Raw genomic sequence first — 71,327 nt, 5'->3', positions numbered from 1 at the left:
AAGCAATACTGCTGCAAGTACCTTAAATTCATGGAGCGACACTTGTCCCTTCTGGAAGTTCTTCATGAACGGCGTGTTCTCTGCCTGCTCGTGCACCTCCTTGGTGGCTTCCTTCATGAGTTCTGACAGGTCCCGCGACATGCTAGGGAAAGGGAGCAAAAGAGATGTTGGTCCTGTCATTGTCCTCCTGCAAAATGGATTTTAGCAATCTAGGAAGAACAGGGAAGCCTGAGAAGGCAGGGAAAGGAACACAACATTCTTCCTGAGAGCACGGATGGGAACAGGGGAGCGCTAGTATCCCAAAYACTGACTGAGGAGGACTAAAATTGTCAGACTCCAGCCAGAGGGGAAAGAAAGAGCACGCTGTTCACAGCAGAGCAGAAACGGGACAGCACACTTGAAAACAAAGGGAAAAATACAATACTTTTGGCTGGAAATTTCCCTCTCATTCCCATCCCACTCTCACCTCTCCGAGCTGTGTGTCTGGGAAGTTTCCATGTTTCCCCACTTCTTTTCCTCCTGCGTGTGCGCCTGTTGCTGCTTCTTGCCTTTGCTTTCCTGCTTCCCTCCAGTTCCCAGGGCACCGTGAAGCACTGGAGCTGCTTTGCCTGCCTGGCTTCTGCCTCCAGCTTTATACGTGAGCGGGTCACGTGAGCAGCCAAACTGCTGACCTCAGTGGTGAGACAAACTTCTTGCAACACAGCTGCACTTCCCCTAGCAGCATGTTTGTCACCCTCTTTGCCTGCTGCCCTAGGAATCCAGCTTGGAAAGGCAGAAGGAAGTCACCTGATTTGTCCTGACAACTATGCACAAATAAAAGGATGTTGAAAAACTTGGGTTTTCGAGACTGCCTGGCTTGTTAACCCTTTCAGCCCAGTGCTGCTGGAAGGCAGAGCCTGGGTGCTGCAAAGCTGTGGTCGCTGCACTGACAGCAGGGATGTTGGATGGAGGATGTGTTAGTGCCGTGGTCAGATGTGATGGGGCATGGTGGGCAACCTCCTCTCCTCCCCAGCTTCTAGCCCAGTCTRTGTCCCCACCCAGATACAGTATCTGTCCTAATCTCTGTCAAGACTCAGGTGCAAATATTAGATTTTCTGTGGTCATTAATATTGTCAGAGTCCCTGGGAGTGACAAGATGCTTACTAGCCATGGGATAGGGTGCTCTGTAATGCAGGATTTAGGGAAAACTGTGAGGAATTCTGCAGAGACTTTCAAATGTAATTAATTCCTCTGATTTAGGAAAAGAGACAGTCTGGTTCTCCCACTAGCAGGTTCCTCTGCTGCTTTGCCTGTTGAAGTGATTGAAGTGAGTTGAAGTTAATGAGGCAGCCAGTGGATGGTGATGCCCTTGTTTTCCAGTTGAGCTGGAACCAGAGCAAGCCAGGACTGCAGATGCACCAACCATCCCTTCTTTGAGAAAGCGCAAGTTTTATGTTTGATACAAATACCGTGGCACTTAAAAACAGCTAGTGCAGAGGTGAGAAAGCACCGCTGCAATAGCACGGAGCAACACATGCACAAAGTGCTAGTGAGCTGTGCAGGGGAAGAGGGAGGAGAACTGCAGTTATCTGGGTCTGTGTCTTTTGCCCTGGCAAGTCAATTTTTCTTAGCTTTTCTTAGGGGTGCTGCAGTCCAAGCCACCCGTCTCCCTTTCTCCCTGCACTGCACCAACGCAGTAGGGGCTTGCTATGGTGCCATAGGTTAGAAAGCTGTTGGGGGGGAAATGTGCATCTATGCCTGTTTTTTCCACTGGGGCAGACATCTGGTTTGCAAGTGTGGGGAGCTCAGGAAAGATTAGTCAGCGATTCCACCCTGACTCAGCCAGACTTTTCCGGTCTTGTTTTTTTCTTTAAAGGAACAGTACATTCTAGCAAAAACTATCATGTTCCTTTCGTTCTTCCTCTCAGCCATGCCAATGCACGGAACTTGTTGCTCTCTTGTTTGTTTTATGGTATGCAAAAATAAATTTGATTCCCTTAAGAAGGTGAGACAAAGCCCCAAACACCCTCGGGGAGAGGGATCTGCCTGCACAGGAGCCCACGAGAGCACAGGGCTGTATGGTCATATCCTAGAGACATCCATGCCACTTCGCCACAGGGACAGCCCTGAAATGAGCACTTCTCTCTCACATTGCTTTCTTGAAGCTCACACTTTTCACTTCTTTTCCTGGAGTCCTGATCCTGCAGGGGAAGCCTATGCACAAACCCAACTTGTAGTTGCAGCAGAGGAAGGTATACTCGGTTGGCATGAGGAAACCACAAGCCCTGTCCCTCCCTTTACCCTGTTGGGAAGCTCTGAATGTGCCTGGTGCCTCTGCAAAGGTTTTCTTGCTGCTCTCAGATCAGGCAGCGCTTTTGTGCCCTGCCTGCTTCCCTTTYCCTCAGAGGCTGCATGCCTAGAGGTGCTCTAAACTATCTGCCCAAAACATCTTCCTCCRTCTTCCTTTTCACCCACAGTTAAGGCGGCCAAGATGGGGATGAAGGAAGTGGCCTGGGGAGGACAGATAGCTGCTGTTCAGCCATATCACTGCGAATCCAGGTGAGAAACTTCCTGGGCAATGTGTTGGTTGCAGACACACTGTCCTGGAACATGGAACTGCCATTTTTTTGCTCTGGGGGCTCCCCAGCCTATCTCCCTGCTGGCTTTTGAAACTACCTTCTCCCAGGCTGGTCATTGGAGATAAGCTCCCTCCCGCAGATGATTTTTTCCCATATGTGCAGGGAAACGAACTATGTCCCATAACCTAATTACACCATCTGCCCTCTAGCCAATTGGGGCTACTTGATGGAAGAGCAGATACCAGCTGGGCCTAACTTCCCAAAAAGGCCAAAGTGCTCTGTGGATGAGATGGAAGGGAACTGAAAATGTGCTGTCATCGTCTTTGTGGTCACCAGCCTGGGGCATTTCTGGCCATGTCCACTGTTGTGCAGCGAGGTTTTGTGTTGCGTCCGCTGTGCTCTTGCAGTGTGGTGGAGGGAAGGCTGCAGACATGGAAAGTGCCAAAGTTCTGGCAGAAATCTGTGAGTGACCTTCTCTTCCTAGAAGACGACTTGGGAAGCTAACAGTTAAGGATGCACTGGAAATAAGGAGCATATTTTTAACAGAAAAAAATAACCTCTTGCTAGAACAACTCACTTGGGGGCATAGTGTGCTACTCAAAACACAGGTGCCAGTCCAGATCCAGGTCAGTGCTAAATTTGGCTCATTAGTTGTCACCAAGGTCTCAGACCTGTGGTTTCTCCACCAAGCCTGCCAGAAATCCTGTGATACTTACTGATCTCTTCTTTGCTTTCACAAAGCAGCAGTGCCAGAGTTTTGTTGTGAAGGTGATACGCATGGAAACAAGTGAAATTGCCCAGGATATTTCTAGTAAACATGAATCAAGGAGCCCTAGACTAGTTCCTGCTGGGCTTTTGCTGCTCTTGCTGAGCAAGAGTTTAAGTCGAGAGATTTGCTAGATGAGCAGTGAACAACATCATAGAGTTAATGAGGAGTTGGTGGTTCCATTAGGCATAGTGAAGTGGGGATTTTTTCTCTATAGGATTAAAAACATATTCTGCCAGTAGATTTTGTAGTCAGAGAATTTTCTAGATACATGGTCAGTCACAGCTGACTGAAATCAGCTCCTCTGAGCTTGCGTGGGAAGCAATGTTGTTCAGGGTCTGGCATGCAGCCCCCCAGAGGCTTAGCTAGGAAGTAGTAGTCTGGTAAAAACGAGTTGTTCCAGGCAAGAAAGGGTTATGCCTTGTGGCAGATTAGTCATACCATGACACAGCAAAATGCAGCCTCATGGTTTTGAAAGAAAAAGCTGACTCAATAGTCAGAACTTGCTGAGTTACTGAAAAAAAAAAAAAAAAAAAAAAAAAAACGGAAGAAGAAGTGCTTGAAATTGCTTTCTTGAGAAGAGCGTCCCTGCTAGGGCACATAGCAGTAAGCTCGGGGTTAATACACATTTACCAAAGGAAGGTTGCCCAGCCCAGCCCTGGTAGAACAGATTGTGCTCACTCCTGTCGACACTGAACAATCTAAGTCTAGATCAAAGGTATAGGTTGAAAAATGAAGGTTGTGAGTACAATGTAGTGATAAATCTCATAGGGAGCAAATGTGCTGTATGATTCCTCTGTAGTGGCACTGCTGGTGTGTTTGGCCCTTCTGCAAGGGGAGTCCTCCCGGCAGCACTGCTGCTGTGGGCAAGACTGGGAGCCCCAGGGGCAGATGAGGTGGGAGACAAAAATACAGGTAAATTTCTCAGGCATAAATGAAGCAACATGACAGAACAGGAAGCCCAGATTATAATATAYGTGTTTTATTTGGATTTGAAGGATTTGAATATCATACATATACAATAGGGCAACTTCTGGCAAATCTCACACCTTTGTCCAAGGAGGTGGCATTGGAATCCAAGCTCGGTACGTGCTCAGGGAAACACAGAAACTCTCCCCAGGTTTGCAAGCCCCCTCTGCTTGGTGCATGAAACACTGCAGGTAGACGAAATGCGTGTCCCCTTCTCCTGTATGGACTTACACAGCCCTCAGCGTGCGGGGGAACTGAGGATGTTTCTAGAGACTTCCCTCAATCTTTCCATCCCATTTCTTGGGCCCGGGGCCAAGAGCAGCCGCTGCAACCTCAGCGCCGGGTAGCCGCCCTGCTGATAAACACCCTCACGTGGCCCCAGCTCTGCCGTGACTCAGCAGAACAGCCCCCCTTCTCCCTGCAATCCGAAACCGTGGCTCAGCACGGCGTCCCGTGACTCAGCAGAACGTGCAGGGCTGCACGCGCTGGGAACAGGCAGATGGGCCCCGCTGGGAGCCGCCGAGCCCGCTCCCCACGTGGGCCCCCGGCTGGGGCAGGATTTGTTCCAGCTGCTCAGAACCAGCCAGTTCCAAACTTGGAGCCTCCTGAACAAAAGGAAAAGAGAAAAAAAGAAAAAGAAAAAAGAAAAAAAAGAAAAAGAGAAAAAAGAAAAAGAAAAAAAGAAAAAGAAAAAGAGAAAAAAGAAAAAAGAAAAAAAGAAAGAAAAAGAGGCAGCAGTGGGAACTGCCTGGAGTCACGTCAGTGGCAAAATCATCCCCCCCTTCATCTGCCTCCCCAAAAGAGAGCGCAGGCTTTGCAGCCGTGCTGAGCAAACTGTGAAAGGAGGGGGCAGATGTTGCAAGCTGGGGAAGCTGCAGAACTTGCTGATCCAAGAGCAAGAGCTGCCTGTTTGTCTCTCCTYGAAACCCAGGTCCCATCGCATTTCTTGCAAGAGAAGGAGGAGTGAGCACTGGTGCTATTTGTATTAGTGCTTAAGGGCCTCAAGGAGAGCATCGGATCCCCAATAAATTAACTTTTGYGAGGTAATTAGCTGGGATAGTCAAGTGCTATTAGATCAGTTGGTGAGGGAGTGACCTGGCAGCAGAGGGGCCCTGGCTATAGGGGAGAAGAGTTTGGGTTAGGGCTCTAGGGTGTAGGAGGTTGCAGTAAGGCCAGTGGGAGCAGAGTGGGGCTCATAGCACTTGTGGCCATACATTTAAGCAGGACACAGGATGCTATGGTGTGGAATGAAGCAAATTACGGGCTCYTTTTGCTCCAAAGAGGGAGAATTGAGCCACACAAATGCTGCTTAYCAGGAATGTTTTCATATGGGCTGATGCTAAGTAAGTGACTGACATCTCTTTTKCTGTCATATAACCCTAAAGTCAGAGACCTTGAGTGTGGGAAAGGAAGGAGTTTGTTTCTGAGGTTGAGTTTTAGGGCATGATGAATTTAAGTGACGTACCCAAAGCCACACAGGATCTCTAGGGCACAGTCTCTTGTATTCTTCCCTGCCCCCAACTTGTTGTTTGTTCATTGCAAAGAAAAACCCTCAAGGGTAGGTAGGCAAGACTGTATTTGCCAGACTGAGTTGCTTTTTTTAAAGAGCTTTGTTTTTAAAGTATGACACCAAATGCTAGTGAGGAGAAATAAGGCAAAGAAATCTTAGCGAGGCAATAAATTATCTGTTGAATATATCTGTATGTAGTGAGCAGCTAGGGAGGATGTTAGAGGAATATTTCAATCCCAGTTTCTTTCAGAGACCTTCATTTAGGGTCAGGGTTCAGCACTGGAGAACTCCCTATATATAGCACCATGCTTATGGACCACACTAGTGTGAAGGATGAGGCTCAGCAAGAATATCCTCCTTTTCTGCAACAACAGGACTTTTTCATAGTGTTCTCTAGTATCCAAGGCATTGGGAAGCTGGAGGAATCTCTGGTTTTACAGGGTTTGGCCATGTGTGTGAATGGGAGGTGAGCTCTCTCAGACCTACACTTTTTTATTAYTATTATTTGAACTGATATTGTGTAAAAGAGCTCAGAGAAATAGGCATCTTTCACCCACTGTTATCTGCGTGGTGCTTTAAAATCCTTTTTTAGGAAGGAGGCTAAAAATACCCCTGGAATGCCTTGCAATCTTTCCAAACACAGATTTTCCTACTACTATCTGCTCAAGGAAGAAACTCTCATAAAGCCCCAGCAAAATAGTGTCCTTGCCCTACTCCCACATCAAGTTCACCTTATGCCTAATCATCACTTCTCTGCAGAGAAAGACCAGAAAAGCACAGTGCCTGGGGAATACCACTTCTGGCCTTTATTTTTTTCTTTTTTTTCTCTCTCTTTTTTTTTCCCCTCAGCTTGAGCCTGGGAAGTGAATTACTGATCTTAAGATCTCCCTCGTGGAGAAATCTCTGCTGAGGGATCTTGTCTCCATGAGAGTCTTCTCACCAAACCCAAGCCTCGTGCTGCAACATCTCTAGTCTTGCCCCTTGGGCCAGGGTTGCTTTGCACAAGCTTCCTTAGTTCCCTTTTGTCCTTAAAAAAAACGGAGTGTTGGAAATGTTAGGCCCTTTGTCCTGCAGGGTACAACCGTCTCTGGGAAGGGCCCTTGTACAGAAATTCTCCCCATTGGCTCTGTGTCCATGATAGATGTAGCTCATGTCCGGGATTTATGGAAGTCTTTACCTGCGAGCAGGGTGAACGTGGACTCTCACCCTGCAGCCCAGCCAGGAGCAGTGCTATGGACCAGGGCGGTGGGAGAGGTGGCTCCTCCGTGCGGAGCGGAGTGATTTTAGACTCTAAAGAGTGGAAGAGGAACATTTCCAGGGGCCTGCAGAAACACTTCCAGAGGCAACACTGCTTTTGCAGGCAGTTGCTTTTTCCAGGCAGTTGCTCTGGACAAGAGGGAGACAGTCTGTTTTCCTGCCCTGTTCTTTCCAGCTCTGTGTCTCGTAGTGACCTGGCTGGGAAAGGGAAGTGAATCTGCCTGCTCTTGCAGTCTGAATGAGCTGTAATTCCCAGCCACCCTCCATTTACAAGCTTTTTTCAAGGACAGCAAGGATGACAGAAAGGAGGAAGTTTTTGCTTAGAGATCCATGCCCCTAAATTCTTGCTCCCTAGCACAGATTCCCCATAGGAGCACTGAGACTTGTCGTTGAAGCCCCTTCCTTCACCAGCCACTGCTGTCATGTAGCCTCCAAGATAAATCAACCTGGAATGGGAAGATGCTGCTGGGTGTCCTGCTGCAGTAGGTGTATCACAGCAACCCAGACGGAAGGATCATGATTAACGTTTGCTCCCTAAAAATGAAGAGAGTGTTCTGAGCCAGCACAAGCATGCAATTAAATAGCAGATGAAAATCAATGTCAGTAAATATAAAGTGATGCACAGTGGGGCAGCCTCATCTTCTGAACAAGCCTAAATATACATGTGAAATGATGGGCTCTGAGCTAACGCCTACCCTGAAGGCTTGCAATTATCTGGGGTTTGTAATAGGAAGTCTCATGAAAGCAATTCTGTTGTTGTTCGTTCCTGAAAACCTCTGTAGGACTGGAAGAGGCTCAGGAAAGGACAGCAAAGATGAGCAGGAATGGAGAGCAACGCCTGTGAAAGTGCTTAGTAGGCCCTTACTAGTGCTTACTAGGCACAAGAGCATAGGGCTTTTCTGTTTGTGAAGGGTCACCCCAAMGGGGATATAAGAAACTGGATATTCATAGTCTTTTACCCCTAAGAGCTGAGGATGAAGGTGAAGCAGGTGAAAGTTGGGTTTAAAACAAAGCAAAGGAAGCACTTGCTCCCCAGAAAGGCAGTGGAGCTGTCAGGCTCTGGGTAGGATGCTTGGGTGCTAGAAGAGCCCTGGGGGAGTGAAAAAGCAAAACCCCAGAGGGTGCAAGAAGTCCCTGGAAATGGCTGGAGGCCAGGAATATGACCTTGGCACTCACCTTAGGTCTGATACAACACAGATAGTGGGACATTCTCGTGTTATACATTCATGTGACAAATGGCCAGGCGGCAGCTCCCAGGGCAAGCAGAAAGTGGTTGGTCCTTGCTGCTTCACACAGGCGATATCCAGCATGCTCCATATTCCTACAGCCTGTAATGAAGTCTCGAGCCACTGTTKGGCAATGAATAAGGACCGTCTGCAACCTACTGGCAGATGTCAAGAACAAGCAGAAGTTCTGGGCAGCCCTCAGGGATTTGGTGCTGCCCAAGGCATCCCGTTCCTGCTGCTCCAGGACACAGCCTGACTTGGGAGTAGCTCTGTGGGGCAGCAGCAAATGCTCCCCGAGCAAGGGCATCTCAGGACCATTTCTGTTGGGATCTTCCTGAGCTTTGCTGCAGGTGAACAAGGGGAGATTTGCATGCAAAAAATCCTCTGCTCTTGCAGTTTGTTTTTCCCCTTGCATTTTGACCTGGCAGCCTACAAGAATAAGGAATGGGATATAATCAAGGGATGCAACACAAGTTTGAGACAGGAGCTGTTTTGCTGAGTTACTGATTTAATAAGATGAATTTCTACTAGAGCGTTGAAACCTCCTTGATACAGGTCAAGTATGCATAGGGCAGACTGCCATGGCCTGCTAGTTTCAACTGTTTTTCATCCACTTCCCAGGCTCAGTAGGGAGAAAGGGGCTCTGCTTTATAATGTAATAAGTCATAAACCTTCTGTTCTTGGGGGGAAAAAAAGAGATTATTAAAATATGAGGTAGCATTTTACATTTACATTTTACCTTTATGGAAGTATAAGTTGCTTTATTTTCATCTCTGGAGGGAATTTCTTTTTTTCATAAATAAGCTTTAAGGAAGTTTGGGTATGGTGCAGCAACATGAAAGTCCTATGGGATGGAGAACAACCTTCCAGTTATACCAGGAAGGGATACTTCTGTGATGATTTGTGAGATGATGTTGTGGAAAATTAGGTGACCTTTTTGTTTACTCTTTTTGTCTACTCTTTAAAGCTAAATTTCATGTRCTATTTGGATGTTAGTAGCAAATAAAAGAAAAACACACATTGTTTTTGCCAACATTAATCTGATGCTAATATGCCAAGAACCACACAACATCGTTTTTTTTCAGTGTATACAGAAGTAACCATTTTGGGTCATGTACATAGTCCATGTAGGTCAGGAACATGTTTCCCTATGTGGTTAATTGTGGCCGCCTAGGGAGACAGTCCAAGTGTTCCTTCCCTGGCTGTCTGCAGGTTCAAAGGGTGTATGCATGACCTAAAGTCACAGTATGAGTCTGTATCAGGCTAATGGTTGCAGTGTAATATGCAGAATGCGGGAAGAATTTGAGGGATTTGCTTCCTATCATTGTCTTATCTGGAAGGCAGGAGGTTTTCCTTTCCAGCTTGCTGGAAAGCAGGCTGTGAGTGTACAAGGTGATTGCAGCCCCCTGGTGGTCAAAAAGAAAAAAATCAGCCTTTAAACCTAATATTAAAAAAATATATATTTTTTTCCTTTTTTATTTATCATACTCGTATTTTATTTTTTACACAGCCATAATTGAGAAATGTGGACTTTAGTCATCACTTGCCTTTCCTGGAGTCGCAACCTGTGTGTTTCTCCCTTCAGCCAGAGATTTTTGGTTGTTTGCATGACACTGGCATGGAGTGGGAGTTTCAGGGAAAGTCAGGTTGGCTTTCAGGGAAAGTGCATAGGCAATGCATTTAGAGAGTCAAAGGTGCAAAGAGCCCCAAACATCCGTGGTGGCATGTTGCAACGTTGGAAAAACAGCCAGCCTTTGTCGTGTGAATGAACTGATTTCRTTCACAATTGCTGGCTGTGCTCTGGAAACCCTCCCTTGCTTGTGGAACAGGGAAGCACAAACCCAGGGGCCAACAAGAGGATTTTGGCATCAGGCCACTTTCCCTGGATGCATTCTGGTGATGCAAGTGTAAAAGCCATTAGCCTGGGCTCTGTAATCCTCCTGCTCTGGCTTTGTCTCTTGAGGGCAGCTGTAACTCTGGAGGGAAAGTTGAGGGTGCTGACTCCTTGTCATTACTCTCCCTTCCTGTCTTCTCTCCGTTCTTTGGTCAAGACYTGCAAGATGGAAGCTGCAGGTGCAGAGTCCTGCCTCTCAGGAGGGACCTACCCTTGTTCTGCTTTTGTAGCAGTGGCAGTMGAGCTTTAAGGAATTTCTGCTGCTCAGTTGGCCTGTGGTGAAATATCCCCTAAGGGGCTTTAATGTCCTATGTTATGGGTGCCTCCTACTAGCCATGCTCACAGAACACAGCCCTTGGTTGCAAGCCCTGCTCTCACAGTAGATTTTCAATTTTTATCTGTTAAGGTAGGAGGTGGCTGTGCCACAGGGAATTTGTGGATACCAATCTATATCTGTATCACTATGAATGGAAACTGGCAGGCATCAATGCTTATTTGTACTGAGAGGTATCAATGCTGATAGGCATCAATTCCTACTGATAGCAAAATCTACCTGAGATCAAAAGCAATAGATACCTTTCAAGATTCTCTTCAGGAACCTGCTTGGAATAATCTCAKGGGGTAGGGTTTTGAAAGAAAGGGGGCTGAAGGATACCTGGTTGGCAGTCAAGGATCACCTCCTCCAAGCTCAAGAATGGTCTGTCCCAACAAACAGGAAGCCTGGCAAAGTGGGCAGGAGGCCTGCATGGATAAACAAGGAGCTTCTGACAAAACTCAAGCTGAAGAAGGAAGTGTTCACGAGGTGGAAGCAGGAACAGACAAGCTGGGAGGAATGCAGTGGTATCGGTGTTGATCTTTTCTTGAAGCCTGCCAAGAGCRACATCATCCCAGACCAAAGAAGTCTGGGGAGATTGAGAGGTATCACTACCTGTCGTGTGGGATGAATATCAATGGAGATGATATCTATCCATCCATGTTGATATTGATCCTTATCAATAGATATAGCATGTGATGGGTGTGGGTGTCCCTGCTGTCCCTGATACGTAGTGAGATGTATTAGTGTCAATATCATTCAGTGATTGCTGTAGCAAAATCAGCCTGAAACCCCAAAATGGGGATACTTATTGAGATTAGGAGATATTAATCCTATGGAAAGAAATCGATGTGGTCAGATAGAATTCCCTCACAATATGTGTTGTAATTTATAGTTACGGAGGCCTCTTGATACCACTGTTGATATTCATGGGTGCCTCCTAAGGGCAGATGGTTTGTGTGAGGAATTTTGTGTCTGGGCCACCCACTGTCCTGCCAAATCTTTCACAACAAGCATTTGAGTTAGGATTTGTGTTAGGCTTGATGGAAAGAGAAAGTCTAGAGGTGCTGCTGGCATGGGCGTGGAATGGGGCCTCCAAAGGAAGGTGTGTGCTGCCCAGAGATGGTTCTTGTGAGCAGTTTCTTCTCTGGGCCACACATGGGGATCTTTGCAGCAGCATTGCCCTGAAAAACAGTTTAGCGCTAGAGTTAGGGTGAGGGTTGTGTGAAAGAGAAAGGCTGGAGGCCTCCTGGTAGTGGGTCTGCAAGCGGGCTGTCATCAAGGGGAATCAAAGGGAGTTGATACCTGTGGTTAGTGAAGTTGTCCCGAGACTGAAAACTATAGATGTCTCTCATTTTCAAAAGTTACGATGCCTATTAATAGGGATCGGTGTCAGTAAGTAAGTGTAGTATTTATCAAATCCTGCAATGAGCAATGATCATATGATGGAAATCCTAGTCCCAGTGAAGTTAGTCAAAATWTATCAGTTAAAGCTGAACCTGCAGAATTTGGAGTAAGTAATGATGAGTTATTGTTTCACAAATCCCTGCAAGTCTCCACCAGTGGGGATTAATCTCTCTCTAAAGATTAACTGCATCTTCAGAGCAGTAATAATGAACAGCCTGAATTGTGTGCCACAGGAAAATGAGACTTGACAGATACGCAAAAAGCCATAAATGTAAGAGCTGTGCTAAGCTGCCTGTTTTTGTGGATAGCAGACATTCAAAATGTTCCCTAATGAAGAAGTATTCACAATGCCACCATGGATTTACTATACCTTCTTTAATGTTTCTGAGTGCCTAACTGCATTTCCATATGTTATCCTTCGCCTTACTGGAATATGGTGCAATGCAATAACTCTATTCAAAGCTGGATGCTTAGCATCCATTAATCAGCTGAAGGATCGTTTGTAGTCTCCTCAAGTGTGAGCAGCCTCATCGTTCTCTGTGATCACCCCATATGACTTTTATTCTATTCAGTTCTATTTATTTCTATTCAATTTGGCACATACATTCTGACACTCTTTTTTTCCCGTTTGTATTTTGAGTGGTTCCTTGGAAATATCTAATTCTCAAAAGCATGGTTGTACTCTGTTTATTTCATTGCTGTTGGCTGATGATGGTGGGTTTGGATATTAGAACATATTTCTTTCGATCTTTGCTCTTCACAACTTGTATTTTGGAGTCACTAAGATGTTAACTATTAAATAGTGTGTTAAAAATAGTGTGTTAAACTAGGTTAGGCTTTGAGTATTCTCCCATTCTGACATTTCAGAATTTTAGTAAGAGATTCATGATTTTTATCCTTTTGAACATAAACTTGGAATTCAAGAAAAGAATGAGATTTCAGGCTAATGAAATGATGGATCAAGTGGAACCATGAATGTGTGTTTTTTATTTGTGTGTTTTCCTTACTCTGCAAGTTGTTTAGGACAGCTCTGTAAACTTTCACTGCAAAATTGATCCTGCTTTTTTATACTAGATACCCCATGATGCGACTCTCCAGATGGGATAGTGAGACTTGATGTCCCTGATGTCTGGGAAGGAGTGTCTCTCTCAGACAAGGGCAGTTCCTAGTAATTCCTGAAGAAATAATGTGTATATGTGATGCTCGTGTTACCTATAATATGCCTTATTATATTTGAAAAGCTTTCTCAAAGAAGATTTTGTAATGTTTCCTGAAAACCACAGAAACCTAGAGCTTCTAGGCRTTTTCTGACACCCAGAAGACAGAAATTTGAATGTAGTTTTATGTATATGTAAGCTGAGGAAATTCAGAGGTTTTATTGTGATAAATCTAAATATTCAGAATTCTAAGTTTGAGATTTAATACCAATATTTTGGTACAGTTCTTCAAATCTAGAGTGAAAATTAAAATGAAAATTGACTCTTCAGTCATAAGTTACTTAATGAATTACTTTCTTTACAACACATAACATCCCACATTTTTCTTCTCTTYATTATAGGCGTAAAATCTTTATTTCTGTGGATTACTATCTATAGTTAATCCTCTTTTTTCTATTGATGAGTGGGTATCTCAGCTCATGCCTTGCTCTTAAATATCTGATTTACTTCCAGGAGCCTCATTTTGGCAGTTTCAAGTCTAAACCATGTGGGATCATTGTAGCCAATGTGACTTCTCTCAAGACAACTTGCAACAGTTTCTTCCTATCAATGACTGTTCATGCTAATTGAAATACCGTAACTGGTTCTTATTTCATTTGATTACCTTGGTTCATAGTTCTACAAATTTGTATCACTTCCCAGTACTCAAAAATCTGTGTTACAGATGGACTTTTCACTAAAGAAAAATAATGGCATCATCTTATTTTCATTCTGCCTGGATGTATTGAATTTCCTGGCTTAATAAATTTTATAGTTCTGTTTACTTTGCACTGGAGGAACAATCCTACTTCTCAGACAATTAATTCTATTAATTAGGCATAATGCATATAGCAAAGAACATTAGAGCCACATAAATATCTCCTATTGCTTCAASAAAAACAGAAGACAGACAGACCTGTTCATTTTACAGCTAAACGAGAGAACATTTATTTGTTGGCCATATGTAGCCTTTCTATCTTTGCTAACCATACCAAATGGCATAGTTTAAAATATGCTGTCAAAAATAAATGTGTGTAGTGGTAATTTTTAGACTAAGCAATGAAATACAAGACTTCTGTTTATTGTGTTTTAGTCCATCAGCCACAAAGATTTTTCTCCTAGTTTACAGCATGCTCCATTATTTTTATGTAGATGGTTTTAGAATATTCCCATTAAAAGGAAAGAATGAAAATACTGACTACCCTTTTTCAGGCAAATTTTCCACCGCTAATCAGAATATGGTGTGTACACTCATTACTAAACCAGTTATTCAGGCTCTAACTATGAAGTTTTAGCACAGTTTTATTAAATTCTATAATCTATTACTCATCACAGTAAAAACTCTAATTTAGAAAGAAGTTTTGCTTAAAATAACTGTGATTCTAAATGGGATATGAACATAAGTTGATCTTTTTTTCTCTTTCAGGAATCATAGCTTTGTTTTTGTACTTTTTTAAGAGGGTTCTCCCCATAATAGAAAGATGAATATACTTCTCTTATTCTGCATGGTGAAGCTAGTAAACAATGTTTCAGGCCTTACACTTCACTGGTGCTTTACATGCCTCCTCAGACAACTTCACAGTGTGTTACTTATGGGATAGTTTGAATATAGATCATTTACTCTCCAGAAAACACCTATGAAGTTGATTCTGCTTCTGTAGAGATTGGTGAGAGGTTTGCCGTCAAGTTGGATGTGAGTGGAAATGGGTCTGATGAAAAAGGGGGGAATATGGAGAAAAATAATAGGCAAACATCTGTGGTTTCTGTAAACAGTTATCAAYTGCAGTGTTTTATGTGCTTAATTTGGCTTATTTGCTATCATCAAGTGCTTTGGTACATAATATCCAATGATCTTTTACAGAGGACAGACCCCTGCCATGTAAAGGGGTTCATCTGAGGCCACAGTTGTGGGTGGAGGGAGCAGAATTGAATTGAAAACTGGATTTTTGCATTTCAGAATCACCTGCTGTTGATTGGCTCATGGATTTGAAACTGAAGAACATTAATATATTTTGGCAGTGACCAGTACTAATCTATTGAGAAAAGTGAATCAGGTACAATCAGCATATTTTTGCCAGAATTATCAAGATTTGATGCTCAGGAAAGGCTTTTTTTTCARCCAGCACTAAGTCTAAGGACATATCTGTCAAAAATTTACAGAAAAACAACTCACTTTGGGGATAAACATAGTTCACATGTAGTGTTTTCTGTTTACATTCTCAGGAAATCACAGTGGTATTTTGTATTTAGCTGACTAGCCATTACTGTAATCATTCTGCCTAGTCACATTGGTCAGTTTGTGCAGGGATATAACTGGGTGCAGTCATGGAACTAAAAGCACCAAAACTTAAAAAAAAAAAAAACCTTACAGAAGATAACTTAAAAAAATAAATAAACAAACATAATAAGAAATCCTAAAGATAGTTTCAGAACACACTGAAAAGAAAATTGAAATAATAATATAAGAGCATTTGAGCAATCCAAGGACAACATTTTCTTCTATTACAGCTGATATGGCATTTATGAGTGTATGTGCAGTAACAGCAACAGGTCAGTTTCTAATCTCCATTGCTTCTCTTGATGTGCAGGGAGACTGTTGAGTGCTCAGAATGAGATAAGTATGCCCCGCATATACGGATTTAAAAGTGTTAAGTGACCWATGCACAAAGTCTTGCAGTAAACAGAAACAGAGAAATTGTTGTAGGGAAACAGAAAAGTATGCCCAAAGGACAACACAAAAATAGTATGAAATACCCTAAACATACATTTTTAAAATAGTAAAACTTCTACTGATGCAGTGAATTTTACATTTTTAAATAAAATTTTATTTTAATCACCAAACAAAATATGAGATCTTCAAGTTCTCCATGGAAAGCTCTCAGAAATAGGTGCTTTCTACTCCAAGACTTGCAGAGTTTTAACTTTGTTAGGCAAATTTGCAGGCAGGCTGCTAAATAAATAGGTAAGTCAGATGGCAGGAGGTCAAGACAGACTTAAAGAGCTGTACAGCRGGCACACTTTTTCAGTTTCTGGTTGTGTGTGACCACATGCATTTGCTGAGTTAGGAAACCATCCATCTTGACAATCCGTTTTCCAGAACTGTGGCATTTTCACCTCAAATACTGACCAGAGAAAGCAGGAGATGTAGCTCCCTATCGCAACAAGCTAAAATGAATTCTTTATCTGGAGCCAAAACTGCAAGACTTACAAGGTATTCTTCAGTTTGCTCCCCTGTTAAGACTGCCAAAACTGCCACTGACATGACCCAGGAGAATGCTTTTTGAAGAATTTGCTAAAGACAGTCATGGTACACAATCCTAACCTAAACTCTTCATAAAACAAATGAACAAACAAAAACAGCAGCTTCAATGGAAAGTAGAACTGATATTTCAAAATAAGATACCAAAAATGTCTACATGAAACAAATACACTTGTGTCACATACAATATGTGAACAAAGAATATTTGTAAAAAGAATCTATCATTTTTTATCTTTTTCAGGCATGACTTTGTTAGTCTCAGCTTTTGCAATATGTTCAGTAAACTCTTGTTGACTTAATGTCACAGTATATGTCATATTACTTATAGCTGTAAGGAAGGCTAACTTACTAGTTATTCATTTGAAGTAAAATCTTGTGAGTTCTGTTAGGAAAGCAGAGACTGCAAGCATGCTTTAAAAATAGCCATTTGAGTCACTTTGTGGTATTTAAAAATATTTAGCTAATATGAAGCATAGAATCAGAATTGTTAAGGTTGGTAGGGACCTCTAGAGACCATCTAGTCCAACCCGCCTGCACACGCAGGGTCACCTAGAGCACATGGCACAGGATTGTGTCCAAGTAGGTAAATGCAATCTAAAAGATATGTAAATACACAATAGACAGTGAAATGCTTGTGTTTGCTCCCTTTTTTAACAGAAAATGAATTTCTAGCTTAAAGAAATAACATTCTCGTCTCATCTGATGAGAAAATGTTTTCCTGTATTGGACTGTTTTGCTAAAAATAAATTAAAAGGGAAGCTGGTTGAAATGGAGACATGTAAATAGAATGTAGATGCAGTACAATTAGGGAAGTAAAGGCTTGTTTATTCCTTTGCACTGCGGTTTGGTTGACTAGTTGCCTGCGCTTGCACAGCATTTGTGTGGAGCAGACATTGCAATACATTCAAAAGTACGTGGCTTTGACATGAAACGTAGGTTAAATAATCATTTACTTTCTAAAAAAAGAAATCATCCTTCACAAAAGCAAAGATAATTTTAAGCTCTCGTCAGCACTTTGGTGAAATGGGTAGCTGTCCTTTTACAAGGATGGTAACATGTGCATGAGAAGCAGTACCGGCTATTGCATCAAGACTGTATTTTCTCTCTGTCAAAACTTAAATGAGTGTCAAAGTAAAAAAAAGCCACATTTTACTGAGGAAAAATCTTATAGATAAGTGACATGCATTAGGCTTAATGTTGTTTATGTAAGTTGTCCCTCATTTTTATACTACTGCGGAGATGTCTAGTGAAACAGATTTTGCARTAAAGTGCATTTTAGGGACCTAGCAGTTTGAAATAGCCTATAATGTGAAATTCTATCAAAAATGGGTCAAGCATGAACTGAAGGTTCAAAAAAGACAAATGATATTTTAAGAAAGTCAAAGATTCCTTTGACATACTCATTATTTAAATGCAGTCATGGTTTTCAGCATCTTCTACAGATACTGTCTTCCGTTAAAAGCGTTCTGTATGGTTAAATGTAAGAACATTCGACAGCATTTGGATACTTGCACACCTATTTATTTCCATATGGCATAATTCAAAATCCACTTTTTTTTTTTCCTTTTTCTTAACTCCTCAAATGCCAAATCTTTGACTCAATGATTTGTTTGGTTAAGCTATATGAAGCCTTTCCTTAATGATTACTTTTTTCTCTGAGCACTTACAGTCTTGACAACTATAGGAAAAGTACTGTCAAATATATGGTATAATTTTAAAGCTGGAAAGCTATAATTAGTACAGGAGAGATTTATGAAGGGAGTCTGGTGACAGGTGCACACAGGTGCGTGTTAAAGGAAACCAGTCATGCAGTTCCTTAATTTAGCAATCTGGTAGCATCCGTTTGTGTGCTAAGGACAGACGTGAGTTCCCTGTATATTCATAAATACACAACCTGTGTTAAACATGAATACCTRTATATGTGGATGAGGATTTCATAAATTAGGCTATTTAATCATTAGGCTATGATTTGCATCTAATTTGATGGCAATATTTAGGAAAACAAACTGAGAACGCATAATTTAAAATAATATATACTTCCTGGCATTGCAAAGCGGCATAAAACATATACTATTATGTACTTTTCTAAATTTGTTTTCAGTACTTAGTGTTGCAAATGTATTATACAAATTTATTGTAGATATAAATGTTAAAACGTAGCATGGACTCTGAGTGAGTAAAATATTCTTTGAAGATCTTCAGTGAAGATCAATTTGTATCAAGGAATAAGATTCAGACCTGAGGCCTAGTCTGAGGACTTCTACCAAAAAACTAGAGATGTAACGTTTTGTTTGTATTTCCCCTCGCCAAAGCTAGGTATCTTAAGCTTTGTGTTTTCCCAAATCAGGGCAAAAAGTGCATTTTTTGAGCCCGCTGCTAATTTTAAGTGACAAATTTCCCACATCTCATGAGATATGCCTCTCCCTACCTTCAGCAAAAGAAAGAACAAGCATAGTAAGACAGATCTAGGCACGGAAGTATCCTGRTAATAATGGAGTGGAAAGGAAAAGGGTGCCTTGCCACAGGACGTGMACAAGTAGCATCTCCAGGGCCATTCCACAGTTTTTGTCTGGCTCTGTTAACCTGGCAAATAAGGCCTGGAAGTCACAGCAAAACTGCAGCACTGCAGATGAGTAGCATGTGATGAGCATGTGGGCTCATCTAACCCTTTTTACCTGTACCCTAAGTGACTGTCACCCTTGATAGTGAGATCTGTGGTGTGTCCCTACAGAGGACAACAGAGAGTTTATATTTACACACACTAAAAAACTCTACATTTGCACACACACATACATATATTTCTACGTGTGTATGCATGTTTCTTAGAGACATTCAGTTCCCGTAATGTTGCATCCTTTAACTAGTGAAGGAAAAATTACATAGGATTCCTCAGAGGCTTCCAGCTTGTAATATACCTGGTTCATATATGACGTGACAGATGTTCAGAATATGCTTATTTGCTCAATGTTTTAAGGTGGCTAAGCAGAATCTAATTAGATTCTAATAGTTGAAATTAGCCATGGAATCTACAGAGTGCCCTAATTTTCAGTGTTGTAGCATAGAGCTTCAAAGCAAAAAATCAGCATATTTTGGAAGTGTTAGTAACGTGCATGTTGATGCTACTTTTCTGTACTCTATTGAGCTAAGACCATATAAAATTGTAGGCAAATTGTCATACTATTTACTATCACTGCTATTTACATCACTCTATGAATCAGTCTATCACTCTATTTACATCAGTCTACGAATATTTACATCTAGACTTGATGTGTAGCATTGGGTCACAAAGATATACCCTGTGGATGGTTTACTTGGGAAGGATCTGTTTGCAGAACACCACTAGTGTCTGCAGAGGTGATGTGTACAGTCTGTTTCAATGGTTATTTAATCGCTCTGTTGCAATGAAATACATTCCCTTGTATTCAAGAATTCCCCTTCAAGAATGTGCAAACTGTATTCGCAGACGGTGCTTCCAGAAAATAGCCATTTTATTTGTATATTTACTCTTTTCACTAAGTGCCCAATCTAGAATTCAGAAGTGCATGTGAAATTCATTAGATCATACAGGTTGCACTTTATATTAAGAGACTACTTGTAAATATTTTATAAATAGGCAATAAATTATTAATACTTGTTATAAGTGTATAAGATGGGCTGCAGTGGCAGAGCTTTTAAGAAACCCTGCTTTAGTTTCAGAAGCTTCAGTTTGATCCATGTTCTGAACTTCTATTACAGGCCAAGCCTAATTATTTAGATTGACATTTGATTCATGGTCATTTTATTTAGCTAATCTAAAGCTAATAGAGATGTGATACCAGCCATAAAAGCGRTATCTACAAGGAAGAATTCTCTAAAATGTGCTCATAGCCATAAGTCAAAAGGACCAAAAAAGCTCAGGTGGATCTTTGATTTCTGATAACCATATTACAAACATGGCTCATTTGCATTGAATTACTCTAGGCTTATCRTAGAATCACAGCATGGTTGAGGTTGGAAGGGACGTCTAGAGATCATCTATCCCAATTCTCCTGCTCAAGCAGGATAATCTAGAGCACACTGATCAGGACACGGTCCAGTCAGTTTATGAACATCTGCAAGGATGGAGGCTGCAAAACCTTTGTGGGCAACATGCCCCAGTGCGCACTCACCCTCACATCAAAAAGAAAGTTGTTTGTTACTTTGTTTGCTTGTCCCATAATCAGATGGAAATCTTTGTATTTTCAGTTTGCACCTGTTGCTTCTTGTCCTGGGTATCACTGAAAAAAATCTGTCTCCACCTTCTTTACATTGTTCCTTCAGCTATTTATATACATTGATAAAATCCACCTGAGGCTTGCCCTTCCCACACTAAACAGCCCCAGTGSTCTCTGCCTTTCCTCGTATGAAAGATGCTGCAGTCCCTTAGTCATTTTAGGAGCCCTCCGCTGGACTCAGCTTTTTCCATCTCCTCTGTCACCAGGGTCCTTGCCCCATTCAGCTGCGGACTTCAGTTGTTTTGTTACTGATGCACTCAAAAAAGACCTTTCTTGTTGTCCTTGATGTTCCTCGCCAGATTAAAATCCATATGAGTTTTGCCTTCCTAGCCTAATCCATGCATGTTCAGAGAGCATCTCTATGTTCCTCTCAGTTTAGCTGTTCCTATTTCTACCTTCTTTGTACTTCCTTCTGATGTTTTGCCAGAGCTCCTTGTTCATCCATGCAGACCTTCTGCCACCTTTGATAGACTTCTTACTCATTGGAATGGACCGTTTTTGGCCTAGGAGAAGGGGATATCCTTGGGTATCAGCCAGTTTTTTTTTTGGATACCTCTTCCTTCTTGGGCAGTATCCCATGGGAATCTTTCAAGCATGTTCCTGAAGAGGCCAAAGTATGTTCTCCTGAAGTCCACAGCTGTTACCCTACTTCTTGCTCTGTTCCTTCCTCTCAGGATTCACTGTTTCACAGCCACTACATCCAAGGTTGCCCATGACCTTCATATCCCCAACCAGACCTTCCTTATTCATAAGTATGGAGTCGAACAGAGCACCTCTTGTTGTTGTTGGCTCCTCTGTCACCTGTATCAGGAAGTGGTCATGGATGTACTCCAGGAACCTTTGGGGTTCCATATACCCTGCTGTGTCCCTCCAGCAGGTAAAGAGGTTCTTAAATCCGCCTTTTGACGAGGACCTGTGAATGTGGGACTACTTCTAGATGTCTATTGAAGCCCTCATCCACTTCTTCCTGTTCAGGTGGCCTATAGCAAACACCCACAACAATGTAACCCATAGTGGTCTGCTCCTGAATCCTTACCCATAAACTCTAATTTATCACATCATTCATCTCTAGACAGTGCTCCATACGTTCCCATTGCTCTCTCACATGAAGGATGCCTTCCCCTTCTCACCACCCTGTCCTATCCTGCACAGGAAAAGCCTGTATCCATCCTTTGTAACATACCAGTCATGTGAGCTATTCCACTGTGCATCTGTGATCGAGGCAAGATTATAGACCTGTAACTGCCCACACATCTCTTGTTCCTCTTGTATATTCCCCCCGTTGCCTGCGTTAGTGTAAAAGCACTTCAGAAAGCACCCAAAGCACGCTGATTTCTCAGAAAGGATGTTATGAGGTTTCCTCATAATGCTGTCTTGTAGCCACTTCCTTGGTAGCATGCTAAAGTTGCAGTGCTCCCACTTAAGCTCTGCTTTGTTGATTACATATTCTCTTTTGTTGGCATCAGCCTGCAGCATTTGCTTGCCAGTCCAGAGTAATGCTGCCTCACATGGGTGCTGCTGTCAGTGAATACTGTCCACTGTGGCCAAAATAGGTGTTGGGGTTGTCACAAGGGTGACAGCAGAAGCCAGAATCGCAAACTGGATAAATGCAGCTAGCAATCCCTCGAGTTTTACTTCCAGCATGCCCTTGGCCAAGGATGCTTTGGAGAATAAAAAAAAAATAGATGTGGAAAATAGACTCACAGTAGTTTTGTAGGCCAGCCTCTTGCAAGGTTTTACCTATGTCTGCTGCAGGAAAGCTGTGATAATCAGTGAGGAAACACACAGGTYTTTGCCTGTGGTCTTCAATCCGTAAGTGCTTTGCACACTTCAGCCCTTCAACTGCAGAAGTGCCTGTGAGAGGGGAAATATCCTGAAGCTCAGAAACAAAGTTGCAACCTTTTTTCYTTGGAGAATCTTCATCAATGTTTTCAGCCACTCATGGATCAAGAAAGATCATGGAGCACCATGCAAGACAGATGATGTCTGGCAGCTCTCTTCTTATCTTTCTCCAGCTGGRGCTCCAGTACTGCAGTTCTCACACTTCAAATACTCAGCTTCCCAGATTCCTCTTGGGACTGAGAGAACAGGAGGAGGGAAGGACTATGGCCTAATGAAAAGCTCATTAGGCCAGGACTTTTCTTCCCTCACCACCTCCAGATTACAGTCCATGCACCCTAGCTGGAGAATGGCTGCTCCAAAGGTTATAGGAGGTGAGCTTGTTTAGAAGGGAGGTGGTCATGGGGGAGGAAGGGRGCTTCCTTCCTGCAAAGAGTGCTGTGGTCATTGGAATTGGGAATGAAGATTAATTTTTCCAAGAAACAACCTATCCAGAATATCTTGTCCATCTTGGAAAGCTGGAAAAGACACAAAGCTTCTGCCCATCCCCCAGCTGCTAAGGGAAGAAGAAACTTGAGCACCCTGCTTTTTCTAGCCCCGTGCCATAAGCAGCAACCAGCTTTGCTCACAGCCTTTGCCCTGAAGCCTCTGCTTGAACTTGGTGTAGCTGAGAAGGCCATGCCCGTGTGGGGAGAGGGAGTCCCGGAGGTTTGGACACCTGTAGCTAATTTAACTCCTTCCTGCAACTTGTGGGACTCAGATGATGCTTTCAATTTGCTCAACCTCCTTTTCAGAATTCTTYTCCCACTCACTGGATACCAGGGCACATGGGCACCCGAGGACACCCCCTGGGCACCAGAGAGCCATTCTGTAGCAGCTGTATTTCTTTCAATCTTCAAGTGATTTATGCACTGGGAGGAGTATTTGGATCTAGTCACAAGGCAGAGAAGGAAAGGAAAGAAGGTGACTTTTGCTTCTTCAGGATGGGCTGGAGACACCTACTCATGCAACTGTACTAAAAAGCTGTAGCTAGTGCCTGCCAAGGCTCATAGCACAGTCGGCCCTCACAGGTTGTCTCTATCAGCACCACAGTGCCCTTGCCTTACTGTGGAGAGGAAACGTGGCTGCACGGTTGCACCCCTCTTGTCCCCCGACAAGGTCCTCTCCTCCCCACATTGGCACACACAGCATATGCACAAATGCAAGGGAAATTCAAGAGCTTGCTCCTTTAATATGCAATAAAAAAGCAACTCTTCCACATTCAGCGAGAAATACCATAAGCAGGAGCCCCAGGCTTGGCACCCTCCTCCCTTGCTGCCATCTGAAGTTAGGTAGCATGTGCAGTTTGCTTAGAAGGGTTTTTCTCTCCCTGTGCAAAGGAGCTCCTGGTTGTAGCAGGGCTGTTGGCATGAGATGACTCATGTCCTAGTCCACCTCTGTGCTCACCAGCTGAACAAACTACTCCAGAAACAGAATGTTCTCACTGGTGTAACAGTGCCTCCCTGGAAGGACCTTTCCTTTGGGTGACGTGGCTGCCCTGGCAGACACAGCTGCCCTGAAGGAATCTCTAGTACTGGCTTGATCAGAGAGACTCCCCAGCACCACAGCGTGATGTGGTGGAAGGCATCAGGGAAACTGACAGGCAGAAGTGAATCACACCAGGAAAAGAGGGGAGGAAAGTATAAAAAGACAAGAATTAAATAAACTGTGAAGGATTTGCTGAAGGCACATCCTAGCCCACAACAAACAGCCCCTTCAGCCCATGGACTGCAGCCACAGTAACTGGCTGTCTTGCAAAAGAAACATAGGCGTTGTGGGTAGAATTCTGCATAAACGAATGGGGAAGGGCAGGGCAGGAAGAGGAAGAGAGTATGTGAGTATGTGGCTATTGCATACCACAGGTACTTGGGCAAAAGAGACTACAGCAACAGGGAYGGACTACCATTTATATATATATATTTTTTTTCTAGCTTTACTGCTGTGGATCCCCAAGCTTTCCAGTCTAAGAGCRGTAGGCAGTGGGCTGGAGACTTGTTCTATGGAGGGGGATAGGAAAGAGACAGGCAGGAAAGATTTCAGCAGCCTCTCCTGCTTCTTGGGGAAGATTTGTGGTCACCTCAGCAGACGGAGAGATGGGCCACTTCTGCTTGGCCCACACTGTGCCAAAAAAAAAAGCCCACTGAACTTCCATGTTCTCTAGCAGCTTTAAAACTCCCCTTCACAAGTCTATTGTATGACATCCCTAAACACAACAGTGATTATCTGGAAGCTGAAAGCAGCTTAAAAATAAAAACAACTCAAAAGAAAAACAGGAATAGAATAGAGGAAGGGGACAGAGCCCTTCCCCTGCTGGCCCCTGGTCAGAGGCGAGCAAAACAACACACACAGCCTCTTATTCCACTGCACACCAGTCTGTAGTGTTCACAAGGCAAACATAGCATCATCCTCCTTTGCCTGCTTCCGATGATGGCTGGCAGCAGAAGGGGAGACAGATGTCCCTGCTGAGGAGCTGGACAAACTGGGTAGCCGGTCTGCAACTTTTGCTCGCTCTTCCAGGAACTTGTCAAACTCTGGAGCAAAGGCAGAGAGAGCATTAGCAAGGAGGGAGGTTTATGGAAGTGCCAAGCTGCCAGGAACAGCTGAAGAAAGGTTTTTGTCTGAGACTTTTACCTTCACTGGTGACTCCTTTTCCATCCTCTGACTCTCCCTGTGGAAGGAGAAGAAATGCATGGTAGACAATGAAATAGAAATGCAGAAGAAATGCAGGGTAGACAATGACACCTCCACAGATGTGGTGCTCTGCTTGCATGGAGAGAGATACAGGATGGTGCACCCTTCCTTCAGCAGTACAAGTGTGCTAAGAGCAGCCTTGAACMCTAGTTCCTCAGCTATGCCTCCTAAAAGACTAATTATACTAATAGAGTACTCAAACTCTGGTGTTCTTTTCCCTTCCTCATGTTCTCCCCCAAAGCAGGTTGTGCCACATGTTCAGAAGTGCCAGGACTATTGCATACTGCCTAAACTCCAACCCTTCAGCAAGAGCCAGGCCCCTCTGACAAGAGTGTTAGCTGCAGGAAGGCAGAGGTCATGAAGGTTTCAGCAATGTCAGATGCCACTATGATGGAAATGGAGACATAGTCTGGGGGGCTGGGAGAGACTAGTGGCAAAGAGGTTCTATGTAAAGGATAAGGGAATGTAAGCAGTGCTCGAGTCCTCATGGTTCTTGCCTGATAACTATCAGAGCCTCCCTACAACTGTTTGAGACTTGCACACAGATGCTCTGCACCAGGTGCAGCTGTGCAGTGGCCACCTTGGTCCTGCCCCTCACTTACCACATCAGTGGAGAGCCACTTCTCTATGTCTTCCATGAAATTGGCTTGAGGGACTGGCACCTGGGACAGAAAAAATGAGAGAGAGATGAAGCTGAGGAAAGAGAGGATGTTCTTGAAACCCTCTCCTGCTAAACCTCTTGTCCCACCATCCAGTAATGTCAGGTGTTTCCAAACCCAGCCAGTGCCAATGCAACTCTCTCCCTGCTACCAGTGCCACCATTCACCTTCCATCCCATCCACACCTAGACATGGATGATTTTCAGGATGTGTGCCATCAAAAGCATGTGAGGTCTTAAGACAGACTTTGGGGTATTAGCACTGGATTAGGCTTTACATTTAGGCAAGGGACCACTAGGTGGAAGTTGGCTGCTCACTGTTAGGCAGCCAGATAACAGGAGACAACTTTCCTTCACACTGCCTGTCTTCCACGGAGCAGTGACAGACCCAGTGATGGTTTGATGTCAAAGTATGTGCTGCTGCTGCAAAAACCAATGTACTAGGTTTGATATCAAATTGAGGGGGAAAAGGCACCTGCCTTACCTCCCTGGTAAGATCACAGAGCACAACARTATTTGACCTCACAAGAGACTCTAGGCACACATACTTCGGAGAGAAAATTCTCAACAATTAACAATTACTGGTCGGGAAGAACTCTTTAGGTCCCTGRCCAGTTTATGCAGTGAATAGATATTTTCTCAGGGAGATAACCTTGAAGGCAAACAAGATCAATTCAAACTCCAGATCCTTTTCTTCAGCCACAGGCTTCTGGACAAAGCTGAGCAAGGGCCAGCCCTTGCTAGAGGCTCCACATGCAGAAGCAGGAAAGTGCATTTGTAGGAACTTACTTCTCTGATTCTGAAAAATGTATAGTTCCCCTATTGTGAGGAAAACAGCAAGACTAAGTACAAGAGCAATCTTTTCTCACCAAGAAAAGGCAGATTTTCCCAAAACCATGGAGTAAGTTAGTTACCATGACTAGCAGACCTTACCAGAGCCAGACAGTTACCATGGCTGGCATGTAGACGGTTGGGAAGGGGAAAAGATGTGTAGGGTTAAGGAAGTTTCAAAGTGAAGTGGTTTTGTTTACCCTAAGAGGGACTCTTTGGGGTAGAAATGTATCCAAGCCAACTGSACAGCACATGGGGAAACTTTCTAGAGCAGATACCACTCTGGGCAGTGTCCATTTCCGGACGCAAAGCTTACAATCAGTGGGAGCTTTGTAAAAGCTCGTACAAAGCTTACAAGATGCGGGAGTATGTAAAGACTCAGCGTGCCTGAATGGATAAAAATGCAGGATTTCTGCTGCCAAAGACCAAATTCAACAGCGWGGAGGCTGTCATACAGAAAGCTTTACTTGAGGAAGGACTGGTACTCTGCTCATTTCCTTCCTTGGTCTCTGCTCCTGGCCCAGAAGAGGGTTGTTCCATTTATAACCTCTCCTGATGTCTGCTGTGCATCCTCATGTGCTGTACCAGAGCCACCTCGAGTCCAGCAGCCCCAGCTCCTTTCACCATTGCCATGATCTCACCATTCCTTGTCGCATCATCCACTTAGTCAGCTGGGCTCCATCACTGGAGACACCAGGTTCCCCCTGGTTGAGAGAAAGTCTGCACTGAAAGCTGCTATCACACAAGGTGAAGTACAGGGGAGGCAGTGGGTTCAGTGCTCTTGGGGCAGAAGGCATTGCTAGTGATGGCCCACCTCTCCGATTGCAGAGGGGAGTTGACTGGACTTGAAAATCTGCTAAATGGAATTAAACATAAAGTTCCAGGTAAAAAATTCCCCGCAGGCATAAGGAGGCCACCCTTTTATGGAATGAGTCACTTCCAAACTTCTCATACCTCTGGCAAGGTGGGGAGTTTGCTTTCCCCACCTCCAAAGTTTAAAGAACRTGGTATAGAGTCCAGGTATTAAAAGCAGGTTAGTTATTGAGGGTGTTATCATCACTCATGTTAAACAATTGATCTTTGTTCTAATGGACTGCACATTTATTATTGGTGGGGAAGAAGTACACTCACTCCTGGTGTGCACCAAAGGATCTGCAGCCACTTACCGCTCCAGTGTTCTGCTGCCGGGCATCCAGGGCGCCAGCAAGTCCTTTGGAGGCTTGAGGATCTTCGTACTTCATCCTGAAAGCATAAAGTTATTTAATGCACAGGCTGGTAAGCAGCCTGAGAATGTGAAGCAGGAACTGCTAGACGTATATTCAAGGCTGCTAACTGCACAAACATTCACCTCGCTACCTGCATCTAGAAAGGTGTGCAGAACTTCTGCTAAAGATGTCAGCCACAACAGATTATTAATCTACCCACTGTAAAGTATCTGAGTTACCACAGGAAAGCCCTTACACACTGAGGGAGGATGCTAAGGAATTGCATGAAAACAACCATCCAACAGACTACATTACAGTCTTAGAGAGCTGGATTCATCAGTGACACACATCTTATCTGAGGTTAACTATAGAAGAGAGATACATAATAAAGACTGATGAGAAGATTACAGCTACTATGGAAAGGACTCTAGCAACAAATCCCCGCATACTCAGCTGCCTTCACAGGCACAGTCACAGCTCAAAAACATCTCTTTAACCAAAACTATTCAAAAACTGATGGCTGCRGAGATTCACCGATCCATCTAAAGAAGATGAGAGTCAGTGAACAAAATAGCCTGTCGCTTCAGGATCTCCAGACACACCATTACAGCAACCTCTTTCCACACACTGAAACACCCCATCCATTATCTCCCTTGTCCCATTTCCTTGTCCCTTCTAGAATGCTGCCACACATGTCAAAGTCACACATCACCAGCTGATCCATGCAGACTGGGGAGAACAGTCCATCCATGCTGGAGGAATGAAGCCTCATCCAGAGGCTCTCCAGAAGCCTCCTCTGCAGTTGCTCCCAGGGCCTTCCTTGCAGCTCTAGGGGAGCATCAAATGGAGCCATTCCTTTTGGAGGACATGGGCCTGGGCCACCGGCGCTCAAACTTCTCAAAGAAGTGCTCATCAGTGAAGGGGCCGCTGTGGATAATGGCATCGAGGATGAAGTACAAGGCTGCCACCATGCCACTGATGAGGAAGAAGGGCAGGAAAGGCTTGAGGTGTTTCAAGCACTGCTTAACTGTGACGCTCATGAAGCATGGGGGCTCAGGAAGAAAGCCCAGTGATCCTGCCTGTGTCTCCTGCCAGCACGTCCTCTCAGGGAGCAGCAGGGGAAGGGCTCTATTTAGGGGGAAGGAGACGCTGAGGCTGTGGGCTGGTCTGTGAAATGGGAAGCCTGAGCCAGTAGGAGTAGAGGCTACCTGGCAGGAGAGCAAGTGCAGGCAGATGGTGGGTAGCGAGGAATAAATAGAAGATGTCTCGTTACTGCRAAGATCACAAGTCTCTGTCTGTTAAGAACTGAGCCATGTCGGAGGGGGATATAATTCCAGCCCTGCCCAGATCTACCTCAGCTCAGATGTCAGCCCCAGATCAGGCACGCACTGTTGGCACCAGTGTTTTTGTCCCACACAGATTGGTCCTGTCCCCAGGGTCTGCGAAACACCCGCTCTGTACCAGGAGATCTCTCCAGGCAGTACCCCTGCGTACCCTGACACACTCTCTGAGCAGGAATTTATAGCCCTGACTTAAGTGGTTCAGTGGCAGTCATGTCCAGTGAATTGGTCGGCACTAGCTGAGCCCAGAACAGCAGTGTTTGTGTGGATGCACAAAGCACTTTCTGATACCCCTAACATGCTCCTAGAGCAGCAATGTCATGGCCCAAGAACTGTAGCTTGGTGACAGTACAGAGGACAGAGTCAGTGGGATAGAACCAGAATTCCACCCTAAAAAAGCTTATCAAGTTCATGGAGACCAGACAGTTGGCTTGGGAAGCTCAGTGCTTGGACAATATTGAGAGTAACAAAATAGGTTGTAGGTTGACTATTAATCTCTCTGCCACTTGTACTAGAAGCAGTCTGAGGCAGGGGAATGAAAGAATCCTCAAGAAACCTTAGCTTGCCACTGCCCAGCTGTGAGACAAGATAGCCTTGTGGACTGAGATCAGGAGCAAAGGACTTTGAGGGCTGAAGGCAGCTAGGGGCCTACAACAGATTACATACTTCCTGCATTCAGTATTCTATACTTTAGGCTATATGGGCATTCATGAGCTCCCAAATTCAACATCATCCTATTGAGRGCACAGAGCAACTCAAGAGCTCAGAAACAGAGAATAAAATTTGCTCAGTCTCATTCCACACCTTCATCTCCCCATGTCGAGTCTCCAGCAGACTGTGGTACTACAGCCCCCTGATAGAGCAGTGAGAGACATGCACCAAAATACCCTCCCTTCTCCTCAAAGCCAGGAGGCCATTGTGAAAGGCAACTAACTGACAGCAGCAGGAAGGACGGCTGCAACAGAGCTGCCATCCACTATGGAGGTGGAACACTGTGCACTGAAAGGATGAACCTCTTTGGCATTCTGCTGCCTCCCGGGAACTGTAGCTGGTTGGGATCACAGCCCCTGTTCCCCCTCCTGCAGCAGGGCACCCCGCTCGCTCTCACCCTTACAAGAAAGCAGGGGCAGCGGGGGCTGCCACACTCACTCTTTGCGCTGCTCGGCCAGGGAGCTGCCCCGCGTCAGGGCAAACATGTCAAACTCTTCTTCCAGCTTGCCAGAGGTGTCGAGGGAGTGCAGCCCTGCACTCACACTGCTCGAGCCCAGGTCTGCAGGACAAAGAGCAGGGTAAGCAGGCAGCACAAAAGCAAATGGAAGGCCATGGGCTTGGAAGTGCTGAGTAAAAAGCTAATGTCAGAATAGCCCAAACTGTCCTGGACCCACTCCTGCATCCTTCCCCTGGGCAGCAGTGCAATATATGTGTTTGTTCAGCATTGTGGGGGTAACTGGCAGAATCAGTTTGTTTGCCTGCTCGGCAGGTAGTTTTTAGTTCAATCWCTGGCAGCACCAGCATCAATTTACTGCACTGATTCTGAAGGCTAGATATTCCTGAACATTTAAGACAGCAAAACTAACTCCATAACCTGTGGAAGAGGCTAACTTGTACTCCTGACAAGCACCTCCAGACAGATGAATGAATTTTCCCAACTGAGGTATCACTGGAAAGACCCTGACTTGATAAATGCTGCACTAGGTTGCTTGTAAAAAGTATCTTGCCAGTTTTCTACAGTTGAATCCAATCTGTACTGAATGTGCTTGCTGCCAATAAGAGCTTCAGGCACTGATATGTGGGCTGGTGCTATGTCCTGAAGACACCCCAGGACAGAGGGCTTTCTTGGTAAACATCCTTGCATGTCTTGGATCCTGAGAACAAGATACTAGTGGCTGTCTTTGCAGCACAGCTGAGCAGTTTTCTTCTTCCAGATCTCAGTGATTAACCTCACACTACACAGTGAGAGGCAGCAAATGCTACTATGGATCAGAGGGACCTTCCTGCCCTGCTGGAAGCAGCCACAGTCTAGTGCTGACGTCCCTCTTAAGTCACATCCACGTCCCACATAAGCTGAAGTGTGGATGCTGAGGCATATGCTTGTGTCCCTAGGCACATAAACATTTTTTTGTGAAATTACTAGATGGCAATACACCCTATTTCTCTAGATTGTTTTATGTAGATGGCTAAATTTTTTGGAGAGGGAATTTGAAGACATTAAAGGATTCCCAGGACAGAAGGAGGAGTGAGGGGAACCATGCATGGCAACATACTCATTCCAGCCAGCTGAGAGGAGAGATTGTTGGTGGCTTCAGGTTGTCTCACTGCAGAAGGAGCACTGGGTCCCAGATCAATCAAGCTGTTCTCTGCCTCATTTGGCATCTTTGGAGGAAAAAGGGAAGACAGTGAAGATTTTTTGAAGTCCACACAGCTTGCATTCCTTGATCCCAATTTGTTACCACTGGGAAGCCATTCTATACCCGCTAAGGCGTATTGGCTGGGGAGCCTTTCTGTGCAACAAGTGGGGCAGTGATCAGAGCACTGGCTGAGGAGAGTGTCCCAGGGCAGAGCAAGCCCTGGTAGTCAGTGTTCCAGCAATGCTGGATGGCCAGCAGGTCAGCTGATGGCTCAGAGGACAGGGCAGTGCTGACACAGGGAGGTTACAGCTTGAAGTGGGGCAGAGCAAACCTCTCTGCAACTCAGGACATAGCAGGACCTGCAGGATGTAAACCAGTATACACAGATGGGAAGTAGCTCTGAGTTACCTTAACAGGCTGTCCAGTGCGAAGACGCTCGAACCTGCAAGAAAGATGAGAGAAGAAATTTCAGTAATGTGAGTTTTCCAAGTGCTTATACATCTCAGTCCTCAGAGATTCCTCACTCAGGCTTGGCATAACCTGCCCCTTCCTACATAATAGCAAATAGGGACCATGGATCAGGGCCTAATTTCCCTCCAAGACAGGAGAAGGAGACAGCAGAAGCCACAAAGCTGATGTCTCCAGAGGTGTGTTAGGGCAAAGCTACTTGTTCTCCTTCAGAGCCACTCCTAACCAATGTGGTTCAAACCCAGCTCTCTTTCAAACAGACACAAGAGACTAAATTCTCCTGACTTCACCCCATCATAAGAGATGAATTTGGCAAAATGAAGAGAAAAAAAAGGGGGGAGGGGTCTTGTCCCCACTTGCACAAATCTTCTCTTTTCTCGTCTGCCTCTGAGCTACAGAAACAGCTCTTTCCATGCAGCTCCCTTCTCCTCCTTCTAGGCTGGGGCAGGCATCTCTACACTGCTCTCAACAACTTACACAGTGGCTTTGAAGGAACAAGAAAAAAACAGTAAGAGCTGAGGAATGGACCCATTCTCAAAGGTGGATGATACAGACTGATACACACTAAATATGACAATCATGGTTAAAAGAAAAYGCTGAGATAGGAGGCCCCCAAAGGGCAGCAAACTCCCACAGAGGAGCAGAGCAGAGAAGGGAGGAGACAGGTACCTTTCATGGCGCAGAAACACATTGTTGAGGTTGTCATTGATGAGGAGCAGCTCCTCGGTGAGCTGCTCATGGAGGATACGGGGGATCAGCTCCAGCACACGCTGCTGCATCGCTCTGCATGTCCKATTCAGCTCCTGCTCACAGCAAGAGGAGGTTACCACAAAGGTCAGGCCAAGGCTGAGCATTCACAGATTTGGAAGCCTGAATGGGACAGTCAGAGGCTAATGTGATATACCAGCACATATTAACAGGAACAGATATTGGTATGGGAAGCTCTTCTAATGGAGGTAAACTGAGCCTGAGTTTTGCAGTTCTTCATTTGCTCTGTTCCTGCAGTGAACCTGTGCTTCCAGTGCAACATCATGGAGGAAGAAAGGCCCTCAAGAATGATGTAACACTGTTCATGTGAAATGATTCTAGCCTCAATAATGCAACCTACTTGGCCAAGGGAACTCTACCTTCTATATGTCCTCCTCATACTGTCACTCCCTGATAAGTCCCACACTAAGCTATCCAGGACAACAGTTCCCCATGCCTGGCATACATAACACCTCACTGAGTCACGGCTAAACAAAGCTCCACGTGCCAGCCCTCTGTCCSCACCATTCACTTCCTTGTGCTCCTTACTTGCAGCAGTTCCAGGTCGGAAGTCTCAGCCTGGGCTGGCACCAACTCTGTCAACATCTCCGACATCACCTTCATGTTCCCATTCACCACTTCCAGCTCACTGCGCAGTTTCCCGATCTACAAAAGGGAATGGAAGTCACTGCTCAGAGTGGGATGACTGAGGAGATTGCTGAGCCACCTCTGAATGGCAGTGCACAGTGTGTGTATATCCATACAGCCAGAGGGGAAGGCCACTGCAGAACTCATTTATCACTGCTCTATTGGGCTCTCAGGAGCACCCAGCAGAAGGAAGGTCATGCAATTACCATCAAATTCCTTTGCTGGTAGCAGATGCCAGGCCCTCACCCAAGCCCTTTGTCCCTTAGGCCTAACCTTGATGTTTAACAGCTACCATAGGCTGTGATTATAATTCAAGTCTCTCCCCTGACAGCAGCTCTTGTGTAGCAGCTACTCAAATCATCTTGCTTCCAAAGCAGTATAAGAAGAAAAAAAAAAAAAAGAATTAATATTAGAAAGGTGAGTTTGGGCGAAGTATGCAGTTGAAACATTTTCCCTCTGGTTTCAGAGGCTGATAATTAGCCTCTTGAGAGCAGTTATCCAGCTTCTTTTCTGCAAGAGGATGCAACCTAAAAAAGTCTGGTGCTTTGGTGCTCAATCTGTAACATACAGACTCAGGATGCTGAAGAAGAAGAAAAGAACGGGGAAATAAGTGAGGAAGCACCAGTCATAGCCAGACAGAGATGATTTACATAAAATCACCAGTGAGGCAATATAAATATAAAAAAGAAGCATTTACTAAGCAAGCTTTTGCTGCTCTGCACTATGAAGACCTCCCTCAAAATGCATCTCTGTTCCCCACTTCCCTATCATYGGAGGATTCTCCCTGGAGTCCTGCCTTAAGGAAAAGTAATCGTCCTGGGCTCATGGCACCCTAGTTAATCTCCATGACCGTGATGGAGCCCTGTGAGCCCTCAAAGTAACGGTGCTTTCAGAGGAGCAGTTTCTCAAGCCAAAATGCTGGGGGAAGACCAGGACAGCAGTTCCAGAACAGCACTTACAAAACAGCCCCCAAGCACAGGGACAGCCTGAAGCACCTCAGAGCCCACGTTCCACTCACCTGCTCTGGCGTGGGTGTGATGAGCACATTGCTGGCAGTGCCCGTCCCCATGGGCAGTGTGACAGGATGCAGGATGGACTCTATCCGCTGAGTGGAGTGGACTGCAGGTGAGGTCTGCCCAGACTGTGAGTCAGTGCTATACACAGTCTAGAGACAGAGGAGGAAACGGTAAACGTGATAGAGAAGGGGAGGCATTGGACACAATTTACAAGGCAGAGCAATTGGGGGAGCAATTGCTCCTCATCTGCTCCTCAATTGCTCCTCATCTGCTCATCTTCATCTGCTCATCCTCAGCAATTGCTCCTCATCTGCTTCCAATAGTCTTCTAGCTCTTTTGCCTTATCCTCCCGCAAACCTTCTGCCCCACACTTGCAGCCCCTTTGATCACCTTGTGAAGAGGCTGGCTTAGAGCCTCTCACTCCCCCAAAGCCCTGCAACTGCTGTCTGGAGTTGCTGGAGAGCCTCATAGCTCTATGGAGTTGAATGGCAGCAGTTCAACTCCTTTCTCATCAGAGGCACCTCCATACCCGCTGTGGTGTGTGGATGGGTGACAGCATGTCCAGGTCAGTCATGGGGAACTCCAGACCTTTCCGCCTCAGGTCTTCATAGACACTGACAACGCCTGTCAAGTCCGGGGAGCTCCGGAAGGCATCTGCCCAGGACTGTAGAGAAGGAGACAGTGAAACCCAGCACCACTTAAAGTACTCTTCTATATAAACACTTAAAAACATTTGATCTGGTGCCCAAGCCCACTTTTCTTGCCTCACCTGGATGAGAGTCAGCACCTTGTCATGCACGATAGCAGGAGGATTGTTCTTAGGCAGGATTGTTCTCACCAGGACACCTTCCACAAAGTCCTGGCTGGCCACCAGGAGATGGAAGCGATGGCCACAGTTTTTGACACATGTCTCCAGGACCTGCAAAGGCAAAGAGGCATTAGTTACAGCCTTCTCTGACTACATGGTAGTCTTACTGTCTTCAGACACCTGTGTCTTTGCAACCAAGGACTCAGCTTTGCAGCAGGATATAATGGAGTTGAGAAAGTCATCATCACTCACCGTTAAAGCCAACATAACTTCATGGAAGTTCTTATTCCCTACAATCCTCTTCTTTATCGCCCTGAAAGCATCTTTGGGCCTACAGAAGAAATCAGGTAAAGAAAGATCATCAGCAGGTCMAGACCAGCCTCTTGAGATACAAAGCAAAATGGCCACTGGCACCCAGAGCCTCATACTCAGCAGGTTACCTCCCACCATGTTTTCAGGATGGCTTGAAGCAGTGACTGTTAAAGCAGCTGCTGACAGTGGCTTTGCAAGAGAAGTGGGTCCAGTCAGTGAATGCTGTTGCCAAAATTTAATGCCTCTGCTGATGGAAGCAACTATCAAAGGTACAGGATGAGACAGAAAATAGTAACTGAAACACCAGGAGAAAAAGAACTACAGTAATACTCGTGGTGCTCAGAGGGAACCTGTTGGACAACACTTTCTGGGAAGAAAGGAGGTTAAAGAGAAGCAGGAAAGATGCACTGGAAAAGTCTTGCCCAGACAAGGTGGACAAGAAAGCAGCAGCATTGCAGGACCTGCTCAATCGTTCTCTGAGGGGAAACCACTGTGGTTCCAGCCCACTGCAATGTTGTGAATGACAGCAATGAAATGTACTCTGTCAGAGCACAGAAGGAGAAGTAGGGCTGGAGGAGCAGCAATGCTGGAGAGTAAGACATTGAAAGATTCAGGTAATGAGCGGGGTGGGAGTGCATCAACCCACGGGCGTGCATGGCTGTACAGGACAGGAGATAGCGGGGGAAAGGGAGGGCTCTCTGCCTGCCCGGAGTGCGAGGGGATGGGGCATGACTKGGGTGCAACTGTGTTAATAGACACCCTGCACTGAAACACCAAACAGCCACAGCTTGAGAACTGGGGGCAGAGATGGGTATAAATTACACCATGGGGGCCGCAGGAAGAGGGCAACGGTCAGTAAGGTGCTTGGCTTGGTGTGCACACCATGGTGAAGCTGGAGATAGACTGTCTGCTAATCCTCCTTAAGCCTCACTGCAAGGTGGGACAGCAAAAGGAGTGAAACCTATGTTTTTTTATTTCAGGTAACATGGAATAAAAGTGTAGAATTCCATTTTAGATGCTGCTCTTGACACCTTCACTGTGAGAAGGAGCAGTCCCCTGTGAATTTGCTGGCAAATCCCCAGGTCCAGAGTTAACTGCCTGACAGATTTCTGGATGTCTTCCCTTGGGGAACGGGAGGCAAAGGCTCTCCCCTTTGCTTTGCTCTTGTCTGTGCTCTTGACTGTGTATGAAAATGCTTGAGAGCAGAGCACCAGCAAAACTCGCTCAGTCACAGAACTCATTAGCAACCTGAGATTTTCTCCTCTCCTCACTCACGGACCTGGAGATTTTTACATTCCCAGAGGAGAGAAAGARAGGTCTATGGAGGAGGAATAAACTGAAGTGCAGAATTTCAAATATGCCTTTGGGAGATAGGAGGCAAACTGGCTTGAATCAAGGTTTCTCTGGGGACCCTAAAGGTCTGTTTAAATGGCTCTCCGTGCTTAACACGTTTATAGGGAAGCATCTAACAGATGCTCTGGCAGCTTTAGTGAGACTCTAGGTTTCCCAGCAGAGTCAGGTTAAGGGAGTGTGGGGTAACCTGGCTTATTACGTTCGCTCACGTGCGGTACCACTTAAGCATAGGGGTGTCACGCTACAGAGTGTGCGCTGGGACCCACTCTCGGAGGRATAGTCATGTCAGCTCCCTTACCCTTCTTCGGTCTCATTAATGATATCACAGATTTCCATGTTGAGGGCCCAGTCCTCACTCCGCAGGGCTCCATCTGTAGCTCTCTCTGCAAGACAAGAAACCAAGTCAGGAGGAGGCTAAGAGCTCTCTCACCGCTGCCTGTTCAGCTGTCATGACACTGCAGAAGCCAGCAGCTTTTTTACATTTTCCATCGCAGACATAAAAGCCACGAATCGGGCTTTTATGGGCCACGGAGGGCAGCCCRCTAGGTGTCCCTAGCATGAGGTGCGTGGCTGGCTGGGCTGGCGGCCGCCCCGCGCGCTCTGTGTTCCCGGCAAGAGGAACGCTGCCAACAGGCCCCGTGCGTTCCTGGCAGCAGGAATGCTGCCCACACCGATGTGCCACAGGCACCCACCCCGCAGGCTCCCTAGGGTCCTGCATGGAATGGGGAAGCACCTCGGCAGAGAACAGGGAACTTTGGCTCCACAATGGGAGGGAAGGCGGCTTGTTTGTCTCCCTGCAGCAGGGCCAGCATAGGAAACCACGAGTGTGCTCTGCTCTCACCGCCTTGGATCTAACGCTAATAGCATGGCTCTTGATTTGCACTGAATTAAGGAAACAAACAGATCAACTCCCTTTTTTTCTGCATTTCTCACAAAAGCGAACAAACAACCAAAGCAGTGCTTTCCTTTGTTGAACACTTACATTCCTTCCCTGAACTTCTGGCCTCTGGGGAGCAGGGCCGTAAGGGGGCTGCAGGCCCAAGTCCAAGCAGTGTCACTGCAGCCTCCACAGCCTCCCCTTTAATTAGGGATTCCTGAACTGGCGCTGAAGTTATTCATGGCAGAGATTCATGCAGCAAACAGCTATTACTGCGAGCACCCGTGTCCCCACCCTGTAATCAGCCATGCTCAGTCCCTGCTGGGTTGGCTGGTGCCCTTAGGGACAGCACAGGAAACAGAAGGATATCAGGGCAGGCAGGACCCAGGCACTCTCTAGACCACAGAGATGCGGTGAGATAAACAGATGGCAAGCAGAAGTACCCTCTTTTTCAGCTTTCCTGTCTTCTAAAATGCCCAACTTGGCTGTCATGCAGGAGAAGTAGGATCAGCCAGACCATCTCAGCACCCACACAGTGTTCTTCAGGAGGATTCAGACAAGTTAGGCACTTAAGGGCCGGCATTTCAAAACTGCTCTCCCTGTAAAATCCAGAGCTGGCCCTTGATGCTGTGGGTCCTCTAGCCCTTTGCAGGCACCCTGCTCTGCAGAGCTGCTTTTTCCTATTTTTGACTCATTCCACAGGTCTGTCTGTGGAATGAAAGGAAATGGCCATTCATGCAGTGGTATTGGGATACAGGCCATGGCATCAGAAAAATATTTTTAACTCCTGCCTGTATAAACACATCCACCGTGTTTTGGGATGTGCTGCTTTTAAGCAGCAGGCAGAGAGCTCTGCAATGCAGCCATGCTGCCTTCATCTCTTAAACGCGTCTTTCCCACAAATTACACATATCACAGTGTGAGGCTACCTATGCTAACCTTATCATAAACCAGCCAACACCTTCTCTGCTGACTACAGAATAAAATGAGTACATTGTGATTACACTGCTTACATTGTGGTGGCTACAATCAGAGGGAAGAGGGTAAGCACAGGAAGGAGGGAGGCAGAGAATTCTGGATGTTTTTTCCACGTATTTGAATGTCTGGTGACTATTTCTGCTCTGGGATAATACCCTGCAGGCCTCTTCAGGCAGGTGAAGGCTTTTTCACTTCACAGCAATTAATTTTAAATAGGAATCCCAGGCTCTGCAAATGTAGGCTTCCTCCCTGAGACATGTGAGATAGCACTGCACTGAGTGATGTGGTAAGGACAATCTAGGGCTGTGGATTATATTGGAGCATGTCTAGTGCATATACAAATGAATGGGKGAAGTTTAGGTAAAATTCCTGGGAAAAACCATTTCTGTGAGGGCTCCTTTGGGGTCAGGACTTGGTACAGGAGCAAAGCTCCAGGTTCTCTCCTGTTTTGAAAAGCCACACACCCCACCTCGCCAGGCGGGTCAGCCTGCATACTGATTCCTGCTCTGCATACACCTGAGCTTAAACCCCAGTCTAACTAGATGCTGCTTGTTAATACTGTCAATGAAAGACAAATTTGTCATAGAGGAGTTTGCCCTATTAAAGGGGAAAATCTCTCTAATCTGCATCCACTCACCTCTCTACTGAAGAAACACATTGCACATGGAAGGAAAAAAAATAAAAAAAAACCCTCCCCACAGCTTGGGAACAGATGCAAAACCTGGGAAACTCTAAACTCCAGAAGAAAACGGAAGATAAAATGAAAATTGTTTCTAATCATGAAGTCTTTGTCATTCAAGACTCTCCAAAAGCTCCTCGAGTTCATTTTCACTGTGCATAGATGTGGACCAAGTCTGCAAACAGTGAACTCTCACCTTCCGGTACTTGGTATCACTCTGCTGCTCTCCTCCTCTTCCAAGCACATGAGCCCTACCAAGGTCAAGCAGCAAGTTTGCATTTCAGAAAGGAATGTAAACTGTGCACACTCTTTCACCTGGCTAACCACTTATAGGAAAACAAGGATTCCTCACAAGTGACACATACAGCCCCAATAGTTTTACCTTACATGGAAAATAAAGATGCTGCTGCTGTCACCTCCTCTCTGATGCTCGTCAATAATAAGCTGCAAATCTGCTATAAACGCAACATTCAACAACAACCCAAAAAAAAAAAAAAAAAAAAGGGAAGGGCAGAATTAGGGCATATGGAAAAACAGGAATGTGACCTCCAAGGACAAAAGCACTTCAAACTACCCAGTACAGATTAGCCATGCAACTAATGCTTTTTTAATCCTCCTGGCTTCCAAGTACTAGGGGACTGTCCAAACGTAGTTATGTTGGAGTTTTCTCTGAAAATCCTACTTTACCCTTTAGCAAAGCCCGCGGAAGGAAAGCAAACAAAGTTTATTCATTAGTCACATGAAGGATCAAGATGGCTGGCCCTGTTTCACGAGCTGCAACCAGGACGTGAGCTGGCTGCCTCCCATGAAATCTGAGCCCACGATGGCTGGAAACAGTGACAAGGTCCTAAAAACAGCAGGCGCGGGGGGCCGAGCCCGGCTGCCTGCCCGGCGCTCTGCTTTACCTGGCAGGACTTTTCAGGGAGTTTCTGCTCGGGAGGAATCAGGAGCTTGGGAGCTAATCCCGACCTGCCCCAGAGAACTCCATGTGGCAGGGGTTATCAGTGAGCCATAAGCACCGTTTTCTTCAAAGCCTGGAACTGACTGGCTGCTGAATATCCAGAATTAAAGTGCCCTTTACGAGGCTGCTTCAAAGCCACGTAATTCTGGCAGCCAGTCCAGCTCGTCGGGTGTGACAGCCCTGGGGTTTGTCCGATTCCAGTGTGATGCCTCACAACTGCTCACATCATCCCAGGGCCTCCAAGGTCAGAGATATGGCCCAAACTTGCACCATTTAACTTCTTCCTTCCTGGCGTTTGAGCAGTCCTGCTTACTGCAATTATCAAAACTGTCTGGAGTCTTAACATTGGGAGCAATTTTCAGCATGGCACCAGTAATAAAACAGAGCCGTACATTCCTCTGTGCCAAGATCAAATTTGACTCAATGTCTTTTCTTTGTTTTTGTTTTTTTTTTCCCCCTCAGGTTTATTGTCATTTCCCTTGTGGCAGAGGAGAGTCTGTTGCTGGACTTGCAATCCACCCATTCCTGCAGGAGAAAACTGTCAATACAGGCAGTAGTGCAGAGAAACACAAGAGTTATGGGCAGAGGAGAGTAAATGGGCTCCAACACCTTTGTTTGCACCCGAGGATCTGAAGCATCCAGAACCACTTGGGCCGCTTTCAGGGGCTCTCACAGTTGAAATGCTCTCCTGTAGCTCACCAGAACCCCCCGAGCAAGGTCCACGGCCAGCATACCCCGCAGTACTCGATCTCACTGGTTGCAAGTTCCTCGCCAGAACATCAAACACTTTCCCATCTATTTGAACAGCAGTTTGAAAGGATCAGCATTTCCTTGAGCATGACAGTGTAAGTCCAGCAGAAAGCAACACCAGAATCCCTTTCCCTAACCTGCCTACAACTCACAGTATCCCTGACCCAAGTCATCTTCCTTTACAAAGTTTCCTTGCTAAGAGTCAGGTTTTCTCTTCCCACAGGGAAATTTTAGCACAAACTCAGAAAGAACTCCAACCATTTATTCCTGCTGTATTCCTTCTTCAAAGACAGAGCGTGACAACTCACTTTGTTAAGATAAACTTCCAAACCTCATTCAAGGACAATGATTAACACAGACTTGAACTGATGCACGAATGTGGCTATTTGAGTCTCCGTGTTTCTCCTCCTTCTTCCTTCCTTGTCAATCAGCTCAGACTCTCAGGGATCAAAATTCTTCACAGAGCTTCCTTTGCTCCCCCCCCCCCTCCTTTTTTTCCTCTCTACTTTATCTTTAGTTTTCTCCCCTACCTGTCCTCACTCAATGGAATAACCAATCTCTGTCCCTTAAGTATTGCTATAAGTACTAGCTATTCCAAACTCCAAGCCTGAGAAAAGAGGTGTCTTCCTCATTTTCATACTCTACAGTTACCTTGTTACTCCTAGAGAGCCTCCTTGGAGCACAGTTTTCCACTTTAAGGTTTCTCAGAGCTCCTTGGTGGAAGCCCTTGGTGGGATTACCATTTTGTGTGGGGGGCCCGCACAATGATGCCTCAGCAATCTTTGGAAAGCCCTCTACAAGTCAAGTAGTACATTAAAAAATAATAAAACTCTGTGTTTCTCTTATTTAGGAAGAAATATCATGAGCTAAAAGCAGAACCGAAGAAACTTCTGTGAACAAATTCCAGGATGGGGAATAAGAAGCTGGAAAACCTACTCCTCTGCAATTTGCAACCAATTCATTCTGAGACAAATCAGAGAGTTTATCTGAGCACCAGTTTCCATGTCAGCAAAATAAAGGGAACTTACTAGATTAACATTAATGAAGCCATCTGAGAACACCACTGGAGTGTGGCACAAAAGATTTTTTCATTCCACAGCCCTCACCTAAAGCTGCTTGAGACTTCATAAGCTGCGCAGCTTTGCTGAAGGAGTTCACAACGGGGCAGTATGAGCCTTCTGTGGCCAGCCCAAAGCAGCAGTGTTATGCAGGTCTGGTGACCGGGCTGCTAAAAGCAGCTGACACTGACCTCCCACACAGCTCAGGGTAAGTCGTGTTTGCTTCTCACATGAAGTAATGAAGACAGCATTGATCCATGTCCCCAGGATGTTGTCAGGCAATGATCAAAAGGAGAAAAATGTTCATATTTATAGTCCCCAGCCCTTTCAAGTCCTCCACACTTCATTTCCTTTCTCAGGCATTGCATGTCCTCCACCACCTTGGACTCCCATAACCTCAACCATTAAGATCTCTCTACTGTCGCACTTCTGGTACTACAGACTCTAAATTCCTGTCTGACAACACTTTTGAAACAACAACACTTTTGATTTCTTCTTCTTCTTCACTGTTGGTTTGTTACTTGGAAGGCCCTTCTTCAAGAGAAGAAAAAGCCCAGAGGGGAACTGCAATCCAGATACTCAACTGATCAAAAGATCTGGAGGGCAAGAAGTAATCTGTAACATCTGAAGATTGTTTCATTTTGCCTCAACCCAAATGCAAAAATAATATCCAATACATTCACTTTGCAAATCAAAGAACATTCATTCTGCAAAGGACAGAACGTTCTTCCTGAAAAGCGTGATGCAACATCTGACAGCTGCCTGGGGGACATCAAAGATTACCTGGAACATCTCATTACTTAGAAACCTCCCTGGTATCTTTGACTGAAGTGATCCTCCCAGGTCTTGCTGTAGTGCATCTCACCTTTGTTCTTCAACACTCTGAAGTATTTCACATCACAATGCCCTATATATATTTTTGGAGAACTGAGTTGGGCAGCAAGGGCTTCCAAAATAGGATTTTAAAAATTATTTATAAAACATTACCCACAGCAGCTGCTTGCTGCCTTCCATGTCATCCATGACGCAATGAGTACAGTACACGAGTAGTCTCCACGGACAAGCACTGTGACAACTACTCAACTGGAAACCAGTTTCAGAGTGAAGAACACACGTACTAGTGGCACTAGTGAGAAAATTCAAGAGTGAAGAAACGTGTAAAACTGCAAATGGTCGTTCTCTATCACAAGTGCTGGAGAGATTAAGCACATGGCATCAACTGCATTACTTGAAGCACAACCAGAAGGCATTTGACAATATAACAGGGGAAGAAAAGAATCATTCTCTCTCCTTTGCAGTTTAGAATTGTTGCTGCTCTAACTGCAGCATCTTTTTGCATTATCTTTTTGTAGTTTTTTTACTTTTCTTCTCTGTGTTCACTTAGTTCTCCTGCGCACAGAGACTTAAAAAAAAAAAAAAATAAAGACTTGCTGTCTTCCTGTCCATTAGCCTGAAAGGCTGCTGAGCAGATGCCATGCATAGCTATCCCTGCTGTTGATTTCCTTTCCCGTGCTGATGTTCAGCTCAGCCCTGTGGGACAGGGAAGGTGCTTCCCTCTTTCTGTAACTGGGACGCGGGCCCCTGCGCACTGCAGAGGTCAAGGCTGCGAGGCCCAGCAGTGGGCAGCACCCTTGCAGCACGGGGCATCCTCCCCCTTCACGGCAGAGGGCACACGGAGCCCCAGGGAGCAGCCCCAGGGAGCAGCCCCAGGGAGCAGCCCCAGGGAGCAGCCCCAGGGAGCAGCCCCAGGGAGCAGCCCCAGGGAGCAGCCCCAGGGAGCAGGGAGGACCCTCTCCCAGCAGGGCCCTCCAGGCTCCATCATGGCCCCTGGAGGATTCTCCTCAGCGGCCCCCAGCCCTTCCCGCCCAGGAAGCTGATAGGCCCTCGAGGCCCAGCCAATCAGCGCCCCGGACGTGCCTCCCCTGGAGGTGCCGGCTCCCACCACGACGTCCTCAGCAGGTGCCGGCGGGAAAGGTCCCGAGCCAATCACAGGCCTCGGCTCCGCGAGGGGGGCGTGGCTCGGACCACCGCTGCTTCGGGCCCTTTAAATAAGAAAACTTCCCCTCGCCTTCTCGAGACCCCCTCGCGCGCCGATTGGCTGGCCGGCCGAGCCGTCCAGGCCTGGACGCTCGCCATTGGTAGGGCGCGCCTGCCCGTCAAAGAGGAGCGCGCCCCTCATAGGCTGGAACGCTCTGGAGGCCGCCGCGGAGGCGGGGACAGAGCCGCGCCCCCTCGGGGCTCCCGCCGCGGCTTCCCGGAGGAAGGGGCTGCCGGCGGCGCGCGAGGCCGCCGAGCAGCGCGGGGGGCGGCGCGGGCGCGGCGGGGGAGGGGGCGCGGCCGCGGGGCTCTCACCGATGCGCTGCCCAACCGGGGAGCTGAAGGGGTTCCCCAGCAGAAAGTCCATCGCCGCCGCCGCGATCAGCTGACTGCGCCCGCGCCGCTCACGTGACGGCCGCGCGCCACGCCGGGCCGTGACGACAGCGCCCGCCCGTCGCCAACGGCCGCTGCCAACGGCCGCCGCCCCGCCCGCGGGGGGAGGGGCGCTCCGAGGAGGGGCGGCATCGGCCGCCGCATCCTTCAGAGCCTGGAAAGCGGCGCCGCTCCTGTCCCAACGTCCCGGCTTCCTCTTCCTGCCTTGACCTCGCCGCTCCTGCGGTGTCTTCAGCGCCACTAACGGGACCCGACAGGAGAGCGGGGGAGAAAAACGCCCCCGTCCTCAAGTAGTTGCAATGCTTGATACCTCCCCCTTCTCCACACCGTCGGTGTTGTTTGAGTGAGATTTCAGGTGAAGTGTGCTATTAGAAATAGAATAGCTTGCTCTTAAACAAGTGAGAATAACGAATTTAAAATTAAAGGTGTATTTTTTTTCCTGAGAAAAACTAAATACCAGTAGAAACAACTGTTGCAAGAAAACACAGTAAACACTAGAAAAGAATGACAACACTGTAAATGTTAAAAAAATTATATTGTAAGTACAGTACAAAAAGGTTTCTTTATATAATTGTAATGTAATCTGGATCAAACGGCAAGGAAATAACAAAAATATAAAAACTGCTAAGTCTTGCCAAAGTTTTCCCTCTAGTACCAAATACCACAAGATACAGATTATACAAAGTGTACAAATTTTAAATAAAAATACAATACACCAGGGTTGTGTGTGTGTGTGTGTGTGTGTGTGTGTGTGTGTTTTCAAACTCTTCAAGAGTTTTCCGTTGTCGGGATGACAAAGTTAGAGCTGATGCCCTTCTGTTCCTTACACAGCTATCCCTTTGCCGCAGTGCTTGGTTGCAAAGGGCTGGGAAGAGCCGGTTACTTTGTGCCACTCCTAGCAGCAGATGCTGCAGTAGGGTCCATAGTTAACAAACTGAATTAGAGTGCCTCTCTCCCAAGCCTCTTCCCAATTCCAAAATCTCCAGGATTAGTCAAGTATTGTCAAAACATGTCTTCCCTGCTCCAAGGCTTCAGATAAGAACGCACATGACTGTCTTGAGAATCTTCTGCTTCAGCCACTAAGGCAGTGAAAAAAACGTAACACTGAACTGAGAAAAGCTCCGTGACAAAGACTGCCTGGCACTGGCACAGCTGGGGAATTCATGGTAAAGACAGAGAGGAAAAACTCTCCTGTGCACCTGAGGATTTAATTTAAATATAATTTGGGACTAAGTCATAATGAGGAATGGCTCTCTTGCAACTGCCCTGAAAAAAGAGAAACTACACTTCAAACTGGAAGTAGCCCCAAAGTACTCTTCTATCATTTTAAAACTTTTATGGTGTAAGGACTGGAGATGCTGGGGTTAAATTAAAAAGCCTTGTACTTCAACTTCTATCCAGCTTCACAAGATAGTCCATTTCTTAGAAACATTTAAAATATTGCTGTTGTTTTCCCATCCAGAGCTGATAGCTGCTGCTGCATGTTTAGCTGATGTCTGCAGGAAGTGGCTGTGGCACAGCCAATTCATATAGTCCATACACTGTTGGTGGAGGGAGGGATTTTTCTTTTAAATTATACATATATACACACACACACACACACACACACACAGACACACACACACACACACAGAGAAATATACAGGATAAATTAAATCTGTTACAGATATTGATAAAAAATACACGATATGAACACCACATACACATACATACAGACACACAGAGGCCTATATGAGAATCCAGTACTTTCCTGCATCTCCTTTCCTAGAGCAGCAGAAAACCAAAATACCATGTATGTGGCTGGAAGGAAGGGGAATCGATCACTCATTGCTGCTTCAAACTGGTCATTAGTACTGCCTCACAGTGGCACCGTGGCTCTTTCAATACTGCTGGTGAAAGAGGTGGGATCAGCGATCTCAGAAACTCAAGTCCTCTGTTCACAAAACATGTGCAAGATGAGCAGAGGCAATTCAGGTTTCTCCCATCTGCTGCCATGCTCTCCTCTGCATTAAAGTGGGCTGCCCATGCCCTGGAAAAATCAGCAGGATGTTCATCCTCACAAGTCAGTGCAAGCTGTTGATATCTCACACTAATGGCAATTTGATGCAAGTCCACATGAAAAGCACAAATTTGTTGCCATTTTCAACTTTAAACCCATTGCAAACTACCAGACCAACCAGCTGATGCCAACAACTTTCGATCATCAGTCACTGAAGAGGGAAGCTTGGAAGTTGTGATTGAGAGGTAAAGACATCTATTTCTTATCATAAAGATGTCTGTATCTCTTTTCAGCTATCTAGCCTTTCCCTCAAGGGGAAAAGCCTACCCTAAAGTGGTAGACTTTAAACTGAAAACAGAAACAGGGCTTATGAGGACAGTTCATTTTTACTCCTTGGTCCAAAATAAACTGGCATCTCTAACTGTCCACAGAATAATTAACCTTCCAATTCAAGATGTATCAGGAGGTCACCTTGTCCACCTCTGCTTAAAGAAAGTCGAACTAGAGCAGGCTACTCAGACAATTTCAGAATATCATCAAGGATGGAGATTCCACATCCTTCTGGTTCCACTAACCACTTTTACAGTAACCATTTTTTTTTTTAGCATATCGAGAAGTCAATCCTCTGGCTGCTTCCCCCATCAACATATGAATTTAAGACTAGTTTCTCAAAAACTTTCTCATTTCTTCATTAAATACTTTCAGATTGGTGTACATTTCATCCACCAATAGAAAGGGGCACTCTCAGCTTAACTTCACAACTTTTCATAAAATTAATAGAAGTCAATCCTATGTATATACTATACAGATATAAAATGTTAAAACCCTACACAGAGAGAGTGCCGGTGTGGTGCATATGCACACGAGTCCCTTATGCAGAGGCTGAGCACATCCCAGGATCTCTTCCTGTCAAAGTCCAGGCATGATGTAGGCGATGTTGTCTAGTGTGTTTGACTGGGAAAAGAAATTCAATGTTGTTTTAGCATCAGATAATGACTTAAAATCCTTGAGAAATGATACAGATGAGGAAGCTACTACTAACACCTTCACTGTCTTAAAAGTTATCATAGGAGGAGGCTAAGCAAAGCTCATTATCACCACTGCTAGGTTAATTTGCACAGTCTTGGAAATATGAGTAGATTGAACACAAAGGTAGCCTCAGTATTTGGATGCATCTACGAATCAGAAATTGCTTACAACTTCCCTCAAGGGACCTCCTCCTTATGAACTTCATTATCTTTGGTTTTTGAGCAAGTCACATTAGCCTAATCACAGTAACCACTGGAAAGACTTATAATGAACAACTTGAGCTAAATGAACAGAGTAGTAGCATATAAACTGAARAAAAGATTCTACATATACAATCATTTAGGAAATTCTGCAGTGTAAAAGTTCAGGGAGAAAGCCTCAAACAAATCTCCTAATGGGGTGTCAGATGTCTGAGTATCAGTGCTCTCCAGTTTTCTCTGCAAATGTTAAAATTCTGAAGAGCTCTCCCCATGCATACCAGAAAACAAGACTCAGTAGTATTATTTTCATGTTCTTCAAATGCAGTATATCAGCAACCTCAAAACTGTGACTAGACAGCTGAAAGAAGCCYCAATATCTGCCTTTATCCAGAGAAGTTGGATCTGCACCAAACATGATCCCAAAATTAAGCAATGCCACCTACTGACTGGAAAGATGAATTGCATACAGCACTAGCACTGAAAACTTTATCCATGTTTTAAACCCTGCTATCTTTACATTTCTGATGGCAGAAATATATATTTTTTCAATCCAGTATTAGTTCTCAGAAGTTCACCAAAAGTTCTAGTGCTCCTTATAATAAGGCAGTGGTCATGTTTTCAAGATATGCACCATTAGTCATGTGGAAAAGGGGTATCATTGCTTTGAATACCTTTGGCAAGCAAGAAGGAAAAAAAATGACGGGATGTTTTCCATGGCTTAGGATGGAAACGCCCTGCTGACTCAGCTTTTGTATAGATAGTCACTTTGAGGGAGCACACGGTTTAAGCTGTCAACGTTTCTGCTGTTAGTAATCCCTTTTCAGCATGAATCAATGTTTGGGCTGTCCCATAAAACATGACAATTCATGTCCTATTTTATTATTCTCTCTGTCCATTCTTTTTTTGTAATCTCTAACTTATACAGTCTGCAAAAAATAAACTGAATATTTTTTTCTTCTTGCTTTGCCTCTTCTCTGCCCCCGTTCTCTGCTTTACTTAACATGGCTCCTGTTAGTGGTATTGACTCCTGCTCCTTTTTGTGCTGTTGCCATGTTACTCTGTGTCCACATCATGCAGCGCTGATGCCACAAGCCATTGCTAAATCAGGTCTTAATAGAAAAAGGGAGGAAGAACTTGTAGGTGTTATCTAGTTCCTTAAAAGGGAGATTATTTTCCTTTCCTTAGAGATGGTTAGAGCCATATTAAAACTCAATTGCATTAAGAATCTTAATTAAGATAGCAAGTTAGTTTTTGTGATGCTTAAAAAACACAACAAATGTTACATCAGTTTCCCTRTAAGCTTTAAATTTTGTGTCTTTACTGGATAAAAATGTTGTACAATACAGTACAGCGGTAGCATCTTAAAAATTTTTATGAAATATCCCTCTAAAAGCTGAATTAGCATGAACATTTTCTTATCTTTCTAGCACTGAAATTATAAGCACATAATAAGAAGTGATTTACCAGAAAATTCCAGGTGATCTCCACTAAAATTAACAGGTCTTAAACAGAAATAACCACAAGGAACTCACCAAAACTTGCCTAGGGCAGGCATTCAACTCAGGCAGCTGTGTTGTCAGACAGGCTAAAGGGCCCAAAGCACAGATGATTGAATCTAGAAGTACTGATAAACTTCCTGAAACAGCCACCATTCCCTGGAAGTAAACAAAAAACTAGATAGGGACAAACACTGGAAATCATAATCCTTTTACAACTGTGTTCTTGTGGAATTAATACAGGTTCATGCCTGTGGTCACATTGTTTATTATTTACACAGTAACAAAACTTCACTAAGCATTTCACATACAGAGATTGCTCTTTCAAAAAAAAAAAAAAAAAAAAAAAAAAAAAAAAAAAGAGTTCAATAGGCAAGAAGCATAAATGAAAGAAGTGAATATCAGCAGACAAAGTCAGAGCTAAATATTTGTTGTCCTTATAGGCCGGGCCAATTTTTGAAAGTGGGTATGTTTCTGTGTGTGTGTGCACGTGCACATCTCTAAGCATGTAACCACTATCATTTAACTGTAGCTTCTATGTTACCAGGTAAGGTGAAACATTAGTAGCTCCTGCCCAAAGCATTGGCAACAGGATACTGCTAGAAAGCAGCAGCACATGTGAAAAATACATCTTGATAATGGCTTTCTCTGGTAATTTTCTCAGAAGACTTGAGAAGATAACAGAAAGGGTATCAGACTGGCAAAGGCAGAAAAGGGATACTACATTCAGGTAAATATACAGTAAGAAAAGGCTGAAGAGTTTGTTCACTAAGAATTGCCTTTAAGGGCCCACAGCTGCTAGCCAGGGACCCATCTTTGTTATCTACTGCATACGGACAAACAGGGCTTTCTATTTCACTGGAAATAAACAGAAATACATCAAAGAAACTGGACATTCCATCTTTCTCTTCCAAATACAAAAATATCATCTAAACTTCTACATTATGGGTTCCAAGCTCACCTCTGTTTCCTGCAGCCTGTGACCAATGAGGCTCAGAGATTCACCCAGCAACTGCAAGTGCGCAGCGACATCGATTGGATCCGTCTCAGGCACTTTGGCTGGCGAAGCAGGCACCACCACGGTGCTAGTGGGGGATTTCTTATGAGGAGAAAGCGCACCTGTTGGAGAAGCTGCAAACACACCAATTAAAATTCCGCATCGCTTTCTCATTCTTTTACTTAAAAATCAATTTACTTGGTAAAGGTCAAATCTCAAAAGCACCAGATGCTTAAATCGTTCTGTGGGCCTGGTCCTGGGGCCTTTGGAGTCAAAACTTCCCTTCTACACATGCAAAGCATCTACCCTAGCTGAATGCAGTTTCATAGGTTGGAGAGATTTGGTAAACAGGAATGTCAAAATAAGCACTACCATTTTTTTTCTCTTGCATCATGTTAGTCCCACTCCACTCCTGCCTCTTCTTATTTTATGTTTCAGCTCCTGAAGTGCTAAAACTCCCTGTTCTTCTAATTAGAAATAGACATGAAGTCTGTGGGGTTTTCTTGCTTGTTTGTGTGTTTGGTTTTGAAACTGGCTGAAATCATTCTTTTTTTTTGAATAAAGCGTTAAGTTAAAAAAATGCTAAGACTTGTACGAAAGCAGGTAGTACTGGGAACTTGGAAGCAAAAGCAAGAAAGGCCCTCTGTTCTTTATTTCACAGGCAACAATATCTCCCTTAGCAAAAACAAAAACAAACAAACAAAAAAAACCAAACAAACAAACAAAAAAAAGGACTTGAACAAACCAGGCACAGCAATTACCTTTTACTTTTGGTGCACCGTCTGAAGATGATAACTTCCTCTTCACRGTGGTGGCCTCTGCTTTATTCTGTTTGTGCTGTAGGTACTGAGCTTTCTGTTTCCAGATCTGCGGTTATTACAGTATGAAAAGAGAGATTCATAACATCAAATAGTTATCTGATGCCAGAACCTGGAGGTAGAATGATTTTATGTAGCTGACTGCTTGAGCAATGCCATTAGGGTAAAAGATATTTTTACAACCACATAGGCAAGGTTATCCATTTTTCAGTACTGTAGGGAGAAAGGAAGTATTTTGCAAGGTGTGGTGGCAATGCTGCCAGCATGCTCTCACCTAAGTATCTAGTTAAGATAAATCATTTTACAAGAATATCTTTCACACACTTACCAGTTTATCCTTATCAGGTAGCTGCTTCCATACTTCCGCCAGTTTTTTGCTCAGCTCTCCAAAATCTGGCAGAAAAAAAAATGCATAAAAAAATAAAATCAAGGAGAGAACTTATGAAAATTAGATGAATGTTGACAGTGGAATAACTGGCCCATGGATACACATTTATGAAGCAACCTGTTCTACATAAGAACTCTTTGTGTGCCCAGGAAGTTATTTCCAGTGTGACTCTCATTGCTGACTTAAATGAGAAAAGCTGATACAGGGGATATAAGGTATACATATATATGGAAAAGTGACACAATGAACCTGCAGAGACAGGTCTGCAAGTAAATGAAAGGCAAACTTGGAATTTTTTTTTTTATCCAAGTTCACAGTTTGCTTGAAACACAATGAAATCAAATTATGAAATCAATCCTCTTTGCTGTCTTTAGTTCAAAGAATATTGGCATTCTTCACATGCAAAACTAGGACTTTGGTATGACACAGCTAAGGTATGTCCTGATAAATAATCAGACAGATGTATAATCAACAGAAGACAAGGACAGATTATTCTCTCACCTATTCCAGGGTGATCAGACAGAATATTTGTACGATATTCCTTACAGAATACTTGATATGCAGACATATTCTTCTTCTTTGGCTAAGGAAGGAAACAAATATTTTTAATTACAATGAAATCTACTTGATTTAATAATAAACTGGCATTTATTGAAGGCTTACCAAAAGATACTGTGCCTMGATCAGGAATCTACAGAAGCAGTGTTTTAGATGGTCTGGCTGAATTTAGCAGCTATGAAAGCACAGGAACCGGTCAGAACTAGTCTTAATATAGGGCTTATTGCATGCCCACAAAACATTTCAGTGTCAAGAAAGTAGCTAGCAGAAGTATAGCAATAGCAGAGGCATAAGCAGTTGTCAAGCTGATTTTGTAAGGACAAAATTGGAGATGTGGCAGGCTGGATAACAAATGGGAAAGTATCTTCATACATCAGGGCAGAGTCTTATTCCTTTTTACAGAAATTATCATGATGGACTAGATCACTGCTAGCCTTGTCCAAACTCCTGTCTGGCAATAGCTACAGTGAGTTATCTTAGAAAATGATATAGCTGGTATAAAATTTATACCAACCACATTAAGTATAATCTTCTCAAAGGACCTCAGTCAGCTAAAGACTGTCCTATAGCACAAAGAATATGTAGATATATGACCACAAAGATCATATATGTATAAAAGTATATATATATGACTTTAAAAAAGCAGCTGAAACATTTTTGCCAAACACGCTGCAGCAAAGTCATTATTGCTGATATTAGTTATCCTTCTGTTTTAATATAACATGACTCAGTTACACCTGACACAACAGAATTATTTTCACAACAGTGAAAGTTAGAAATATTTTTAAATAGAAGACAAAAACAAGGTAGCTTTGTCTCAAGTGGGCCTTAGTAGGCCAACTGTTATTGCTGAAAGAAATTAAACAAATTCTACGCACATATGCACTAATAAGATTTTCAGATCCAGCGGTTAAATTATATAATTTCTACCATCAGGCTGTCATAACCCTCTAAACATTGTCTCTGCAATCTACTTTGAAAAAATAGGTTCTAAAATAATGGTTATTAACTCCTTGATGAGTTCTGCACCATTGAGCACCTAACTTATTACTACCCAATTTCATATTCAGTCCTGTTTTTCCTTACTTTGTCTTTGTCTTTTTCTCTTTCTCTTTCCTTCTCCTTTTCTTTCTCCTTTTCTTTTTCCTTCTCCTTTTCCTTTTCTTTCTCCTTCTCCCTCTCCTTTTCTTTCTCTTTCTCCTTCTCCTTCTCCCTCTCCTTTTCTTTTTCCTTCTCCTTCTCCTTTTCTTTCTCTTTTTCCTTCTCCTTCTCCTTTTCTTTCTCCTTCTCCTTCTCCTTTTCTTTCTCTTTTTCCTTCTCCTTCTCCTTTTCTTTCTCCTTCTCCTTTTCTTTCTCTTTTTCCTTCTCCTTTTCCTTTTCTTTCTCCTTCTCTCTCTCCCATTTCTCTGCTTTTTCTTTTTCCTTGTCTTCCTTTCTCCTCTTCTTCTCACTCTGTCCATCTGAATGAAAAACAGGAGGAGGTGGAGGAAGAACATAGGGAGCACTTGTAGGAGGTGGTGGTGATGCTGTTGCTTCTGCCACAGGGTGTCCAGAACTCCTTCTAGATTTAGAGTGCTTCCTCTCTCTGTGTTTCTCCTTATCTTTTTTCTTCTTACTTTTTTTTGACTTCTTCTTCTTCTTGATTTCCCGGTAGGAGTCATCTATCACTAGCTCTCCAGCCTCTAACTCACCACCAGAAGATGAACCAGATTCTGGTGGTGCTTCCAGTCCTGAAGCATCATATTCACTCCCATGGCCCTCTGAAAAAAGGGAGGTGTCAGCACTACTCCCCTCAGAAGGTGGATGAGGATCTGGAAGTGGCTTATGCTTCTTCCTGGCTGACTTCAGGAAGCTCTGTAGCTCATTACCCAGGACCAATGAGCCTTGCTCATCTCGAGCTGATTTCTTCGAAGATTTCTTTACAGTTGCTGGTGATGAAGAGTAGGAGAAAGACTCCTTGTCTGCTGCACTGCTTCCTTTCTCCTTCGGTGAAAGGATGAGCTTCATCTTCAAGCCATCAGGTTCCCGGAGAGTAAGTGTCTCTGTGTTCACATAGAGAGGTTTCATTTTTTTAGATTTGTGGTAGCTGCCATCGTCCACTGAGTGCTCCCCACTGCTTCCACTCAACTTCTTCTTGTGGTGCTCCTTTCTGCCTTCGGAATGGCCAGAGGAAGAATGAGACGATGATTTTTCAGAAGATTTCTTTGAAGACTTCGAGCTGGTGGCCATTGGTGAGGTGATAGCTTTGAGTAGATCCATGTTTTTATCAGCAGAGGGTGGGCTGGAAACTGCCTTTTTCTTCTTCTTTGATGGTAGATCCAAGGGCGAAAGATCTGCAACAGATGAACAGAAATGTGTGTTAAGATAATTCCCTTAAAGAAAGCATTATACTAGCTTAGGAAGGGAAGGGAGCATCCTGCAGTAGTTATGATAACAGCTAACTGATCTGTATCTTTGTTTGAGGACAAAACTTATGAAACTTATTACCACCTCAGAGCATTCTTGAGGATACAATTCAAAAAATATAAGGAAGAAAGACAGACTAAGCAAGTTCCTGGACTTTTGTCTGACTCATTTTTCTATCATGAAATAGCGTATTTTGATGACAATAAACCCTCTGAGTATGAAATATTATATCTCAAGTGAAAAGTTTTCTTGTTACTTTCAGTCAAGGAAAGACCAATGAACTGCAAACACGGGCTTTTTCATTCTGAAAAAAAATATTTGATAGAAATTCAACAGGTAATATCATTCTAAAGATGTGGCTTTGTTTTTGTTTTAGGCAAATAAACCTTTTAAGTCACTATGAACCGACTGGTCATTTTCTGGTTTAGTTATTAACTACAAGAATAATCATTGAATTTAAACTGARTCACATGTGTGCCTCTTGTGCTTTGACACATTATATTTCTACAAATTCAGAGAAACAAAATATCATCTGCAAGTGAAATCAGAGCTTGTAATACAACAGGGAAAAAAAAAAAAGAAATACAAAAAGCCACAAAGACTACAATTTGATAATGAGGGACGTGGAGCTTCTAGAGAGGGTCCAGAGAAGAGCAACTAAGATGATTAAGGGAATGGAACATCTCCCGTACTAGGAGAGGCTGAGTGAGCTGGGCCCATTTTCTCTGGAGACGAGAAGGCTGAGAGGGGATATGATTAACATGTATAAGTTCAGGAAGGGAGAATGCAGGGAAGAAGGGGTCAAGCTATTTTCATTGGTGACCAGCGGCAGGACAAGGGGTAATGGCCATAAGCTGAAATACAGAAGTTCAATCTGCAGGTGAGGAGGAACTTCTTTACTGTGAGGGTGACAGAGTGGTGGAACAGGCTGCCCAGGGAGGTTGTGGAGTCTCCTCCTCTGGAGGTCTTCAAAACCCGCCTGGATGCCATTCTGTGCCCCGTGCTCTAGGTGTGCCTGCTTGAGTGGGAAGGTTGGATTAGATGATCTGTAGAGGTCCCTTCCAACCTTGAATATTCTGTGATTCTATGAAACGAGGGATGGAAGCTGCATATTGCCAACAAAGCACTTCCTAAGCTAAAAGCTGAAACATCAATCCTTATTTCTTTCTGTCTGGTGCAGTATCCTGATGAGGCTTCTGGTAAGTTGTCCTAAGAGAGGTTGGTGTATTCTCCTCCTTGGAAGGCCACAAAACTCGATGACATTGGTTGATGAGCTCCCTTCCTCCAGTGTCATGATGAGAGTCACAACCAGTTAGCTCCTTCCCCTGTCCCATCACCATCTTACCTCTGTGGGTGAACTCATCGGAGGAGTGCTTTCGCTTCTTCTTGTGAGGTTCTGTCCTCAGAAAGACAAGCTTGCTGTCCTACAAAAAGAGCAGAGAAGTTGCTGAACAAACGAGAGAGAAAATTTAAGAGATTCTTACGGACTACTGACATAGAAAATAATTCATAAGAGTTATTGGTTCTACTGCAGTGACGAGGAATCCTAGTTATGGACCAGGATCCTCATTCTAGGTGCTATGCAAACAGAGGAAACATTCTTTGTCCCCAAAGAGCCCGAAGTGTAGATATAAGGGAAGAGACAACAAGCAGCGTATGGATAGCCAGAGAGTACAAGAACAGTATTAGTCAGCACTGGTTTCAGCACATTAGCCACCTCACTGGCATCAAGCTTTCTGTAGACATTGTAGCAAAACAGGAGTATAAAAAGGATACTGAAAGAAGAGAGATCTCTACAGGGAGCTCTTCCAAAATGAAAGGAGAAATACAGGAAAAAAAAACGTGGAAGAGCACATTCAAAAGTGTTAAGAAATGGGCAATGGAGGCCAGCATTTGGAGATCAGCTGATGAGTTGATCAAAGACAAAAGTCTACATATTACTATGGCTAAGAGTTATCTAAGCATGCATAGGCTGTCAAGCCTTGAAAATGAAGGTGGGTTGTTTATATTCTATATGCTGGAGAAAATAAGTGAAAGGAGGCACAGGGAGGTGACAAGGAAAATGATGGACTGGAAAATCAACCTCCATATCTCATGTCACCCAATTATAAGTTGTTGCTTGACCAATTTAAAGTCTGAAAATGAAGCTCCTCTGCAGAATTTCATCTGCATGGTAGAAGATTTTCATTTAAACTAGAACTTTTTTTTTTCTCACATTTAAAAATATATATATAAAAAAAACAATCACAAGATAGTCACCTTTGAGCTGACAGCAGAAATTTTAGCTCAAAGAGGAAAGTTTTGAAGAAACTTAAGTGGTCGCTACATGATTTCAGTGTTAAGGCCCCAAGGAGATGAATAGGGCAAGTTCATACCTCTCAAGAGCTATCGTTTCAGGCTGTCTGCAGAATCAGGAAGACAACAGTGCATCAGTTAATATTTCATTCATCCTTCGCAGGCTATTTATACTACTGTAAATTCTAAAAATCTTATTTTTGTGTGTAAACTCATTCATGCTATCTCATGATTTGCAAGGTTCTGCAGCAAGGCAAGGATATGATCCCATAACCTTATTTCCTGAGGCCAGAAAAAGTAAACCCAGTTGTACCTGGGATTGGCCCATTCCTTTCCCCCCCAAAAAGATGCTACTGAATAATACAGGACACCGCTCAATTAGCTGCTCTTGCTAACTTCTAAAGGAACTTCTGCACAGACAAAGCCAACAAACCTTCCCCTCCCATCCCATCCAGTCCCATCAGTAACTTTATACACATCCTTATACTTTTAACCTCTCCTTTGAGAGCTTCCTGACCTGAGCTGCTATCTCCTTCTCCTCTTGCAGTGGATCCTCATAAGAGTGTTTCCTCTCTCGCTGTGTCCTGCCAGCTGCCAACCTCACGCCATCAACACTTCGGCCACTCCCTAGGAACTCTAAGGTTTATATGAGATGGTGAAAACAGAAGAAATGAAATATCCCATTAAGGAACAATAGAAACAATGTCTACGCACAAAATATGACAGCAGCAAAAGTTGGTGCAGTGATGCATAAAACCCAACAAGTCCTTGAGCCTAAAAAAAATAATGTGCTACACTCCCTAACCACAGGAACAGGGCTCAGTGCTCTAATGCTACAAGAGAAGCATCCAACATTTCATTTATAATACTTGCATATTTCTTCCTACACAACTGCTCTAGAAATGTTGCTATGACTATATTTCTAGCCCTGGTCTCCTGTTCCATTGAGCTGACAGAAAGAAACAGGCTGCAGTGGCAGGGTACCAAGTCAAGGTCTTCACATTAAGAAATATCACCTGTTTCTCTCAAGTTGCGATCCCAGTACTTTGCTTCTGGAAATCAAGGGCTTGGGATCCTACTGAAACTTGACCAGATTAAATTTAAGGTAATAACCTTCAACGCTCACAAGAAACTAGCTTTTTCTCCCACTCCTTTGACTCTGAGGCCTAGAAAGGACTGCAGAGGGTACCATTTTTAGGCAACTCTCTCTGAAATTACGAAGCAGTCATACCTTCTTTCTTCCTGGAGTCATCATAAGCCATGGTGGTCCTGCAGGAGCCTGAGAATGTGTTGCCACGTCTGGGCTCCTTCCCCTGTTCCCGTCTACGGCAAAAAGTCTGAGAAACAGAGAATGAAAATAACCCTCCCAGAAAAAAAGATCATAATGGAATATGGGAAGCTTCCTATGAAACGAAATGAAGATTCTCTGGAAGACAGTGGGAAAGGAAAGGAATCTACCTTCTGGTCTGTTCACAATCATATTTCAGGTTTGACCCCCCAAAAAAAAAAAAAAAAAAAGTTTAACTAAACACTACAGGAAGCTTATTTTTAAAAAGATGCAACAGCACAACCTCTTCTTTGTAAAATCTCCACATCACTGAATGAATTTACTTTAGAAAGCATAAAGAATGTAAGAAAATAGCTAAGTTTGAGTTTTAAATGAAACTAAAAATTGAAAGGGTACTTATGTCAAGATCCTTTTTGTTAGGAAGCACTATGGCAAACAGTGGCAACTTTAAAGAGAAATTCCAAACCCTTGAATCTCAGATGAAGTGGTAGAAAGGATGAACCCAGGCAGGAATCATCAGAATCAAYGAATTACTTCAGATGTTTTTAACTAAATAATTGAACATTTTGGAGTGAAGATGTTCACCTTTCTGGTGGCACTACCAGATACTACCACTGCAGCCATTCTGAGTGTCAGCCTGGGAGGGGAAGCAGAGTATTCCTCCTTTATTTATTTATTTATTTTTTTTCCCTGGGTCTTTTGCTGCACCCTTAGTCCCTGTCAGTTCACCGAGTTCCAAGACTCTTCTAATTCACTCATTCTATTCTACAGCTGCTGGTATACATGAGGACAGTGCTGTAACGGAATTGTTGCACTCTAGTCCTCTCAAGAGCTCTTCAGTCAGTGACCAGCTTAACTTGGGAAGAGTGACTTTCTAATATTCCAATTTACACTTAAAGTGCACATGTGTATGTATGTGCACGCACATCCACAAGCGCTCAATCACACAGACCACGCAACTAGGTCTGCTGCTAGCTGAAGTGGCAATCTCTGCACACTCGGTACATTTGAACACGTTGAGCACAGGGAACTTGTCTTATATAATATGTCTTATTTGTAGCCCTGCACATACACAGATTTTATAAATAACTAGCTGATGCTAAAATACAKAGAGAGTATTTGTCACGTTGCGGTTTCTGAGGTAAGAGGACAAAGCTCCAAATGGTTCATGCTTACAGGTACACAGGAGATATTTTTAAAAAGCTCATGGATACAATTCTTCAGTTCTCTAATAGTTTGGGAAGCCATCAACCACAGTAATTTTTAAAAAGAGTGTTCTGACCACTCTAAGTTGTTGCTAGTAAACATGGCAATTTGTTAGGAGATTTTATGTTTGCACATAACAGCACTGTGCTTTTTTTAAAAAAAAAAAAAAAAAAAAAAAAAGCCTCTTGACATTTTATGGATTTACAGTCTTGGACCAGATGCTGCAAACATTTCAAGATTTCCAGCTCTCTGCTGTCACATAGACTTCAGTGGGAACACACATGATAATAAAGCCTTGTGGTGAAGACCACTAAGGCTTCATCTGGATTCCGCTTAGCAAAAATAGAAGATGCTCACTTGTGATGGGATGACACATCTTTTGCTGTCATTTTAAAAATTAGCCAAATTATCTGGCAGGTATAGAGATTGGTAAATAAAATCACTGGACAAAAGGACTTGCAACTTGAACTGCTAAYGCTACAAATATGAAGCATTTCTTTTTCTTTTACAAATTCTGACTGGTTTGTGGCGCTGCGGGTTCTTAGGCTACGGAAATGAGATGGGCTCGGGGGGACAGGGCTCTCGGAGCCTGCGGGTCATTAACAGGGGGTTTGGAGCAGCGGGATCAGGGGCAGAACCCAAGGGCGCTCCCACGCTTCACCCCGTCTCCCCGCGCCCTCCACGGCGCCCAGGCCWCGCGGGGCCTTTCAGCGCCGGGACCCCCGCGCGGAGCCCAACTGCGCATGCGCCATAACGCCCGCCGCGCGCGCCCCCCCCCCACGACCGTTCCCGCCGCCGCCGTTTGAACCGGCCCCGACCGCCCTCCCCTTTCCCCCCCGCCGCCCGCGCGCCTTCTCACCGAGCGGGCTCCGGCCTCGCTGCAGCCCGCGCCTCTGCCCCCGGGGCGGGCCGAGCGCGGCCCCGCGGCGCTAGGCGGCAGCTGCCAGCCCAGCGGCGGCCGCGGCTCCGGCGGTGCCGAGGCGGAGGCGCCGCCTCAGTGCGCGGCGCCGCTTCCCGCCTCGCCGCCGCCCGCCGCCGCCATCTTGGAGTGAGAGACAAGGCCGACGCCGGCGGCAAGGAGCGGCCAGCCGAGCGCCGAGCGCCGAGCCTCTCCAACGCGGGGGAGGCGGGGAGCCGCGGGGAGCGCCGAGCGTGGTGATCGCGCAGGCGCCGTGCGTGTGGCGGAGGGGCKGGGGGGAGGCAGGACATATAGAAACATATGGAAACATGAAATACTTTCCTGGAGCAAGTGATGATGGGTTTCCTGGAGCAAGTCTGTAGGCCAAGGAGAAGCAATTGGTTGGAAAAAGCGATTGTTTTTAGCACGGTTGGGAGAAGCGAGGTGCAGCCTGAAGGAACAGAGGTGCAGGCTGGCTTGGAAATCAAAAGCCTGAATGAGGCCCGTGTTTGAGGATTGCAAATGTTTGGTAAAGGTAGCTAGTAAAAACGCAGACAGGGGTGCTTGATGTTCTGCAGCCTTTAGGAAGGCTTTCAGCTCCCCTGCGGCTTCATGGTTTCAGCACTGAGTGCTCCAGAGGTATCAGATTGTGTCAGTGATTGCGTGTGGGAGAGACAGGGTGAGTTTGCAGGCGAATTTGTGAAAATGAGCAGATACTTCCACATAAAGCCACTGAAGAATGGAGTAGTCGCATCCCCCCCTCTGCAATCCATCCAGGTTCCTCCCACAGAACACTCTTAATACTAATAATACTACTGGAAACACAATGTAGTCTCAAACTGCAATTTTCACCATTGCCGAAAGGCTCAGGAAAAAAAAAATCCCATTCCCAGGGCTAATACGAAGAGCCACTGGCATTCCCTGGCTGGTTTCAAACAGCTTGGCCTTTTCCCTTTCTAGAAAATCAGGATTCCTTCAGAATATACACCTAGAATATATAGGTCAAGTGGGGAAAATGTCGACAGTGATAGCACATTTTAAGAGATTCGCTGCCTCCCAAAATGCGTAACACCTCACAGAACTGCATCTTTGTACTGTTGAATTGGAAAGGTCAGGAGAGAACAGAAAAGGCAAGCAGTCCACGTAGTTTCAAAGATGTCAAGGGCAGCATCAGTTAATCTGAGGCTATTGTGAGGATATTTCCCATTCCTTTTGTTCTGAACATCCGGCATCCTTTGGCCCACRTGCCAGGAAGAGAGGCTGCTAACAGAATATTCAGTATCTTCCTTCAGACGTCTCCTTGGCAAAGTGTACRCGTTGTGTGAAATGCTGTTACCTGCGCAGACATTTTGGGATGTGGGTATCCTCACTTAAGTTTGATGCAAGGTTAATCGTGTGCTAAAGCCTGCTGCCCATTAAGGTGACCAATGCGGTTTTGCTAGTCCTAAATATATATATATTTATATATATATATATAAAAATATATAAATATTCCTATTGATGCTTGTTTGCCTGTTTTCTCCTGCTTCTACTGCTTAAGATGCAAATTTCTAGATTCAGCAGCTCTCCTTTTCTTTCACGCTTGTTTAGTACTTAGCTTGSTGAGTTCTCGAGTAATTGGATATAAAAATAATTGATAATAACCATGAGCACAAGCCTACAGCGAAGTTATGTACAAAATTAAATACAGACCTCAGTGCTTTATGAACAATTACCAATTCTCCCTGTCACAGTTTGCAACTCAGAAATCTATTTTTGTTCTTGAATCATTTTCCATACTTTTCCCCCCTAAATTTGCAAACAATTTGGCACTACCTGGAAGGGGACTTGGATGTTCCCTATTTCTCCACCAAAAACCGGTTTTGTTTTGCACAGACAGTGCTCCTCTTCTATGTGTACACTACAACATTTGTAAATTACCAAACTGCCATTAGAAGGCAGCATAACATACTAGATTTTGGTAAACTCCAAGAGAAATAAATAAATTTTAAAAGGCTTGTGGGCATGAATATGGAGAAAGTGGCTTTAACATTGCAGTGGAGTTCAGATAAAGTAGATATTGAGTGCCAAGGACCTCCGCCCAGTAGTTTCAGTAGTGTTTTGTTTATTTTGTTTTGTTTTAATAAACAAGACTACTGAGTCCTTTTTGAATGTAAGGGCTTGCATCCTCAGAGAAGCGAAACTTCACAAGATTTATATGCATTGCTTCAGTATTTGGGATCTACTTAAATTACTTCCCGTTTGTCTTCGGTTCCTGCAGGAAGCATCCGTTTTCTTGCCTCTTCATCTGGCGCTGTAGTCACTAATGAAGCCAGGAGCGTAGCTGTGTCATTTGTAACTCGGTACAACAGCCTGAACATCCCCTGGAGCCGCAGCATCTGTCACAGTGGACATGCTCAACATGCTCATTCTCCCCCTGTTCCTAGCGCTGCACCTTCTGTATCCGCACTCTGCGAGAGGCAGAGCTGGGTGGGAGCCAGGCTCCGTGCCCATCTGGAGGGGGATCAGTACAGCAGGATATGTGGAGTGCAGAGTGGGAGAGGAAAGCTGAGTTGGGTCATGCGAATGGAAGGAGGAAATGTTGGTGATAGGAATAAAGGAAAGACTAAACACAGGGAATCTGTCAGATTTGCCTCTTTCCRCTAAGGTTGACTTCCTCCTAAGTAGCTTCACATCTCAGCACACGCCAGGAAGAAAGAAGTGGTTTAATGTGAGTTTCATAGTGCCATGCAAAGCCTGTTTTAGCTGACCATCTCTTTCTCTATGCCTGTTCCATGGGGTCCTTGCTGATCTCTGCTGACTCTTAACTCCTCACAGCTCCAGTCCCTTGAAACTTGATGGATTCAGTCTTATCTGGATTCTTGTTTTACCTTTTTTCTTTTTTTTTCCCCTGTATCTGGGGATTTACTTCTTTCTTGCTCTCACACCTTAAGTCTCTATATCACAGCCCTACTCTGCAATACTGGCCTTTTCTTCTTTTGAGAGAGACCTACATGATCCTTCACCTGTAGGAAAAAAAGCCAATAACTGCTGGCACTGCATTTGCTCTATACACATCTGGGAATATACACAATATATACACATATCAGGGAAATTACAGTGCAAAGCAGGACTGTGCTATCCTGTAGACTTAAATATGAGCGCTTTTAAACAAAAATGGCTTAGAGATGGCAGAGTTGCAGATGAGAGAGGCCCTAGTGGTGTATCAATAGAAAAGCACTGCCGCTCGAAAAGCACTGCCGCTCGAATGTTAGCTATCTGGCCTTGCTAGAGCTCCAAGGATAAGCAGCTAGTGCTGGGAAGCAGTTTGTGATGTGAGGTGATGTGTGTGAATGTGATTCGTGCTGCCAGCTCACTCGTAGCTGGTGGATGGTGTTGAGAGGTTGCGAAATGGAGATCGGCCTTGAGGAAATGGGCTTYCTGAGCTGCAGGGCAAGCATCATCACTGCTCATGGCTCCGACCTTGACTGCATCCTTGCCTGGAAGGCAAAAGTTACGTCAGTTGCTAAGTTACATCAATAGCTTAAATGTCTTGCCAGCCCGTGTCTAAATGTAAGGACAATCTCACTGACACCGGTGTGGGAGCCAGCTGCAAAGACCATAGGTAAAGTACTAAGRTGACCTGCAGTTGCTGCCCTTTTGGAAGGAAAGACAACCCTATCTCTTGCAATAGTGTAGACTGGTTACTGTTGTTTTGGTAGACTTGGCCTGCATCCTGCTTCCCTGGGTAAGGATGTGGCTGGAGATGTTGGGAGTTGCCCCTGAGCAGCTCAGTCTGCAGAGCGTGCAGAGACAGGCTGGCAACACRGCTGTGCTGCCTGCAAAACACCTGAGATGCCTTCTGGGCTAAGGCCAACACAGGCAGGAGGCTGGCGTTAGCCCAGGAGGGCTCTGATCTGTGGAGTCRCTGCAAGGGTAAGAGCAAGGGTTGACATGTGGAATGGGCTTCAGATCCTCAAGTTTGGAGTCATGGCGAAGGCAATAAGAAAATGCGCTGGGGCTGGGTAAGTTAGAAAAACAAAGTGTATCTATCTTGTACACCCACATGCATTATGGAGTGGTATGTTTGGGAGAAAGTGCTGCAGTAGGACATTTTAKATATGACTACAGTTTACAAAACCACTTTATTTGCATTTATTTCAGGATCATGGGACTAGGCAAGATGATCTGGGTCACCAAGTGCTATTCTATACTAATGCAGGCACACTGACATATAATCTCTACTGTAAAACGGAGCTATTTTTATCTTAAAAACAATCAAATCTTTGCCCCCAACAACACCCACTGAGAGACCATTCCAGAATCTCGTTCCTCTGATCATTAGACACCATCTTCTGATTACCCAGCTAAAYGTATTCATGCCTAGCTTACATCCATTTGTACCTATGCCAGCTTTTCCTTTTAGCTAATGTAATTGTTGTCTGTTGTTGGTGTTTATGCTCTGATGTATTTATAGAGAGACGTCACATCCCCTCTCCATACTCATTTTGCGAGGCTAAACAAGGCATGCTCTCCTCATTTTCTCTTCTCTGGCGGGATCCTTTTCCCTCTCGCCATGCTGGCAGCATTGCCCTGTGCTTGCTTCACATTCAGCTCTTTCCTGGAGCTGGGTGACTGGCAACRGGGGTGTTTTGCTCAGAGGTGTCACCAAAGCCTTATTCAATTATTTTATTATGCCCCCCACTCTGTGGGAAATAATTCCATTTATGTGACAAAAGCTAGGTGTTCTGTTAAAAACTTTGGATTCAGCATTCTGATCAATCCTTTCTCTTCACACTCAATCCTCCTRATGAATTTTACAAGGACATTAATGGATTAGGGCATAAAATATACATAAAGAAGACTGTGTTGAACACAGTTGCAGGTGTCTGAGTAGCCTATAAGTCATAMCATGTTGTAAAAAAGCAATGCCAGTCAAACAGACTGCATTATACTTTCTCCCGTGGCCATAGGAAGACAGAGCAAACAGCAACATTCGCAGTTACCTTTTTTGGGCCAGGCTGTAGAGCCCACTCAGCTSTAGATTGGCAGTGTGACTACAGCACATGCGTGATGTGCAGGAGGGACTGCCATGCCAGGTAGGTAGCAGCATGTGGTATAGCACCATAGGGTAGGCTCCCATTACACTGGAGGATGATCATCTCCTGGGGACTGGAGATGACCCTACTGATTCCTCATTTCCCCAACATGCCCTAGCTGTAGCATGTAGGGATCTGCCGTCTTCCCTTTCTTCTTTCTGTCACTTTTCCTCCCTGTGCTACTTTTTCTACTAATAGTCTAAGATGTGCATCTGTATTCACTCATAAAGAATCATCTCTAAATTTTTTTCCCTCCTGACTCATTTTCTCCAAGATCAGTGCAATAATACTATCTACTAGTACTTTTGGGGTGGAAAGTTTATAGCATTTTTTTTCCAGTAATTATACTAGAGAGCTACAATAGCACCCTCCTTTCTCTACTTTCTTTAGAGTCCTGAGTATTCATGATGATATAGGGTTGGTGGAGGCAAGGGAAACCATGGTCATGGCTTCTGTTTCAGMCCTAGTGGCTAGTCCTGCACCTCTGCTACCTTTGAAGTCTTTACCAATGTCTTTTTTATCTGTCTATTATCAGCTATYTCAACATCTTTCTCAGAGATATCTTTAAAAGTCTGCTGGCCTGAATGCTCTGCATGGCAGTCTGCATTCTCTCAAATACCTCTGTATTTGAACAAGTAGACAGGTGAATGCTGAACATGCAGTTATATGTCTCTTACCATGTCAGTGTAGACACTACTGCTCTCTATGAACTGGACATCTTCCTCTTTAACCTACAACTGTTTGGATGGTATCAAATTTAATTTGACTTACTTAAAACTTAACAATTACTAAATTGTGCCAGACAGATCACAAGATCCGTCGCATTTACAAATTGAATACAGGATGAATTCACAGCAATGAGAAAATGGAATGTGGTTATTCTATTTTTATATTAAAAGGAAAAATTTTATTCTGGTCATTTGACTCTTATGTGCAGCAACATACATCATGATGAAAGGGAGTACTAGGGCTTTCTAGGAATCTTCACTCAGAGGAAAGACGGAAGCTGTAGTACACGAAGCTATCAAGCCACCTTTGACCAGCTGCCTAGAAGCACCTATTCCTTGGCTTTAGTGTAAGTATAGCTTGTTAGGGACACAATCAGTGGCTTTTCTGTGTGTTTGCACTAGTTTGCACTAGTTTTTCTTAATAAACTTGCTTAAATAAGTCACACCTTTCACTGTGACAAACAAGCTGAACTGAGTATTGCCTTCAGCTCACTTTGACGGTTTACAGGAGAAACTAAAAATCTAGACCTGTGTTGTTGTGGCCTTGCATCAGAGAGTCATTTACCTGGGAAGTCTGCCGTCTGGCCTGTGACCACTACACTGAGAAAGAAGTAGGAGTGGGGTGGAATGGAAGTGGAAATCCTCTGTCCTATGAGTTGCATTTTAACTGCACTTTCCACCAAGGAAAGAAACTCTGACAAAACAGACTCGTAAAGCTGAGCTTTGAAGTTTTGGGTAGAGACAGTATTGGGCTGAAGCATAAGTGAAAATCTGGGGTAAACTTACAATAAGAACATCTCCAGTGTAATGCTTATCAGAAAACCTACCAAAGAACTAAGAACTTGAGATACTCTGAGATGAGTCAGGGAGGGGGAGCTCCTTCTGCTCTTAGCTCACTSCTACAGTATGTTAAATCTCTCTCTTTTTTTTTTTTTTCCCTTTAAGTAATGTTCATCTGGAAGTTGAGGATTTTCAGTATTTGTCTCACAGTGATCCTCAAATCCTGACCATGTGCACAGGCCATGTGCAAATCAGTTGTATATTACATGGGGAAGCTAACTAGTTCTCCCCAGAAGTGCTGGTCTTGGGTAAGGTACACAGACCTTYGTGGTACACACATTTACTTCAGAGAGAAACCTGTGAAAGGATATGATGATCTGCAATTAGTGTTTTAGACTAGGGGATTCCCAAACAAGAAAAAACCGCTGCTGTTCATTTCTGTGAAGAATTCAATATAGTGTATCTTCGTATATCTACATAGACAGGAGAGGAATGATCATATCAGTGAGCATTCCCAGTCATAACTGATTTCTCTTTTTAACAGTAACAGTGTGGTAACGCTATGGAGAATTGGTGGTGCAGCACCTGAGCACAGAAAGAAAGGGATGTTTTATGGTGCTGAATTCAATTCATGGTTAAACATCTCAGGTAATGGAGGCTTTGCCACCACTTCAGAGGCAGTTCCACAGTCTGCTAGATTTCATAAGCAGGGAACTTTCTTTTTTATTTGAACTGCCCTTTTTTTTTTTAATCCTGAAGAAATAAATGGCCAAATCAAAATCGAATCTCAAAACCTCCCCCGCTGAGTCTATTTCAGTTATTGCTGTTTTCTTCACATTTTCCTCCTTGAAATGCATTAGTTTCCAGTTGAAGGAACCTGAAGAAAAGATGATTATTACCAAGAAATTTGCAAATTAGCAAAGCTTAAACATCCCCACAGCAGTGTTCTAGTAAAATGAGTAAGTCTGGGCTATTCTATATATATTCATTTGGATCATTCTTTATTAGGATTTAACAATCCTGTTACTGAGGTGAAATTCAGGACTCCTTAGATACTTTTATCCTGAAAGCAGCACTAGTAAATTGTAAGCTGTGATGAAGCATAGAAGAATGAAGACAGGATCTAAGATCAAAGAATGAGAAAAGCAATGGACATTCTTCCTTTTCGTTAAAGTTATCTGTGTATTTTTCAGCACATTGAATAGTTTTTGTGGGCAGACAAAATTAGTAGTTAAAGAGAAACAAAATGCACAAAGTATGGGATGTGGGATAGTGCAGTGCTATTATACAAATCAATGCTATGCATTCGGCAGCAGTTCTGTGTTCGGTTTAGATCACCTCAAAGGAAGAGGAGATGGAAACTGAAGAGTCAGGCAACCACAATGAGGCTATGTAAGGAAAAAACTACCATATGAAGAGAGATTGAAACATTAGAAAAGGGATGTAGAAGAGAAGGGAAACACAGCATGAGGAAATATTCTTCCAAAAGATACAAAAAGAGACGGTGGAAATCCCTGCCTGTGTGTTATGGAGTCCAGTATTACAGCACAGCGCTTAACAAGTATGGAAATTTCTCTTGCCAACTTTAGCGTATTTAGTGTGGTTTCAAATATATATATATATATATATATTATATATATTATATATATTATATATATTATATATATTATATATATTATATATATATATATATATTTAAAATACTGCCATTTTGGAAAGAAAAAACCATTCCAGGACAGAAGTTAAAACTAGATTTTTCAGAACTTGTCAAGAAATGCCCTGAGGAGACAATTGATTGTATAAATGTCAACTGCAGTTTCTTAAATTTTCTGCGGAAATGGCTGGTGGGTCATTGCCAGTAACATCATCTCAGTAGTATCTTCTGGGCTGAGTGTGGATTTATACATCATCTTCTGAAGACATCCAAGGCTGAATTTTTCATCTTTATTGTAGTGAAATTCACATTTTGTGTGCATATTATCCATAGCTGCTAGCTGGTGTTACCTGCCAAGATTTAGTTTTTCTTTACCTCAGATGGCTACAGAAATCACCAGATGGCAGCAGAGTCATTTCTGGTCTACTCTGACCCTGAGCTTGTGGTCACAGCTGCATTCTCTGGGATGCAGGCAATAGCCACAGTTCCCAGTTTTATACAGAAAGACAGCTCTCCCTGCAAAGAAAATATCTGTCTGTTTCTCAGCAAGAGGTTTACATTTCCATTTGGAAGGATAGGTTTTGAGGAGTGAGTCCCAATTGTTCTCCAATGTTTCCCCTGTTTATAGCTTGCAGACATGATGAAGGGATCGAATAAAATTCTTACTGATATCAGGGATTTGGCCCATCTCTAAATTTCCAGAAGATTAGGTGCTAAATTCTTATAATTTGGCAGTGGGAGGACTCCTCCAAATTGCACATTTTAAAGCCCTTTCTACATTACCAGAGATGTGGGAAAGTAGTAAATGAAGTGAAGATCATTCATTTATTTACACACATAGACACTCACACATTTCAGGCTATAAATGCTCCTTTCCACCTTCTCTCTTCTACTTTTTATCATGCTGTCCTCCAGCAGGATTTGGAAGTCTTAGAACAAAAATAAGTGTTCTATTTCATTACAAGCCTATTTCAAAGAAGTGCATTATACTTTCAGTGGACTGAATACATTCAGGTGCCATCAGTATTGTTTTCCCCCCCAAAAAAAATTGGTTAGTCAAACAAAAAGTAAGTGTTGTCCACTATGCCAACTCTAAATATTTTCCTATAGTTCATTTTAAAAGTAGCCTTTAGGATTTGCTTGACTAAATCCAACATCAAGAAAGAAAAGCTCATGAGGAAAATCACTCCATTAGCAGGGATAAAATGGAAAATGAGAGAGACGAACATCAGTGCAAACTCATCAGCATCAGAATGAACTCAGAAATAGACATTTTGCATTTCCATAATACTGTCAGCTGCCACTACAGAGAGAGGGATCTATTACCTCTGTTTATACTGCTGCTAACTTAATTTATAGCAATTTATTCTATAAAAGTAGACAGTAATTCAACTAACTAAGAAAAAGTATCTCCTTTGTGCAGAAAATAGAAACGAAAATTTATGTAATAGATCTCTGAAAGTAATTTGAGTAGTCAGTCAATAAACAGGGTGAACTAAATATATTTTTGGTAAATCTCARTACGACCTACCTACTCTCACATGCACACTTGTAGGTGGAATGATAAAGGGAATCATGGCACATATACTTAGTATGATTGGATTATTCAGGTTAGCTCCCCACTTCCAGGCTTTTTTCTTTCTCTATTTATTTATTTATTTAGCATCAGGRAAAGAGTACATGGGAGGAGGAAGCAGGAACTGATCTGGACATGATGTACACAGGGTTGAAATCAGGCACATTTCACAACCTGCTTTCTGAGAAAATGACCAGAGGCAGCCTTGTTCAGGGGAAAATGAGCAGTTCATGACATTTCTGTMCAGATTGCAGAGAAGATCTGAAATGCCAGACTCTCCACTGCATTCACTCTAAGGATGGTATTTTGCAGGCGGTCATCAGTGCCTTCTGCCCTTGTTCTGAAGCAGCTGACCCAAGCCCCAAACTGGAAGCTACTTGTCATGCTAAAAATACAATACTGCCCTGTGTAGCCCTCAGTGTGGTGTACTAGCTTTAAAGTGTTGGTGGCTACATCATGTCAGAGTGGCTCTTGAACAAGTTCATATCTGTTTGCAAAATACCACAAAGACATACTTGTGCATGATGGGATCTCAGTCCTTTTTGTGAGATTGTGTCTCTGCTCGTTAAAGAGCATGGCCTGGCTCGGTCAGACCTCTGCTTTAAGACAGCAGTCCTCAGCACTTTTGTCCTCTGAGCAGAGATCAGGATCTTCTCCACAGCACACTGAAGCCTCGGGATGAGAAGCTTGCTTTCCTTAAGTAGCTTTCAGGCCCCCTTAGAAGTAGTTCATGAGCCTCCAGGGGTGCATAAACCAGAGGCAGAAAAGCATGGCTCTGGGAAGACTAAGGGATATAATCATGAGCTCACAGGTAAACATGTGCTTAAGTGCTTTGCTGATCAGAGACAGACTGCTGAACTGGGGCCTTGGGAGCTGCCTTGCTACCACAGTTAGTCCCTTTATGACAAGAAGTTGATCTTCAAATTGAGGCGGAACATTTTCTTGCTGCAACATAACCTGTTTTTGTTGAGGAAGGGGAATGAACGAAAGCTCTGGTAATACTCTGTGGCAATCTCTGTTCAGGATAAAAATAGCTAGGAGCAAGACAGAATTGAGAGCATTGTCACTGTTGTGCTGAGGCTGCTACGTTTGAATAATATAAGGAATGAGTCAGCTGAGGACTGAGCTGCATGATGAAAACACCAGAGGAGAAGCAAAAGTAGGAGCGCCCAATGTCCAGCAACTCCAGTGGTGACTCTGGACACAGACAGATAAGCATGAGAAGTTTGCATGAGGCCTGCCTGACAGCTTTCTGGCATCAGAGAGTGCTAGGCCAGAAAATGTCACAT

At 44.2% G+C, this 71,327-nt stretch overlaps 3 protein-coding genes across 4 annotated transcripts in view; all 3 read right to left on the bottom strand.

Annotated features, from left to right (window-relative positions):
- Positions 1–595, bottom strand: part of HMOX1 (heme oxygenase 1) — a 6,054-nt gene extending 5,459 nt beyond the window's left edge. The window contains exons 1-2 of the mRNA XM_026052246.1: positions 467–595; positions 22–142 (exon numbers count right to left, since the gene is read on the bottom strand). Of these exons, the coding sequence (XP_025908031.1) occupies positions 22–142; positions 467–498 (153 nt within the window). The 5' untranslated portion in view covers positions 499–595. The remainder of the gene's footprint in view (positions 1–21; positions 143–466) is intronic.
- Positions 596–24,107: 23,512 nt separating this feature from the next.
- On the bottom strand, positions 24,108–44,667 carry TOM1 (target of myb1 membrane trafficking protein). Of its 2 annotated transcripts, XM_026052263.1 has the most exons (16): positions 44,567–44,667; positions 37,210–37,294; positions 35,499–35,577; positions 35,208–35,357; positions 34,968–35,102; positions 34,441–34,587; positions 33,324–33,440; positions 32,697–32,830; positions 31,968–32,001; positions 31,476–31,584; positions 30,361–30,481; positions 27,833–27,908; positions 27,308–27,370; positions 25,780–25,839; positions 25,118–25,154; positions 24,108–25,017 (listed from the first exon to the last, which is right to left on the bottom strand). In XM_026052263.1, exons 1-16 carry the CDS (start codon positions 44,616–44,618, stop codon positions 24,869–24,871), a joined length of 1,548 nt encoding a protein of 515 aa, XP_025908048.1. In that variant the 5' UTR covers positions 44,619–44,667; the 3' UTR covers positions 24,108–24,868. The 2 variants fall into 2 exon arrangements, with proteins under 2 accessions (XP_025908048.1, XP_025908049.1); XM_026052264.1 differs by lacking the exon at positions 27,308–27,370.
- Positions 44,668–46,266: 1,599 nt separating this feature from the next.
- On the bottom strand, positions 46,267–60,231 carry HMGXB4 (HMG-box containing 4). Its single transcript, XM_026052260.1, has 11 exons — positions 60,184–60,231; positions 58,062–58,167; positions 57,348–57,466; positions 55,881–55,959; positions 53,524–54,462; positions 52,073–52,156; positions 51,512–51,576; positions 51,127–51,232; positions 50,330–50,499; positions 49,405–49,527; positions 46,267–47,597 (listed from the first exon to the last, which is right to left on the bottom strand). The coding sequence occupies exons 2-11, from the start codon at positions 58,090–58,092 to the stop codon at positions 47,553–47,555; spliced, it is 1,761 nt and encodes a 586-aa protein (XP_025908045.1). The 5' UTR covers positions 58,093–58,167; positions 60,184–60,231; the 3' UTR covers positions 46,267–47,552.
- Between the last annotated feature and the right edge of the window lie 11,096 nt (positions 60,232–71,327).

Source organism: Nothoprocta perdicaria, unplaced genomic scaffold (genome assembly GCF_003342845.1).
Source record: "Nothoprocta perdicaria isolate Ctin4 unplaced genomic scaffold, notPer1 scaffold_86, whole genome shotgun sequence".
In the NCBI taxonomy this organism is placed as follows: domain Eukaryota; kingdom Metazoa; phylum Chordata; class Aves; order Tinamiformes; family Tinamidae; genus Nothoprocta; species Nothoprocta perdicaria.
The sequence above is the reverse complement of the archived record's forward strand: the minus strand, read 5'-3'. Positions and strand labels throughout refer to the sequence as shown.